Here is a 72,089-nt window from a genome sequence, read left to right on the forward strand (position 1 = left end):
TGCTAATTGTTAAATAAGTCAACATGGATCAACAAATCCTCGTGCAAGTAAATTAAGCATGATAAATCATTATATGAGATTGCATATAGCGGTATTGGAATTAGTAAGCCAAAGGGTAAATGGATGTACAATCAAGGGATTTTAATTTTGAGATAGATGATGGTGGTATCACTAGTAATATCTAAAACAATGAATTTCACCAAAATTTCCTTGGGGAAGGAAGAATATATTACGAGAGATTAAGACTCAAGATGATGAGGCTCATGTGAAATTTAACGATATACTTATACAATATACTTGGTGTAAATGATCAACTACCTAGTAGAAAGAAGTCGAAATGATTATTGAAAAATAATTGACAACTTGATGAAAACATATTGACGATGTTTCATGCTATCATGGTAGGAAGATAATGATGTACATATGGTTCTTATAGTGATAAGGTATCCATACAATAGTAGTGATATGCAGAGGTATTATGATGTTATGTCGAGATATATTGACATATTCATTTACTAAGTGATGATAGGTATTTAATGTTCAATACTCATGATGGATATGATATGCATAACGTGGCATAGGAATTATGATGCTATAATATGAGGATTATTGACATGTGGTTCATTTATGAGAAGTCATGATATGTCTTTAATATAATTATGTTGATGGTATAACTGAAGCATGCGATAGTTCCATACAAATCTATGACATGCATGAGCATGCAGTTCCTTATTATTCATAATGTTGCAATTAACAAAGATGAACGTTCTTATGATGACATGCAGGGAGTTGGCATGTGGATTATTTCCTATGATACTATGATGGTATGGTTAATGCATTGGATGCATGTGGAGATGTGATGATTCACAGGACTCCACAAATGGGCCGAGAGGGCCGGTTTATTTGATGATCTCGTGAGAGCCCATACGCACGAGGGAGAATAAGTAACACCATATGGGCTGGGGATAAAACTCAATCAACACTACATATGCCATTGGTTCCTTTGTCTTGTGTATAGCTCTTGATGGATAGCTCTAGAAGAGCTATGGGACCATCTTGAGGAGGCCAAGTACCTGATGTTCTAGGCTAGGTGCCTATTATTGGATTGGGATGCCGAAGTCTAGAAGGGATGTAAAGGACTTCGATGCCTGGGGCTGTGCACCTTAGTAGTTGTGGAGGGAGTGGGCCAGCCTTGCGAGATGCCCGGGGTCATTGAGTACCGGGTCGGATGCCTGCCTTGGGGCAGATGAGGTTTGAGTCAGGCGCGAGCCTTGGGGCCAGCCTTGGACTAGGATACAGACCGGGTCAAACTTAGCCTGGTGCCGAAAGTGGGAAAAAGGACAGAGATTCCTTCAAATTTCCCGGGGTGTTGGGGACTTTCGATGCCTGCTGGTTATACTAGTTCAGTAGAGGGTGTTGGCAACATGAAGTTAATAAATAATAAATAATAAATAATAAAAATAATAAATAATAAATAATAAATAATTCAACTTAACTTCGGGACGAAGTTCCTTAAAGTGGGAGAGTATGTAATATCCCTCCCCTTAATAATAAATAATAAATAATAAAAATAATAAATAATAATATAATAATAAATAATAAATAATAAAATAATAAATAATGAAAAAATAATAATTAATAATAATAAATAAATCACTTAAAAATAAATAATAAAAATAATAAAGATAATAAATTATAAATGTTAAATAATAAATGATATTAAAAATATATACAAAGAAAATAAATAAAAAAATAATAAAAATAAAAATAGTAATAACCATACTAAAACTCTAAATAAGAATGAATAGAAATAAAACAAGAAAACTATCAAAAAGAAGGAAATAAAACAAGAAAGCTAAAAATCAAAAGAAAAGTAAAGAAATAAAACAAGAAAGCTAAAAATCAAAAGAAAGTTGCATGTAGACACATGGAGTGTGTGCATGTGGTTCCCCTTCCAATGTTGTTCTATTTAATAGATGGTGAGGAAGATGAGAGGCATTCCTGCATTCCATCATTCTGAGATTCTATCTTTCATTCTCTTGGGAGAATGGTGTTCTAAGACTTAGGAGTCACTGGCAGTAGTACGTTGATTGAGGGCTCGGGGTGGCCAGTTGTAGCAGAATCCTTGCACAATTGAGCCTACGGTTGGGTGGAGAGTCGTCCCCAAAACCTCGTTGCGGTAAGCCTACTTCTACGATAGGTAAGCACTATTCTTAGTTGAATTTAATGTTAATTAGAAAAGTTAGTTAGATATTTATTTTTGGACTATTACATCCATTGACGGAAAGCTTGCATAATGGAATACAGTTCTTTGTCGTAAGTGGGGTACTTTCAGGCTGTGTCTGAAAGTGTCTTGTTGTGGTAAGCCATTGGATGCCATGTTGAGTAAGAACCGCACCAATAGCATAGTGGGGGGCATCTCTCTCAATCTCAAATGGTTATTGCAGGTCTAATAATGAGAGCACTAGTGAAGAACAAAGGTGATTCTTCAACTCAGAAAATGCTTTTTGTTGGGGTTCAAACCACAAAGACTTTTCTTTCACTCCACCCTTGGTGACTTGACTTAAAGGCCAAGTGATATGAGAGAACCCCAACATGAACCTATGGTAGAAATTGGCAAGACCCAAAAAGTTGCGGAGCTTTGTTAGAGTGGTTGGGGCTAGCCAATCCCGAATGAATTGTATCTTGGATGGGATCACATCTACATCCTTCTCATCAATGATGTATCCCACATATTGAACCTGGGTCAAGCCAAAGGTGCATTTCTCCAAGTTTGCACACAACTTGTGTTGTCGTAGGGTTTAAAGGACCTGTCGAATATGGTGGAGGTTCTCTTCCCAACTCTGGCTGAAGATCAAGATGTCATATAAATACACCACCATGAATGCATTGGTGAAGGTTCGCAAGATGTCATCCATCAATCTCATGAAGGTTGTAGAGGTGTTCATCAATTTGAACGACATGAAAAACCATTCGAAAAGGCCCTCCTTGGATTTGAAGGCAATCTTCCACATATCAGAGGGTTCGATATGCACCTGGTGACAACCTAACTTCAAGTCAATATTGCTGAAATATTTGGCCCCTTTGAGATGGGCCAGAAGGTCATCAATCCACGGGATTGGATACATATTCCAGACAATGATCTTGTTCAGCGCCCGATTATCAATACAAAGTCTCTAGGTCCCATCCTTCTTCGGTACCAATACAATCAGGCTCCCACAAGATGATGAGCTTAGCTTGATGTGCCCTTTATGCAATAGTTCCTGAATCTTCCTCTTGATCTCATCGTTATTCGGAACAGAGCATTGATAGATCGATTCATTGGGAAACGACACGCCCGGGGTCATATTGATGGAGTGCTTGACCTGATAGTGTAGTTTCTATAACATAGGTAATTGGCAAGAAGTGTTTATTTCACGTATTACTTGACTATCCCATTTTGTACCCCTGTGGGTGAGGAAAAAATATCCTTGTACTCCTCCACGACCTTGTCCATATCGTGTTGTTGTGCAAAGGAGCCCTGCCTAGAAGCTGTGGCCACAACCTTCTTCTTGCTGGGGGCGAATCATCATGGGGGCTTCACCGAGAAAGCAATATCATAACACGTGCATTCATATTGGAGCATAAAAAATGAAAAAAATTGACCATATAGTAAGGGGTAAAAAGGTTTTTATATATTTTATAATAATATGTATATTATAAGGTATTTTTTATACCATACTTGGCCAAGCACATGAAAAAAAAGGCGGAGTATCGGGAGAGAAAAACATAAGGAGTATGATGAAATTTTCATCTTCCTTCCTGATACAATAATCAATGTGGGTTTCAGTTCCTTTTGGGTTTAACTTGTCGATTTAGCCATTGATGCATAGGGGTTCAGTTGTTCTGAGGTTCAACTTGTCGATTCAGCCATCGATGCATATGTCAATCTTATTTCAACAGTAAAACCAATGACGACCTAACTAGTTGTTAATGATGCAGTAAGTTCTAGATAGATCCCCAAAAGCAGTAGAAAATATAGAAGTGTGACCACCATTATTAGCTAAAGCGGAAGATACAACAGTAGTTGAAGTTGAACAGCAGCACCACAATCAACAACTTTAGAAGATCTAGTTATAGAAGCAAAGATGATAACATAACGAGAAGTGGATATAGCAACACCCTATTTAGTATTCGAACCAGATGCACCAATATCAATAGCTAGGTCAAAGGTAGCTAGAGTGGCCCCTGTAACTATTTCATATCCTACAACAACAAAGACAAAGACAGTGCTAGAGACAACAACATAGGCTATTGTTTCATATACTCCAGGAGCAGAGGTAGTAGAGTTAGGTGTAGAGACAGTAGGAAAGGTAGCCATAAACATTTTTCCAATCAATATTGGGAGGCACAATAAAATTTCCTCTATTATGTTGGGAAAATGGGTCACTTCCTGAGACGATTAGTGAGGGTTTTGGTTACCTTGGTTCTTTCTATTATAGGTCTGCAAAATGGAGCAATCAAAACGGGAGATAATGAAATTCATCCAGAGGAAGCAAGTTATTTGTGGAAAGTTTCAAATGTTGGCTTGTAGTCTTCAAAAAATTTAGCCATCTTAGCATGTGCAATTCCTTTTCTAGTCAAAGCCCAAGAAATAATTTTAAAATATGAACAAAATTCCCCCTCTTTTTCAAAAACATTGTCACATTTTTTTCTAGTACAGTACTACTGTTGGTATACAATAGGTTACTTTGTTGTTACTAATACCTATTAAGGCCTGTGTGTGGAGCATGTTACCTGGTTGGAGCTACTATATAGTTGTCTTTGTTTCATCCATGACAACAATTCTAGATGCTATACCTCTGCAGCCTTAGATTTCTATCATATTTAACATAACCAAGGTATGATATCCAGATTTGAGTGCAGTTATTTGAAAATTGACAGGCATTGTCTCAAACTGAGGCTACATAAATTTAGTGTGCTTGAGCTTGAGAATATACTGTCACAATTGCTTCAGCGCTGCAGAATGAATTGAGTAATTTTTGTGTGTTTATTTTAACCATGAGTTTGTATGTGAAATATGTAAGAGTAATAGTACCTCTAAGCCCTAATCGGACGTGTGTTTACTCCTACTTGGACATTTTTGCTTTAGATGATCAACACACCACAAGTCGGATTTAATATGACACATTTATTTTTATTACCTCATTGAGTAGGATATGTTGATATGTTCTTCAATGCATTAATATACTCCATCACTTAATGGTGTAAGTATATCCACTAGTTTTCACTAGACATAGCCAGTGATGTTATCACAGCATAAGAAAATACTATTTGTGTTTGTGGGCCCCAGATAAGAATTTGGGATATAGAAGCAATCAAGTAGCACAAATCAACAAAATTTGTGGACACCCATTACAACGTGGGTGCACATATCAAAAGGATGGTTGAAGCCTGAGAATATACATCTTCTAATTGGTCTCTATACATCCTTCCATTACTTTGTATTCATAAACCTTTAATGCCTTACTTTCAACTTTGTAGTTTGGTACTATAATTGACCTTATGCTAAAGTATAGCATTAGAGAGGTTTGAAATATACCCTGTTGCTGGAAATAAGTCTAAAAATGCTATATCCATGTGATGGATCCAGACTCTTAAAAGGTGGTTGTGTCAACTGCATTTTAGGTGCATCTAATGATATGTGGCTAATCTGCTCATCTGTATTTTATAAAAAAGTAATGAGAAAGCATCAATAGGAATTATCTCTAGAAGCATTATGGTATGAATGAGTTTGTAATGAAATTGTCAAGAATTTTCCCATGTAGTTTGCATAGGAGACACAATGGTTAAACCCTCATTCCTGTAGGCACATGTGGCAGGAAGTCAACCCTTATCAGATCCACGTCTCTTGTTTCTTTAGTGCCAATTATTGTATAATTATTTCCACTAGGGGGTAATCTAGTTGTTGTGACTATTTGGTAGCATAAATGCGCATGGATAGTAACTATATTACTTTAGAACCCTCTCACCTCTTTATAGGCCAAATTTTGTAGAAGAAAAAATGCATCTGCTATGAGGATTAGACCTGTAGCATGATCAGGATACATGTAACATAAAAGTATGCTTTTAGGTCCATACAAGTATGCTTTTAGATCCATAAAAGTATGATTTTGGGTGCATAACTCTGAGGGTTATGAAAGCAGTTTTCAGACAGTAGTTTCTAGGCTAGTGCAAAGAATTAACAACTTCTTTGATGTCTACTAGGCAGTAAAGAGTTGTAGTTGTTGACAAAAAAAACTTATATTATAAGTAAATAGCTATAAAGGGGTCTATTACAAGTCGTATCAGAGCTCCCAGGTTTAGCACTTGGACCTAATGGGCTATATTGTGAAAGGAATGAATCATGAACAACTATCAAGAGAATGACCATCTTTGACCAACTCTTAGAGATGTAGAAATGTGAAATACAATTTTGTGAATAATCATCGTGGTATGAGTCACTAACGATAAAATAAAAATTATAAACTAAATAAGGTAAAAGAGGTAAAAAGTATGTCCATGGATTTTCCAAGTTGTAGTCACTATGTGAGCATGCCATTCTTAGCCCTAATTTGACATGCATATTGAATTTCATGTTTGTTATATTTGAGTTGAATTAATGTTAGGGAGGTATGAGGTATCATGTGTGATTTGGTTGCTCCCACTGCTAAGACATGGTTGTTGGTATTATGCTTTTGTAGGCCTAGATGATGTTGTGTAATGAAATCCGTGTGAGGAACTAGTCACAAAACTAACATTCAACCCTACATTTGAAACATCGCCAATATTTATTGGCTTGCCTGCTTTATGTCTTTCAATCTTCATGAAGAGAAATATATGCATTTATGTTAAAGAAATAAATAATTTTCAAGGGCAGTAATGGAAAATGAAAAATAAATTTTGTAGGAATGGTATGGAACTGAAGAATATGAAAATAATAGATAGTGCTAAAGGTAGAGCTCTAAGAACACCCAAATACATTTGTCCATATGATTGTGTGTGTTTCTTTATCATCCATATAAGAGGATAGAAATCAAGAAGTGGCAACTCAGGAAGACAAGAGACGAGAGAGACACATCTACCACCCCTTTGGTGCAAAGGAATTTTCAAGTCCTTTAAGGACAAGCTAGCTTAAGTCTTCAATGCATGCTTGAATGCAATACATGCTTCTTCAGGTTGACTAAAGTTTCTTCTATATTCATAATTTACACCAAGGTAAAACAATAAAATACATCATTCCTCAATATCCTCAGCTAAATTTCCTAGAACCAGCCAAAACTAGATTTAGATGCACTTTTTGCTCCAATTAATAATAATTAAATATGCCTAGAAATTTAAAATTCATGATTTGAGGGAGAATCAAATAAAAGAAAAATTGGGAGTTCCTCTTCTTGGACTAGTGACCCTTTGACATCCTTAAATCTCTCCAATGAAAAATGATCTTGAAATATGTGTTGGTTTCCATGCTTCTTCATGTTGAAAAAAGCCTCCAAATGTGGATTTGACAGACCAATGTTCAAGAGAATGGAAATGGTTGGTTAGTGGTTATAATCGCCTCCTCAATACAGGGAAATTATATATCTCTATTTCAACTTGAAAGTTATCCAAGTTATAGTATTCCTTCATTTGCTCCCAAAAATAGATCATTAATAGAAAAAGTTACAATACATATAAGGCAATGAAAATGGTTGTAGAGTTCATTCACAAAGGTAATAAAAAATATTTCCAAGAAGAATATAAAGTCAATTAAATGTGAAGATTTTCACCTCTTGCATCTCTCTAGAAACTCTAATAACCATCCAAACATAAAGGTACAATTGTTGGAGTAATTAGATGACCACACTGGATTTTGAGGTTTAAAAATCTTCTCTCAAATCTAGAATTTGACTTTGAAATCAAAGGCCAAAAGAGTTTAGTACACATCAAAAACGAAAGTATAGTCTACCTCAAGGACCTACAAATGATCTCAAAATATTCCACCAGGAATGTTACATGGATTATGGTTTGTGTGGATAGAAACCTATGAGGTGATGCTTGAGAGTGTCAAAGTAACCCCGCAAAAGGTTGGATGTTAGAAGAGGAAACAATCCTAGACTCCAAGGTCAAAGAACCCTTATGAAACGGAGGTAGTTTGGACCATGAAGACCTCATAGTAATACTCTATGTTGCACTAGTTTTTGGAATGTGAGAGCATCGAAAAAACATGTTGGAAGTATAGCCACTTGATCTCTCATAGTGGGTTCAAGTTCTCCACTAGGTAAAAAACTTAGTGGAATTAGGAAGAATCACCACGGCTACTCAAGTACCTCTTCTTGAACTTTAATATGGTAAAGCACCAACCCTAACATAGTTTCCCTAACCTTTCTAAGCCCACAAATATATGATGGTAAGATCAGGGTTGTGAGGTTAGTATGTTCTAATATTGGCTTCTAGTCGATTAGGACATATTCATATGACAACTCGACTAACTTGGTTTTAAATGCTTAAAATTGGTCAACGTTGTAGAAGTTTCCTTTTTCCTCAAGGGTTATGTAGGTGTTGTCATGATTTGACATTGCCATAGGACATGGGTATAATATCTCTTGAGTTTGGTATGACTGTCGTAAGCCACTCATAACATTAATCAAAAGTTGTTGCAAGCCACTGCCCTTTCAATAGGTAGGTAATATGTAATAAGGAGTTACAAAACATGAACAACCAACTTAATGCATAAATCTCAAAGGGGACTGACATGAGATGGTGAAATTGATTGTATCCATCCAAAAATAGAACGTATGTAAATTTACAGATTCATGGATTTATCGCTCGCAGGTGAAACTAGATGGATACTAGACATACTTGTTTATACTTACAGAGAAAGGGAGTTACATGACCAGACATAGAAATGTGGCATAATGGCCATCATGCCTGGAGAACTTACTCGACATAATGGCTAGAGTGACATTAAATAGCTAATCCTTTTCACTAAGTGTCATGTCAGGTTAATTGCGTGATATGGGTTATTGCACCTATATAAAATTGTATTTGAGTTGCTAGTAGAAATATGTGACCAAGCTTGTAGGATGAGATCAACTTTTGTTAACCCTTCTAAGGGCCTAGTTTAGAGATGTTGTCTCTACCTTAATAATTTTATAAACATGAATACAAGGATACCAAATGCTTCAACTATATCTCAATTAGCCCTCGCTGGAATGCATGGTTATCATGTGCTCAACATGTATAGTTGCATTCTTTTGTTTTTTAAATTTGGATGACATGATTGATGTTGGGCTTTGCTTATGATCTATGTTAGGCTAGCCCTAAGATACTTTGCGTTATGATTGATGTTGATGTTCTGCTTCTTGCTCACATTTGAGGCTAGTAAGATTAGAAAGGTTTCACCCATTTCAAGGTGTATACTGACTAGGATTGATTACACTTCATGGTTTTAGCACCCGACTGTAAGTAGTTTTTGGGAGTCTGCATCTATTCCAATCTCAAGCTATGTGAGTTGGAATGTTGGATGCAATTTCTTAATGTTATGCACATTGCTAGTACCTTTGTAACTAATTTTGCAACTGAGAAACTTAGTAAAACAATAGTTAAATAATATGGTCAACTACATTTATGGCATTGTTATAACTACAGATATCAAATGTGTTTAGTTTTATAAACTGGAGGCTTTCAACTGTACAAATGAAATTTCCTACTATCTTTATCTTTCCTAAATGGAAAAACAAACAATCCTTGAGTATGAAGAGTTCACATATTCTATGAACTTGAACACCGAGGACAGTGTTCCCCTCTAGGGGGAGTGGTTGTAATTACCCCATTCATCTCGTAAAATATGCAGACGGTATCGATCAAGATGAATTTAGGTATATAATGTAAAGGTTTCCTTGGTCACCCTACACTTGTATGGCTATTGTAAATACTGCCTTGGTTGTCCCTATATACATATTGAAAAATAATAATTGTACATATACCTTGTGATCTTTTATGTTATATGCATGAGGTGAGTAGCATAAGCCAAAACTTTTATCTATCATTGTAATTGTCATGGATCAACACATGTTGTAATACAAAATATTTACAGATTCATGGTTAAAGAATAAGAAATGATGTGTTTTAAAAGGCTTGGATCAGTAAGGGCGTGGTAGATAAGGCTGTGGAATTTGATATCACCCCAGACATAGATTCACATTTTAAAAACTAACATGCATAAAATAATTACCCTAGTATGGGTAGGGGTATAAAGTATGGGATTTTATGTGTATTTACTTAGTTGCTCAAACTTTGATTGTATTAAATTTTAATCCACCATTCAACTGAAAGGGTCTCATGTCCAAGGTTTGAGAAAAATGCATGGAGGTGTGTGCATAAAAACTCATCCAAAGGATAATTGAGGATAGAGAGGGAAGGAGGTCATGAATAAGCATCACACTCAGATATTTGAAATAATTTGGCACATGGTGGTGAAGATTTTTCTCTCGAGCACTGCTGATTATAGAACCAGTTTTGGGAAGGAGACAGATAGTTGATAGTGATGGAGGAAGGAGGCCAAATGACCCAACACTAATTCGCCTACAAGGCTGATACACTATGAATGGGCTAGGAGAGATAAATGTGACATCTTTGCTGGTCTAGGGAGGCCAAACTCTAACTACCAAGGTCAACATTCAGGCATTAGAAAAGGGTGGAATTCGAGCTAAGGAAGAACGCGAAGAGAATCATGAGAATAAAGGGAAGAGAAGTAGTAAAAAGAGTAGGATAATAGTGAAGACGAGAAGAAGAAAAATGGTAGAATGCAAAGAGAAATGGGACAGTAGGGGAAATGCGAGTACCAACAAAGGATATAGTAAGGGGAAGGCAAGAAACAAGAAGGGAGACAATAGGGGGATGTGAACACCAAGAAAGGAGATAGTAGGAGTGAAAAAAGCTAAAGAGCGAGACTGATATTGCGAATTAGTTACCCAAGGTATTTTCCGCAAAGAGTGGAGGCACTGGAATAGGTCTGTGTGGGTGGCATCACAAAGTTAGCAGGGGAACTTGCAAAGCTAGAGGTTAAATTACTCACACTTACCATCCTGTACTTATTTAATGTCTAGAAATTTAATTTAGAAGTAATATGGTGTTATACATTCACCAGTTGCATTTATGTAATGTGTGAAGTTAAAGAATGGTTCAATAATTAGTGCCTTGTTTGAAATTGGGAGCTGCAAAGCCACAGTGTTGGCCAATACCTTCCCTTGAGGATCTCACACTTCGGTAGAAAGAGAGTGGCGATGTTTTATGATGAGTCATAGAATAGCTTTAGAGAGTTCCTTCTCATCCCCACTAACAAATTCCCAATGAAATGCATTTCTAGAAAATTATAGAAGAAATAAATTACAATTGATGTCAGCTCAACAAAATATTTCCATGTTGATAAATTCATAGCTCTGAGGACTAGATATGGTCCCAATTTTGAGACTCCCCATTCATCTATACAATCCATTCCCAGTTAAATTCCTGTTACAATGGATTCCCTTGAGCTTAAATAATTTTAGCTTGAATTTCTAGGAAGTTGAGAAGTGCTCGGAAATATGGAGAAATAATAGGTGAAGTTTGTCTAGTGGTATCTTGCGATGCTCACAATAAAATTATATCTGGACTCTAACTTTCTATAAACCCCCTATGCAGCTCACAAAAAGATAGAAAATAAAGACCAACGCCTTAGAAATCAGCCTCTTCGAGGGGACAACCTCCTTTACATTACACAAATGAACAAATCTTGGATGATACAAATGACAAAACCTCCTTTATATATATAGGAGTCTAAGGGGTCATAGTATAATCCAAGCTGACATAACAATAATAATATAAGGGCACAACAATAATGATAGTTGGCTTCTATGGGGCACAATAATAATAATATGGGGACAATAGGGGCACAACAATAACAATAAGGGCTACAATGACAATAGTAATGGGGGAATCACTAGTATTATAGGGACCTAACATGTCCCTCTCCTTCAAAAAAGTGTTTTCCTCAACACTTGAGTAGTTCTGGGTGCTTTTGTATAAAATTCTCATCCTCCAATGTGGAATCTTTAGCAGGTAACTTCTTCCACTTGACAAGATACTTTGAAATTGATCGATTTCACAGTTGTAGAGTTCTTGTTTCTGTGAGTGCTTCAGGTTCCAATATGATTTTTCCTTCCTCGTCAAGTTCTGGCAATATTGTTTGAACTGGGAGCTTATCACCAATAACCTTATTTAAGCATGAAACATGGAAAATTGGATGCACTCGGGAAGCTGCAGGAAGCTCCAATTTGTATTCCATAGTACCAATCTTTTGCAACACCTTTTACGGACCATAATACTTTGGTGATAATTTATTATCCTTCTTAGCTTGCTTGAGGAACATTTTTTTATATGGTTGTAGCTGTAGAAATATCTTGTCACATATATAAACTTCTTTCGCTGTGATGTTGATCTGTCTGTTGTTTCATTCTATTATGTGCCAAAGTTAGGTTATCCTTTAAGAGGTGGAGAACTTATTGTTGATGCTCGATGTGATATTCCACTACTTGAACCTTAGAATTTTCTCTTAAATATGATGTGATGGACGATGGGTGATATCCATAAAGTGCCATAAATGGGGTCAGTTTTTCTGCAGTATGGAAGGAAGTGTTATATCACCATTCAGCCAAAGGAAACCATTTGACCCATTGTGTCTGTTTATCAGATACAAAGCAACGAATATATCCTTCCAAACGTTTGTTTACTATGTTAGTTTGCCCATCAGATTGAGGATGATGAGATGATTTATGAGTTAACTAAGTACCAAGACAAGAAAATAATTTTGTCCAAAAATTTCCAGAGAAAATGGGATCTCTGTCGCTTACAATAATATTTGGGTTTCCATGTAGCTTTTGAATTGTTTCCATAAATGCAATAGAAACTATACTGGCTTTAAATGGATGATATCAAGCACAAAAATGTACATACTTGGTAAGTTTTTCCACTACCACCATGATGACACTCTTTCCTTCGGACTTAGGTAAACCTATGATAATATCCATTGAAACCTCGTCCCAACGTTGAGTTGGAATGGATAAAGGTTGTAATAGACACGAGGTCATAATTGTTTCAACTTTATTTTGTTGGCAAAACAAACATTCCGCCACAAACTTTTGAATATCAGATTTAAGGAAATAAAAAAAAATTCTTTCTTAACCCTATGATAAGTTTTTAAAAATACTGAGTGCCCTCCTAAGGGAGAGGCGTGAAATTCCATAAGAATATTATGTTTGAGTTGGGAATTCTGACATAGGTATAAGCAATCTTTGTACCATAACAAATCATTTTTCTAGCTAAATGTATCAGATGTACTAGGATCTTGTTGTAACTTTTGAATGAGTGCCCACACTTCTTCTTCATTCTTCCATTCATCCCTTGCTTTGTTTATCCAATCTAGTTGGATAATACAAATGACACAAAGCAATGCTTCCACATCCTCATCTTTCCTTGAGAGTGGATCTGCCATAACATTTTACTTCCCTTTTTTGTATATGATTTCAAAGTCATAACCCAACATCTTTGTGACCCATTTTTGCTGCCCTTTTGAGAATAATCTTTGTTCTAAAAAGTATTTAAGACTATCATGATCCGCGTTTAATTTGAAGTGTCTTCCCATTAGGTAGGGTCGCCATTTATTAAGTGCATGTAGTATTTCCGACATTTGCTTCTCATAAATAACTTTGTGTAAATACTTTCCTTTGATTGGACGACTTTCGTAAGCAATGGGTCTCTCTTCTTGTATTAAAACAACACCAATTCCATTTCTTGAGGCATCACATTCCACAATAAAGGTTTTTGTGGTATGGCATGGCTAAGACCGGTGCTTGGCACATTGCCTCTTTAATATGTTCAAAGGCCTTCATTGCTTTTGGAGTCCATAAAAATGCATCTTTCTTCAATAATGTTGTTAGAGGTGCTGCTATTCTCCCATAATTCTTAACAAACATGCGATAATACCCTGTCAGCACAAGAAATCCTCGCAGATGCTTTATGGATGTGGGGATTTTCCATTCCTTAATGGCTTTAATTTTTATAGGGTCTACCTTAACACCTTCATGAGATACAATATGATCGAGGTATTCCACATCTTGTACTCCAAAGAAAAACATTTGGAGCTTTTTGCATATAATTGTTTCTCCTCCAATAGTTTGAGCACCCTGTCAACATGTTGAACATGATCCTTCCAAGACTTGCCATAGATTAGTGTATCATAAAAAAATACTAACACAAATTTTCTAAGGAAGGGTTTGAAAATGGAATTCATCAAACCTTGAAATGTAGAAGGTGCATTAGTAAGCCCAAAAGGCATGACCAAAAATTCATAATGACCCTCATGAGTTCTAAATGTTGTTTTCGGAATGTCTTCAATCTTCATTCTGATTTGATGATATCATGAATGAAGATCCAACTTAGTTAAGTAAATTGATCCATGCAATTCATCCAATAGTTCATCAATGACAGGAATGGGAAATTTATCTTTAATAGTGAGCTTGTTGAGGTCCCTATAATCTGGACACATGCGCCATGATCCATCCTTCTTGTGCACGAATACTACTGGAGCAGAGAATGAACTTTGATTAGGTTGAAGTATACCAGCCTATAGCATTTCTGCAACCATACGTTCAATTTCACTCTTTTTGGCATAAGGATATCTGTAAGGCCTGATGTTTGGAGGAGCACTTCTTGAAATCAAATGAATAACATGATAATGATCACAAATAGGTGTGAGACCTTTGGGAGTCTCAAATACCTTGGAATGATTGTTCAAGACTTTTTGGAGATTTTGAGAAATAGATGATTTCAATGTGGGAATGTCTAGCGAACATAATTGTGCAATTACACCTCATTGTTTTTTCTTTAGAAGCTTTGTCATTCCATTAGAGTTGATTATATTTCTTGGTTTCCCTGCGATACCTCTTAATTCAACTTCCTTTCCTTCCGAAGAAAATTTCACGAAAAGTTCTTGAAAATTAAAATCCATTGTACCTGAGAATTATAGCCATTGGACTCCTAGTACAACATAAACACTACCCATTGGAATGGAAAGCATTGGGCTATTAAATACATATTCTCCCATGGATAACTTGATATTATGGCACTTTCCAGGGAAATTTATGGTTCCTCCTCTTGCAACCATCACTTGACACTCTGGTGTTGGATATAGGAAGCAATTCAATACCTTGGCTATCTTACAATGAATAAAATTATGGGTATTGCCCGAATCAATCAAGACTATTACCTTTTTCTTCTTGATATGTCCTTCTATATTAATAGCTTGAGGAGTGGTAATTCTGGCCAATGCATTACAAGATATGGTTAGATTCATTTCTTCTTTCTCTATGGTTTGTTCCTCGTGTATGTCCTCTTCTTGATGTTTCTTGTTTCTTTTCCTCCTCCTCTTCACAAACTAAGTAAAATATTTTTTTCTCAATACGCTTATGACCTTTAGTGTATTTGCTATCATAACTGTAACAAAGCCCTTTTTCTCTTTTTTCTTCCAATTGTTTGCGTGTCAACCTTATAGGTTGTGGAAAGCTAGGGGAAACAACACTTCCATCATTATAGTTGTGAGTGGTAGGCTTCCTTGTTTCCATAATTTTTCTTTCCATTTTTATTTCCAACCTGAATGCCTTCTCCAATGGGTTAGGTTCCCAAAGGTGAACCTCATGTTGGATGTTATCCTTTAAAGTCCTGATGAACACATCAATCCTATGCTCCTCTAGAATATCTTTTACTCTTATATTCAATATTTGGAAGTCCTCAATGTGCTCCATCATTGAACCCTTTTGCTTGAGATTTATCAATTGGCTAAAAGAAGTGTTTCTTTTTCTATCCTCATAATGTGCTATTATTTTTTCCATAAAAATTGCCCAAGTGACAATTTGTTTACGAGAGCAAAGCCATCAATACCATAAAAACTGATTTGGTTCCAAATATAAATATACAATGTGTACCTTTCGTGTGTTTTGCACATTATGGAGATCAAAATATTGCTCCGTCTGTAGTATCCATGTTACGGGATCCTTGGCATCAAAATTACCCATATCAATCTTTGAAACATGGTGGGTCTTCAATCCAACATTAGAGTCTATGAAATCATGATTAACATTTCTTTTGTTCTCATCATGAGTTTTATTTACTACCCTTTCACCATTAGTAAACATTTCTTGTAGCAATGTTGTCAAATATGTCTTCAATTCTTCCATTTTTCCTTCCATCTTAGCTTCCATGTCATTCATCTTAGCTTCCGCGCCATCCATCTTAGCTTCCATGCATTTCTTTAAACCATCCATCTTAGATTCCATGTCATTCATCTTAGCTTCCATGCCTTTCTTTAAACCATCCATCTTAGCTTCTGTTACTTTTTGTGAGAGTGAATTTTGTTGCAGTTGGTCTCGTAATTTTGATATATCATGTTGCATTTCTTCCTCTTCTTCATGAGTCATACTAGAGATTTCAGGTTGCTTACTAGGTGTTTCCATTTTATTTCTTTGAGGCATCAATTAATGATAATTATGCTTCACTATGCCCTTTGAATTCCTTCAAACTAATTTTTCAAACCAAACTTATGCAAAATTTACTACACACCTTTTTTCACTCTATAGGTGCTCGATATTGAAGCTAATGTATCTCTACAATTTTAGATCTTCAAGGTATGAAATTGTGAACTGCAGTAGCCCTCTGAGTCCTCTTTCCAATGCCACCATTCTGATAAAAATTGGATTCTCCAAGAAAGATTTATTCCCAATCTCCCAAGATGACCTGATTATACACTTTTTCAGTAGAGAAAAGTTGTACGAAGTGCCACATGTCACTTTTGTAACTTTTAGACCTGAAAATGGTGCACAAAAAACTATAGTCCATTTTGTTTCTATAACTTCTTGTGAAATTTCAATCTGATGCTCAAAGAGAAGTTTATGATGATTTTCCCAGGGTCACATGTTTGGAATGTAATTCTGGAGTATGAAAAAACCCTAACTTCCTCAGATCATATCTCTGAACATATAGTGATAGGAGATCGGAAATTTGGACTCGAGGTGCAGAATGATGTCGGTTCAAATGGTTTTTTTTTTTTTAGCTTTTGTAACATCACAGAAAAAAGTTATAGCAAAAATTCCACGATGACCTATTTGGAGCAGCGAAACCCTAGAATCCAAGCTTTGATACCAAATGTTATGAAACTAGCTTACAAAAATATAGAAAAGAAATATCAACGCCTTAGAAATCAGCCTCTTCGAGGGGGAAACCTCTTTTACATTACACAAATGAACAATTATTGGATGATACAAATGAAAAAACCTCATTTCTAGATATAGGAGTCTAAGGGGTCACAATATAATCCAAGCCAACACAACAATAATAATATAAGGGCCCAAAAATAACAATAGTGGGCTTCTATGGGGCACAATAATAAAAATATGGGGACAATAGGGTCACAAAAATAACAATAAGGGCTACAACGACAATAGTAATAGTATTATAGGGACCTACCATCCTGCTAAACGTACAGACACGTTTTCCAGCATAACTAGCAGTGTCATTGGGAATTACATAGCCAAGCCAATAAAATCCATTAATGAGAAGGAAACTCTAATATCGTACTTCTGATACCCAGGTGGAAAATTAGTAATATCTAATACATACAAATTAGCTAGGAGAATTCTATAATTGACTGTTTATCCTTGGCCTTCAAAAGGACAAAACCCTACAACTATGCCTTCTCGCACATGGAATAGAAGTAATTCTTTGTTTGGCTATCATTATTACCCAAAAAATAAAATATCTGCATCTATATTAGTCGTAGTGAAATTTCGCAGTTGTCATTACCATGTAGAGAATAAAAAATTGCAAGTTTGATTGAACTATTTGTTATCTGAGCTGGTGAAAACAGTTACTCATATTATTATTGTAACAATGAATTATGTGTTGCCATGCATGTAATTAGTGGGATAACTAACTAATTGAGGGTGGATATCACTGTCTCTAGAGATCCTCATTTCTTTGACTGAGCACAATTTGGACTCCCAAAAATTAGGTGGAGTTGCTGAGAAATATCAAGGTGGAGGTGGAATAGGACCTCTAGAATCCCTGGAAAGGCAGGGTGGAAGTGAAATAGGACTTCTGGAATCCCTGGAAAGGCAGGGTGGAGGTGGAATGGGACCTCTCGAATCCCTTAAAAGGTAGGGTGGAGGTGGAAAAGGACCTCTGGAATTCCTGGAAAGGCGGGTTGGAGGTGGGGCAAGACCTATGGATTCCCTAGATTGGACTTTGGGATCATAAGCTCGGGGGTGGCTGCTACAGGTTGGTAGTTTGTCAATGGTTGGGAGGAAAATTATAAACATTATCCCAAGGCCCTTCCTGAAGCATCTTATTGGATTGTCTGAACAGTCCATATACCAGGGCCATGAATTGCACTAGGAGGGGATCAATACCTTAGGTATTGTTATTAAATTACATGCCAAAGGTACCTCTTTAAATCGTTATGCAACTATTGCTATTATCCACTCTTAGGGAAACAATTACATGATTTAAGTTCAGATCTCCTAAATCCTAGATCACTAGATACTATAATCTGATACTTGAAGGATCTTGTGAAGACAGGATGTGAATCTACCCTTGTCTTAAGCATGCCTAATGATCCAAAACCATTGAAAATAAATTATCTATTTTATTCACAAAATATACTTAGAACAAATAATGTGACCTATCATACTTTTGTTGACATATGTAATAACGAGCACTGACTACAAATATGCTTATGAGATCCTTGCTATTAGTGTCAATGTTCATAATATATATTCTATGACTCATCAAGGTCTACACAACTATTAAGGGGCTTGTTGTCACTAGTAATTATTAAGGCCTGCCTGTGGAATATATTATTGTGCTGAAACCAATATATACTTGTGGACCTTTGTGAGTACAGTGTACTATTGGTATACAGTAAGTTACTTTGCTATTACTAATACCTATTAAGTCATGTGCATGGAGCATGTTACGTGGCTGGAGCTATTATATAGTTGTATTTGTTTTATCCATGACAACAATTCTAGATGTTATATCTATGTAGCGTTATATTTCTATCATATTTAACATAACCAAGGTATGTTAGTGTAGATTCAAGTGTAGTTATTTGAGAAGTTGATAGGAATTCTCTCAAAGTGAGGCTACATAAATTTAGTGTGCTTGAGCTTGAGAATATAGTGTGGTAATTGCTTCAGCCCTGCAGGATGACTTAAGTACTAATGTGTGTTGATTTTAACCAAAATTATGTAAGTGCAATATGTAAGAGTAATAGTACCTCTAAGCCTTGAGCATATATGTGTTTACTTTTGCTTGGACATTGTTGATTTAAGTGATCAACACACCACAAGCTGGATTTAATATGAGCCATTTTTTTTTATTCCCTCATTGAGTAGGATATGCTGATGTGGTCTTCAATGCATTAATATACTCCATCACTTAATGGTGTAAGTAGATCAATTAGTGTTAATTATGTTAGTTTTTGGTAGCATCGGAAGTGATATAGCCTTGAAAATTGGTGGAGAGGCTAAGGCACATGAGTTCTAAAGAACACAGAAACTCTTTGGTGAAATTCCACTCGGATTGTATTTTATTTAAATAATTAATATTTTTAATGGAGTTCCCAAGTCTAAATTAGGGAAATTAAAATATTAATGGTATTAATCAAAATATCGGTGAGAATGATCTAGAAGGCGGATCAAGTCATGTTTTAATCTTAGCAGTTGATTAGAGAATTAATCTCATCCGTTGAAGATTCAATAGGAAACATATAAAATGGAGGCTTGGGGTTCATTTGGAAACATCGAGAGAGAGAGAGAGAGAGAGAGAGAGAGAGAGAGAGAGAGAGAATTGATTTGGAGTTCAATTTTTGGGGCTAGGAAGCTGAGAAATTCGAACTAAATGATCATTCTGCAGTAGAGAGGCAGTGAGAATCTAGGAGAAGGAATTTCTGGAGAATACTGACAGTGAGGCAGAGAGTTCTTGTAGAGAGGTAGTGTAGTAGCCAAGAAAGGTTGACGTTGGGTCAGTCTGGGCCCACGCAACCCTGAGGTAGAGCTAGAAGGGCCAATTTAGAGCAGAAAATATGTCTATCAAGCAGAAGCTAGAACTATTGGGAGTAGCAGGGATAGCTGATGCAGAGGGCATAAGAAGTGATGCAAGGATGATGTAGGGCATACGCAGGGCCAATGCAGAAATAACCAGGGTTAACCAGTCTTGTGCCGGATCAGCTGAAGTTCTACCGGGTGAAGTGAGGTAAAACTCACTTAGATTTTCCGCCAGTATTTTTCTCTGTAAAGGGTTCCTGTATGAGCATCCTATATTTGTATTCAGATATTTCTCTTTCATAATAATAAACCCTCAGAATTGTTGCGCCAGTTTTCCCACATTGGGTTTTTCCGAGGACTATTGTGTCAAAAAATAAGTGTGTCCTATGTATCTTGTTCTTTGCTCTGTTTTCTATTTCATGAGATTAAATATTTAATTAGTGTAGGCTACAGAAATAATTTGCTTCAGTATTCAGAATAATAACTTGATGAGTGTAATTTAAAAATCAAGTAGGTAAAGTAGATTTAGATCTGCTGCATTAGGGGTTCCTTCGAGTCTAGGAATTTTCACACACTAGACATTGTCAGTGATGTTATCATAGAGTAAGAAAATACTATTTGTAATCAAGCATTTTGGACATAGAAGTAATCAAGTAGCACAAATCAACAAAATTTATGGACACCCATTACAACATGGGTGGATAGATCAAAAGGATGGTTGAAGCCTAAGCATATACACATGATAATTGGTGTTTCTACATCCTTCCATTGCATCATATTCATAAACCTTTAATGCCTTAATTACACCTCTGTAACCTAGTACTATAATTGACCTTATGCTAAAGTATAGGATTAGAGAGGTTTGAATTACACCGTATTGTTGGAAACAAGTTTGAAAATGCAATATCTGTGTGATGGATCCAGACTCTCAAAAGGTGGTCATGTCAGTTTCACTTCAGTGGCATCTGATGAGCCCCAAATTTGGTAACATTTTGGGCTCATTTGGTCAAACTACCCTTGTTCAATCCTTCGTTTTTCATAACTTATGCATTATTTTTTAGTATGTTTATGTCATTTGTACGAATAAGGGTAGTCACTATTCCTAGGTGGCTAACACATGCTCATTTCAGGATTTTTTGACACATATTGAAGCAAAACCGAGCAGACATGGGCTAGGAGACAACCAAGCTTGGGTTGAGGATTCATAGGGGGGTTGTCTATGGCATTAAATAGCCTCCCTCGGGATCTTCACCCCCAACTCCGAGCTCCAAAGGCCACCAAAATCGGATCTAGAAGGCAGCCACGCAGATTTCTTGGAAGGAGCTGTTCACTCACAGTTTGGGCAGCCAAGTCCCATAGATTTAGGAGGCCAGCTAGGGCCTCGTAGTGTATAAATGTTAAGGCTTCAGCCTTCGAAAGGGACTTTTGAAAAACTCTTGCATATTTTGCACTACGTGCTGCTAGCTCTATTTTGTTCTTTTGTAGCCATTATTGGCACGACTCTTGACTTATGATTATTTTTTGATAATGGGAAGTAGTCATATTTGATATCAGCTCTGAGTTTTTTATAGGAGCAGTAGCTCTCGGGGTTGGGCCCAACCTGAGAGCCTAGGGCCTCCTTATTTGTATTATTATCTTTCCTTTCAGCACTGTGATTTTCCTTTTATGCATCTGAAACGAAGTTTGTTGAGCTAGATTTAGTTGTGTTGGTTAAGTAGGTTATTGTTGAGGAATAGAATTACTTCAGATGTGTAGAACAGATTGATAAGATAAAGATTGATAAAAGCTCCAGAAAAAGGTTGCCTGCACTCTCAGTTTCACCTCTCTCTTATTGGATCAGGGGCTGGAATTGTGGAACCAGTGCTGCTCAACAAAAACACTAGTTTGCTTGACCATGCAATCATTGGTGTAATGTTTTTCATTTGTAGAAGTTAGTCATGCGTTCAAACCTTTTTAGATGTTCCTTTGATTAAGTGTTGTACATGGTTCTCTTTAGAAATAAAGTTGTTGTTCATTTGTTTCGTTGACAGTTTGGATAGATTAGCTAAGATTTCGATTGTATGCAGGATTTGGTTGATTCAGTTAAGTGCACACTGTGCATGACATATCCATCTTTCTCTAATCCACCGAAGCTTTGTCCAGGCCAGCTGCTCCATCTCCTAGTTAGCTTCTTTGTCTCACAACTACTCTTCTGTCCACGTAACCCTACCTTCTTGCTCTTCCATTGCCTTAGCCTTCCTTAAGACAAGTTAGCTCTCCACACCCTCTCATCACTTCATCCATCAGTCACTGGGTCATCTCAGACCCCTACCCTACCTCCCTATCCATTCATGCATCCTCTTTCACTCACCCATCTTCCAAAATCCAATGTCAGAACATCCTGTAGAAATTTCTGAACATCCTGTAGAAATCCCTGAAACATCTTGTAGAACCCCTACAGACTTCCTGTAGAAGCTCACAAGTGAGGTTGCTGGATAGCCAAACTTGGTGAAACTCTCTGGAAGGGTGTTAGGGACTCCTTAGACCCTCTCTAAACCTTCCAAACCTTTTCCAAGCATTTCTCCTCCTTGATCCACCCGTGCACAGTAAGAAGCCAGTTAAAAGTACATGTATGATAATTTTGATAACGTAATCAAAAATACAAAAATATGTGTTCTTTAGATAGAGATAGCATAGGCATGTGCATTTCACCTTTGTAGAAGTAATGGCATCTTTTTCAATAGTTTGCATCCTCTCCTTTGCATCAGTAGGACTAGCTGGTAGAATTAGGGTTTGCTAGGGTTTACGTTACTCTTTGACTTTCAGTTTCTTTCTGCAAGTAGATCAACTTCCTTTGAGTTAGCTTCCATCCATCAGGTACAAAGCTTCTTCTAAGAGCTCATAGAAGTTGGCTTGAGCCCCTAGCGGACTTGTGCCAGCTGACCAAGTGACAGCTGCGGCAAGAGCTAGTACTTGTGCATACAGCACCGTCGCTTCCAAGTTTGTTACGAACTACCAGGTTCATAAGAGTAAAGAAGGGAGTCCCAGGAGTTGCAGCATTATTGCTGCAATATTGGAGCCCACCATCTTTTTGGCGCCGTTGCCGGGGAAGCATCAGAGTATTGGTGATTGCTGCTTTTCTTCTATTTTCCACTACAACCTTCTGCTAAGTAGTTTATTTCATTTCATTTCCGCAAAAGTAGAGTAGACATTTCCCGCTTTCATAGATTAGCATTTCAATTCCGTAATTTATTTTCTGCAAGCGTAGATTAGCATTTCAATTCCGTAATTTATTTTCTGCAAGCGTATATTAGCATTTTAATTCCGCAAGTGTAGACTAGCATTTCATTCCTGCAATTTCATTTGAGCAAAATAGATTAGTCATTTCCTGCTTTCATTTCAATTCTGCATTTTCATTTCAGCAAGATAGTTAGTTGCAGTTCAATCTATTTTAGTTTTGCAGGTACAAGCAAAACAAGCAAAAAGCAATCAAAAGCCTTTCCATTTAATGCCTCGTAGGAACAGAGATAAAACCGGAAAATTCTTACCCAACACCGCCACCACTTCACTGAGTCACCCTTCTCTCTTCTTTGGTGACAGTGATCCAGAAGAACCTATAGGCGAGCCTCCTGGGACATACGAAGATCCTATACCAGAAGAAGAGTTAGAAACCATCCCACCTGAAGCCATGGCTGAAGATGGAAGAGAAGATGAGAGAATAGAAGGTGCCTTTCCCATCTGAGAGACCAATGGAGACATGAAAATGAAAAACATAAGCCCCTCCACTTTACCTCACTTCCATGGATTCCCTACTGAATGCCCTGATACCTTCTTATTTGAGTTTGCTGTCCTTTGTCGAACCTATCACTATACAGAAGATGAGAAAAAGCTGAAACTCTTTCCCTCTACTCTCAAGGATGCAACATTACGCTGGTTCATGGGATTACCTGGAAACAGTATCACCACTTGGGCTCAGATGCAGCAAGCTTTCAATACCAAATACCGGGACTACTGTATGTCCAAGGAAGCCAAGGGAGAGATCTTTCAGATGACCATGGGAAATGAGGAGTCTTCAGAAGATTATGAGGAAAGATTCCAACTTAGCTATAAACGGGCCAGGTGCACACTTGACCCTGAATCTCTCAAGTTGGTCCTGCTCCGAGGAGTCCCTGAAGACCTCCTAGATACCCTTCACATGCTAGTTGAAGGAGACATCTACCAACTACCTTACGAGGATATAAAGACTGTGTTTAGAAACCACTCTAGGGCAGCCCAGAAAAGAGGTAGGGGAAACCCCCTTTCAGCTAGTGCTACTTTCTCCAAGCATGAGTTTGTTAATCAGCTGGAGGACCTCAAAAGTGAGGTGAGATAGACCATTTCCATGCAACTTGATACATTCCGAATCCAACAAAAGAAAGAGGAAGCTGAGAGGGCTTTGGCCATCTTCTGTCCTAGGTGTACAAGGAAGCACCCTAAGAACGAGTGTCCCTTACACTCGGTAGAGGTATGCTTCGTTTGTGAGGAGGACCACCCCACAAACCGATGCCCAACCTTACCTGGGTTTAAGGCCATGTACCAAGGAACTGAGGCACCCACTGAACCTCTCTACTTCCTCAACCAAAGAAGCCCGCATGGACCTAGACCTTACGAGCAAGGGATGCAAGGGACATCCCAAGCCTATTATAGCCCCAACCAATCTGCTCCTATGCCTTCTTGGGGGCCCCCTGCTCATCCTCCCTGGTTTGTGCCTCCTCCATGGTCTTACCCACCTCAATACCATACTCAGCCCACTACTCATTCGTTTCACTGACATGTCCAGCCACAGCCTCAGTGGAATGCAACTCAACCGGGGTGGAGGCCCCAGTACAACACTCCTCCTGCCATTTTGCCACCACCACCAGCTCAACCACAACCATTACCTCCTTCTCCTCTGAGACAACCCAAAATTCCTGCTCAACCGAACCCGAACCCCAACAACTGACAGGCCCAGCAGGTATATACCGGGGAAACAACCTGCCTTACCTATGCTGTGGAGATCCAGGAGATCAACCTACGATCAGGGAAGACTCTTCCGGATCGCCAACCTCCTCCCCTAGAGGACGAGGAAGATAAACAGGGAAGTGAACCCAAGACCACTCCACCCTTTCCTGAGAGACTAACAGTAACCACACAACCCGACCCAGAGGAGAATGAGCTTCTGGGAGAACTCAAACAGTTGTGTGTAAGAATACCACTTCTCCAAGCCATCAAAGATGTACCGATATACAACAAATTGGTTAAGGAAAAGTGTTTCAGGTACCCAGGCAGGCGAAAAAGAGATGCCTCAACCATCAATGTCATAGGACAACTGTCTGATCTTATGTTGGGGCAAGTAATCTATCCAAAGTATTTGGATCCTGGGAGTCCTGTAGTTGATGTCCACATCAATGGAACCATCATACCCCACACTTTGATTGATTTAGGGGCTGCCATTAATGTGATGACCAGGGATACCATGCTCAAACTCAACCTTGAGGGTTCCTTAATGAAGACCTCGATAGTCCTGAGTTGGCAGATCACTCCACTGTGACTCCCAAAGGGATTTTGGAGGATGTCTTGGTCTCTGTTGACTCTTGGGAGTATCCTGCAGACTTCTTGGTTCTTTAGCCAAAGGAAAAGCTTACCAGATACCCCCTTATTTTGGGAAGACCTTGGCTAGCCACTGCAGATGCTTACATAAGCTGCTGAGCAGGAAACATGACCATAAAAAATGGTCCTATGTCCAAGCAGCTAGTCCTATACCCTCCTACCCAACCTCTATTGGAGCATGACTTAACGCTTTGGTTGGAAGAAGGAGAAGAGGATGAGGTGTACTCTGCACCCTTGTGCACCTTAGAGACCACCAGGGGAGGTCCTCAAACTGAGGATGATTTGATTGAGACCTTGATTCAGAATCTGCCTCCTAGCGCATTGTCCTTAGAGAAATTGGTGGAAGATACTCAAGCCAACACCTTAGTGGACCTTTGTGTGACCAATCCACTCTCTCCCAGGGTCAAAAATGTGGAGTTTGGCCCCGAGAGAACGTTAAATATCAGCTCCTCCCTATCTCCTACCCAGGAAAAGGAGCTGTATAGTCTGTTGGCTAGTCATCTAGATGCTTTTGCTTGGAGCTATAAGGAGATGAAAGGAGTCCACCCTTCGATATGTACCCATCACATCTACATCAAAGAAGATTGTAAACCGGTTAGGAAACCTCAGAGGAGAATGAATCCAGCCCTTAAGGACATTGTCAAAGAAGAACTGCGAAAACTGTTGATGCAGGATTCATCTACCCCATCTCGGATAGCGAGTGGGTGTCCCCTCTGGTGTTGGTACCCAAGAAAAATGGAAAGTGGAGAATCTGTGTGGACTACCGAGAACTGAACAAAGCCACCAAGAAAGACCACTTTCCTTTACCTTTCATAGATCAAGTGTTGGATGGACTAGGGGGGAAGAAGTTTTTCTCTTTCCTAGATGGGTTCAGCGGGTATAACCAGATCCAAATCAGCCCGGAAGACCAAGATAAGACCACCTTCACTTGTCCTTGGGGTACCTTTGCTTACCGAGTCCTTCCCTTTGGGCTATGCAACACTCCTACCACTTTCCAAAGAGCAGTATTGAGCATCTTTTCTGAGCTAGTCCATGATTCGGTGGAAATCTATATGGATGACTTCACTCCCTATGGGTCCAACTTCCAAGAAGCATTGTCCAATCTGGGAAAAGTCCTAACCAAGTGCATTGAGATGAACCTGTCCCTTAGTCCGGAAAAATGTGAATTCTTGATGACTGAAGGGACCATGCTAGGACATACCATTTCTCGCCAAGGATTGCAGGTGAATCCTAATAAAATTGCTCTCATCAAAAAGGTTCCACCTCCTCAGAAAGTAAGAGATGTTTGGAGTTTCCTAGGCTTAGCAGGATATTATAGAAGATTTATTAAAGATTTCAGTAAGCTAGCCTCGCCACTGTTTGGCCTCTTAGAAAAATATGTTGAGTTCAAATGGACGGATGACTGTCAAAGGGCTCTGAATGAATTAAAGGATAAGTTGGTGTCCGCCCCGATATTAAGAGGTCCAAACTGGGCCCTACTTTTCCACATCCACACTGATGCCTCGAACAAAGCCATAGGGGCAGCCTTAGGACAGGTTGAACAAAAACTCCCATATGCCATATACTTTGTCAGCAAAAACTTATCCAAGGCAGAACTGAACTATACTGTAACTGAGAAAGAGTTCCTGGCTGTGGTCCATGCCCTGAACAAGTTCTGACACTACATCACTGGCTATCAAACATTTGTACATACTGATCATGCTGCAATTAGATATTTAATGAATAAACCAGATGTGAATGCTCGTATTATTAGATGGTTACTTCTGTTGTAGCAGTTTGATTTGACTATTGTTGACAAACCAGATAAAGAAAATGTTGTTGCTGACTTCTTGTCTAGATTGGATTTACCTGCAAGTGAAGATGGAACAATGGACGACCAGATGCCAGATGAACATCTGTTTTCTATCTCAGTACTCTCCCCATGGTTTGCTGATATAGCAAACTATCTGGTCTTAGCACAGTTCCCTCCGCATCTATCTTCCAAAGAGAAAAGCAGAATTGTAAGGAAGAGTGCCTCGTTCACTTGGATCGGGAGCAACCTGTTCAAACTTGGCCCCGATCAGATCTTAAGGCGTTGTGTAAGGGAGGAGGAAGTCTTTGACATCCTCCTAACCTGTCATGACGGGCCATGTGGAGGACATTTTGCAGCCAAGAGGACTACCTTCAAAATTCTACAGGCAGGCTACTATTGGCCCATGCTTCATCAAGATGTCAAGAGATATATCAGCAAATGTGACCGATGCCAAAGGATGGGGAAGCCAACCCCAAGGGACGAAATGCCTCTCCAACCTCAAGTGACTCTTGAACCATTCGAGAAGTGGGGCATGGATTTTGTGGGTCCTATCAATCCTCCTTCAAGGCAAAGGTCTTACATCATTGTGTGCACAGACTATCTGACAAAGTGGGCAGAAACCAAGGCAATCAAAGCAGCGACAGAAGAAAAGGTGGCTGACTTTTTAAGAGAAAACATCTTCTACAAATTTGGCTACCCAAGAGAGCTAGTCACCGATCAAGGAAGCCAGTTCACCTCCAACTTAATTGAAGATTTTCTTGCTCATCACAAGATCAAGCATAGGACTTCCACCCCCTATCATCCTCAAGCAAATGGGCAGGTGGAAGTCACCAATAGAGCATTAGAAGGGATTTTGACTAAGGTGGTGAGTAGCAGCAGAAAGGATTGGGAAGATCGACTGGTTGAGGCCACCTGGGCTTACAACACCACCTGGAAGACCACAATTGGTTTCACACCTTATGAACTGGTCTATGGGAAGAGAGCTTTGCTGTCAATTGATTTCGAGTACAACACATTGAGGATGGCAGCTCAGCTGGACCTAGATCTCAGCCATGCCCAACAAGAAAGGTTATTGCAGCTGAATGGGCTAGATGAACACAGAATGCAAGTCCTTCTCCACTCAGAAGTGTTTCAACTTCAGAGGAAGATATGGCATGACCGGCACCTCAATGACAAGCAATTCCAACATGGAGATTGGGCGCTGTTGTATGATTCCAGACACAAGGATTTCAAGGGGAAGGTGAGGACAAGATGGTTAGGGCCATATGCAGTGGAGAAGTGTAATGATAATGGGTCTGTTCTTATCCGGACCATCGATGAGGAATCCATCCCGATGCTCGTCAATGGGCATCGACTAAAGATCTATAGAAAACCTCTTTCGAGGCAAGAGTTCATCAAAACTGTGGAAAAATCAGTGCTGGTCATAGAGAAGGGTTCTGCCTCCGTTTTGGGCATACCCTGAGCATCCAAAAAAAAAAAATCATAATAAAAAGATCCTTGGGTGAAAACCTTTCTGAGGCTCCCAAGGCAGATGGTAGGGGTGAAAACCTCATTGAGGTGCCCCTGCTGTCTCTCGGAAAAAAATTGGAATAAAAACAAAAAAAACCCTTGGGTGAAAACCTCTCTGAGGCGCCCAAGGCAGATAGTAGGGGTGAAAACCTCATTGAGGCGCCCCTGCTGTCTCCTAAAAAAAAAAAGAGAGAGAGAGAGAAAAAACCAAGGAAAAGAAAAAAGAGGCAGAAACAGAAAAACAGGCTCAAGCTTTGGAAATTAATGCAGGTTGCAGGTATTCCATGCAGAAAAGGAGGCCTCTCAACTCAAGGATAAGGGTCCCTACCATGCTACCAAGTGACCTCACTAGCACTCCCTCCAACAACACTCATCTCTTCCAAGGTTTGGGCACGGTCTGGTCATAGTTTAGCCTCCTACAGGAAGCTACAGGACTTTCTATAGGAAGTTCTGTATTTCTACAGGAAACTTCCTGTAGAATCTTCGGACGGGCCAGGACCGACTGTGTAGAAGAATTTGAAGCCCGAAGTCCAATAAGGAGGCATGCAACCAATGTTTTTCTCCATCACCCACTGTTTTCGCCTCCTTCCACCACCATTGCTACAATACGATTGAAATACCTGCGCAGTCAAACCAGAACGTTGGAGTCTCAGAAGAAATCATTTTCAAATGAAAAACAAAGCATGCAGAGGCCGCTGTGCTACCTGTCAAGGAAATCCGAAGACCCTGCAACCGTGAACGTGACTCCACCATTTCAACATGCCCCCGAGGAGGAGAAACGGCTACAGGATGTCCTACAAGAATCATGTAGCAGTTGATCCAGCTAGAGCACACGCCATGAAGATACCTGAAACTTGTGAGCCGGCGCATGCACCATCCACAGCCAAGCAACTGGTCTCGTAACCAGCAGAAGTCAGCGAAAAGGAGCTCCCGTGCCTGTGCACAAAGCGACAGCAAGCGGATTCGTCACCCTCGTCTTGAAGCATGAGAAAAATAATGTCACGACCGCACAGGTAAGTGCCTCACCCTGTTTTGTCAAATTACATGAATAATGCTTTAAAATGTGTGTAAATATGAAAATGAATGGGTTGAGCAAGTCGGGTAGCCATTCAACTGGCCACCACAACCAGCCCAACGGCCTCGTCCGATATGAAAAGCTTTGGGTGTGTCAACGAGGCAGGAAATGGACACGTGGGAAGAGTCCAGTCGGAGAGAAGTGGCGATCTAACAGGAGTGGCAGTGGTAGATATGCAGGGAGTGATTCAGCGGTCAGGTAGACATGCAGTGGAATGATCACAGGTGACGTTGGCCAACGGGCCGACGGGGACAACTCACCCCCGCGCCATGAGTTCCGCAGAGATTCAAATCTACCGACTAGATCGCGTATGGTGCACTACACTCATTTATTCCCAACCGCTTTGCAGTCGAGTACGCATCCGCAATTTCTTGAAGGTTGATACTCCAAGTTCTCGGCCTGTTCAAACGTCCTGTTGTTGCACAAAAGGCCCAGAACCACTGAAGCACTCCCCAGAACCCGTGCACGACTTCTACAGGAAGCTGCGCTACAGGAAGCTCAACGTTACGGAGAAATTAAACTGTTCACGTCAAAGGTGGCAAGTCTGGAACGACGTAAGCTTGAACATAGTCCTCCCATGCAATTGGTTCGAAAGGTGGTGAAGTCGACGTATCAAAGGGGTAGAAAACTGTAAATTTCAGTCTGTGCATGAATTTGCAAGTGTCTTCTTATTTCTGCATGAGAATTGTTGTCGTAGTGTGTATATGGGATTTTCTACAGGGTTTGGTTCATAATTGAGCCACTGTCAAGGCTCACCTGTAGACAGTCGTGAATTTATAAACTATGTGCATGATAGAGGCGTAACTCTGCGCTCTGTCTAAGGAAATCCCAAAGATCCATCTTTTTATATGCGCCAGCCAGCTCAGGCCAACACAACAAGCTTTTACCATGCCGGGTGGGTTCATTAGGAAAGAGCCTACAGACTCAAAGAAGCTACGGGAAACCCCTGAGGTGGTAGACCTGTTTTCTCGTGCACGGTGGATGTCATTCTGTGACAAGCTTCAAGGTCACGATGACGAGGTTGCAGAGGAATTCTTGCGATCCTTGTAGCCAAAGTCCAAAACGTTGGCTGTTGTCAACTTCAGAGGTTTGACCCTCAGACTCACCCCACAGTTCATTAGCAGGGTCACTGATCTACCGATGGGGGTACCTTGGGATAAGGAGGAGAGAAAACTGGGCCAGAAGGCTAAGAAGGAATTATTTTTGCCGGAGGAGAAATTCTCAGAAGACAAGAATGGAGTGCGAAGAACCAGCCTACAGTCGTTCTAGAGTGAGGTCAGCCTCCAAATTATGAAGTATATCATGTGCGAGGGGCGGTTCAGCATCGTGTATGGATACCATTTTCGGTTGCTCACAGAACTTAGGCACCAAATGGACCTACCCTCAGAGAAAAAGTTGAGCATCCCTTACTTCCTCCTGCAGTCCATGACCGAGTGTGCCACTAAGTTGAGAGAGGGGACACCAGATCAGATAGCCCATCATGGGCTCATTAAGCTCCTCGTGGAAGATGCACTTCACACGTATACCGTCCCTCTCTCTTGGGAAACCTTCCGAAATTTGACTAAGGATGATGACATCCGAGTGCTGGCTGAGGAGCTCACCTCCTCCAGCAGCGAGGAGAAGGAACCAATTCATACAGAGAAGAAAGAGAAAGGCCAAGAAACCATGTCCAAAGCACCAAAGAAAGAGCAGAAGGGAAAACAAGAGGAAAAACAAGCTGCCAAAACAGAGGGTGACAAAACCACATTAACCCCCAGGGAGAAACGACTATAGAGCAGGGTGGAAAGGACTGAAAAGGTCCATGTCAGTGAGGGCACCTCTAAGGCAGCCTCAGCAAAATTGAAAGAAAAAGCACCCTCAACCAAGCAGGCTAAAACGGTGCCATCTGTTTCTACAGGAAAATTGAAAACGGCTTCTACAGGAAGCCAGAAATCAGCCACTACAGGGCTTTCTACAGGAAGTCCTGAGAAAAGAACACAGAAGGAGAAGACAGCCGAAATTCTTGCTCGGGAGGCAGCAACTGTGCTGGCCACCCTAAGTACCTCTCCCAAGCCAAAGGAGAAACGCAAAAGGGAGACTCCTCTGTATTTCAAAGTGAGGAGAAGTGTGAGAATTAAAACTGGCAGGCCCCAACCTCCATCTAAAGACCCAATTACCATCGAAGACACCCCTACCTCGCCAAGGGAGAAGTCCCCCTCCAAAGTATCAGTCACTTATGAGCGGGGGAGCCCCAAGACAACTACCTGGAGGGAGAGAATGGAAAGGTCAGCGTCAAAAACCCCTCTACAGGATGCTGAAGCAGTTCTACAGGAAACTTTAGCCAGGCTCAAGGAGACCGAAAGAATGGAGGGGGAGGCAGCCACCTCACCACAAAGGGAAGCAGAGGTAGAACACATCATGGAGCCTAGTCCCCAGCCCAGCTTGAGCTCTTATTACAACTTTTTGGAGGCTGGGAAAATTATCCCACAAAAATTCACAGTACCGCTCTTCTTTGCATTGGAAGAAGAAAGAGTACGGACCCACACGTGGATGAGGATAGCTAAATCTAAAGGAGTAGCAGATATAGGCCCCTTGGAGGAACAACTCAAGGAGGCAAGAAGGGAATTAGCTATGGCCAAGCACGTGGGAAACTGCCAGCGGATATTTCTACAGGAAGAGAATGAAAAGCTCAAACTGCAGCTACAGGAACAGAGGAAAGAAAGGGGCACAACATCAGATGACACTACAGCAGAACCTCAAGGCAAAGAAGGAATGCAAGCTGGTCCTAAGGAACTAAACCAGCATCTACAGGAAAGGGAATTGCAAGCAAACATAGAGATACAATCTCTCAAACAGCAGTTGCAAGAAAAAGAGGCACAACTGGCCTGCATGGCCAGTTGGGCTATGGATGCTCTACAATGTAGGCAGCCGGCCAAATCTTATGGCCTATAACTACGGGACCAGTGGCTGCAATTCCAGATTAATGCATTAGCACAGAGGGGTATCTCCCAGATCCAAAACCCCTAGCAGTTCACAGATTTATGCAACAGTAGCTCCTCAGAGGACAAGGCCAAGCTATCAGAGTTCTACCTCCATAATTTGGCCCTTCCTAATGTAACTTCATGGGATCCCAACACAGTTGTGGGAGATATGCAACTGATGGCATTTACCTCTTGGTTAAACCACAAAGAGAAGAGAGCTACAGAGGTCAAAGATGTTATGAACCGAGAATTACATGAACCACTGTTAATCAGAGCAGAGCTAGGGGACCCCACTGCATTGATATTCGCCCACCAACACCTAACAACCAACCCGCAGGCTTTACTAAAATATATGGATCAGCAGGCTCAGGCTATAGCACATTTTGAGGATATCGAGCGACTACTAGGGGACAATTGTGTTCATGCTTGCACCCGGAGGTGGAACACATTGTCCCAGAGCCTCAAAATCAGGGAGTATCACATTCCAACTAGAATGAGGGAGGGCCTAGTACGGGTACCTCTCTACAAGAAGTGCATGGAGAACCTCCAGGCCAGCTGGATCGGCCTCAAGCTAAGCCCACCTTTGCTTCTGGGATTTGTAGAAGGAAGCACAGAAAAAGAAGAACATAAGCAATGGGAAGAGGTGGAAAAGAAGGCCCGGTTCCATGACAGTTAGGAGGATACTACTTCAGAAGCCTGGGATGTGAGAGTGGCAGTTAAAGCAATGAAGGACGAGGAGCTGGATTAGTTGCTGAAGGATGAGCAATCATTTTAGCAGGGGGTGATGATGTGCCCCAAATTTGGTAATATTTTGGGCTCATTTTGCCTAACTACCCTTGTTCAATCCTTCATTTTTCATAACTTATGCATTATATTTTAGTATGTTTATGTCATTTGTATGAATAAGGGTAGTCACTATTCCTAGGTGGCTAACACGTGCTCATTTCAGGATTTTTTGACACATGTTGAAGCAAAACCGAGCAGACATGGGCTAGGAGACAGCCAAGCTTGGGTTGAGGATTCGTAGGGGGGTTGTCTATGGCATTAAATAGCCTCCCTCGGGATCTTCACCCCCAACTTCGAGCTCCAAAGGCCACCAAAACCGGATCTAGAAGGCAGCCAAGAAGATTTCTTGGAAGGAGTTGTTCACTCACAGTTTGGGTAGCCAAGTCCCATAGATTTAGGAGGCCAGATAGGGCCTCGTAGTGTATAAATGTTAAGGCTTCAGCCTTCGAAAGGGACTTTTAAAAAACTCTTGCATATTCTGCACTACGTGCTGCTAGCTATGTTTTGTTCTTTTGTAGCCATTTTTGGCACAACTCTTGACTTATGACTATTTTTTGATAATGGGAAGCAGTCAGATTTGATATCAGCTCTGAGTTTTTTATAGGAGCCATAGCTCTCGGGGTTGGGCCCAACCTGAGAGCCTAGGGCCTCCTTATTTGTATTATTATCTTTCCTTTCAGCACTGTGATTTTCCTTTTATGCATCTGAAACGAAGTTTGTTGAGCTAGATTTAGTTGTGTTGGTTAAGTAGGTTATTGTTGAGGAATAGAATTACTTCAGATGTGTAGAACAGATTGATAAGATAAAGATTGTTAAAAGCTCCAGAAAAGGGTTGCCTGCACTCTCAGCTTCACCTCTCCCTTATTGGATCAGGGGCTGGAATTGTGGAACCAGTGCTGCTCAACAAAAACACTAGTTTGCTTGACCATGAAATCATTGGTGTAATGTTTTTCATTTGTAGAAGTTAGTCATGTGTTCAGACCTTTTTAGATGTTCCTTTGATTAAGTGTTGTACATGGTTCTCTTTAGAAATAAAGCTGTTGTTCATTTGTTTCATTGACAGTTTGGATAGATTAGCTAAGATTTCGATTGTATGCAGGATTTGGTTGATTCAGTTAAGTGCACACCGTGCAGGGCATATCCATCTTTCTCTCATCCACCGAAGCTTCGTCCAGGCCAGCTGCTCCATCTCTTAGTTAGCTTCTTCATCTCACAACTACTCTTCTGTCCACGTAACCCTACCTTCTTGCTCTTCCATTGCATTAGCCTTCCTTAAGACAAGTTAGCTCTCCACACACTCTCATCACTTCATCCATCAGTCACTGGGTCATTTCAGACCCCTACCCTACCTCTCTATCCATTCATGCATTCTCTTTCACTCACCCATCTTCCAAAATCCAATGCCAGAACATCCTGTAGAAATTTCTGAACATCCTGTAGAAATCCCTGAAACATCCTGTAGAACCTCTGCAGACTTCCTGTAGAAGCTCACAAGTGAGGTTGCTGGATAGCAAAACTTGGTGAAACTCTCCGGAAGGGTGTTAGGGACTCCTTAGACCCTCTCTGAACCTTCCCAACCTTTTCCAAGCATTTCTCCTCCTTGATCCACCCTTGCACAGTAAGAAGCCAATTAAAAGTACATGTATGATAATTTTGATAACGTAATCAAAAATACAAAAAGATGTGTTCTTTAGATAGAGATAGCATAGGCATGTGCATTTCACCTTTGTAGAAGTAATGGAACCTTTTTCAATAGTTTGCATCCTCTCCTTTGCATCAGTAGGACTAGCTGGCAGAATTAGGGTTTGCTAGGGTTTATGTTACTCTTTGACTTTTAGTTTCTTTCTGCAAGCAGATCAACTTCCTTTGAGTTAGCTTCCATCCATCAGGTACAAAGCTTCTTCTAAGAGCTCATAGAAGTTGGCTTGAGCCCCTAGCGGACTTGTGCCAGCTGACCAAGTGACAGCTGCGGCAAGAGCTAGTACTTGTGCATACAACACCGTCGCTTCCAAGTTTGTTACGAACTACCGAGTTGATAAGAGTAAAGAAGGGAGTCCCAGGAGTTGCAACATTATTGCTGCAATACTGGAGCCCACCAGCATCTAATAATATGTGCCTAATTTTCTCCTCTATATCCTATAATAAAGTAATGAGAAAGCATCAATGGAATTAACTCTAGAAGAATTATGGTATGATTGAGTTTGTAATGACAATGTCAAGTATTTTCCCATGGAATTTGCATAAGAGGCACAATGGGTAAACCATCATTCCCGTTGGCACATGTGGCAGGAAGCGCCATCTATTGCATACTTATTTCCACTGGGGGGGGCTCTAGTTGTTTTGACTGTTTGGTAGCATGAAAGGGAATGGATAGTAACTGCACTACTTTAGAACCCTCTCAGATATTTATAGGCCATATTTTGCAGTAGAAATACAATGCATCTACTTTGAAGATTAGACATGTAGCATGATTGGGAGACATGTAACATAAAAGTATGCTTTTAGGTCCATAAAAGTATGCTTTTAGATCCTTAACTGTATGCTTTGATGTCTATAGCTCTGAGGGTTATGAAAGTTGTTTTCATACAACAGTTTCTAGGCTAGTGCAAAGAAATAAGAAATGATTTGATGTCTAATAGGCAATAATGATAAAGGGGTATGTGACATTTCCCAACCAAGAGTAATGTAGACAACTTGTTGAATGGACAATCATGAGAGCCCTAAATAATCATCATAGAATTTGAAGAATAATATGAATGGAAACCTTGTGAGAAAACCTTATCTCCTCCATCAAGATAATTCGATAGATTACAAAGGTATGTTTGGTCGGTGCTTTGTGGAAAGTTTCAATTGTTGGCTCGTAGTATTTAGAACATTTAGCCATCTTAGCATGTGAAGCTCCTTTTCTAGTAAAATCCTGAGCCATCATTTAAAAATATGAATAAAGTTCCCTCTCTCTTTCAACAACCTTGTCACAATATTTACTGCAATCTATATACCTTCCCATTTCCAAATAGACAAATTCTTTGTTTGTTAAGAAAGTGATATCCTCATCATCTAGGTCCATTTCATTTTAATAACGCTAAATATAAATCTTTAAAAAGATATTCTTATAAGATACATATCCAAATTCCTTTTCTTTCTGTGCTTCTTCTTTCCAAACCTTCCTCTCTTTTTCCTCATTAGGAATATCCATTGGTTTTGGCTTTGGATCTAGCTCTAGCCAAGGTTTTGGTTCTTTTTTTGGTTGTGGCTTGGGTGAACTAGTATGCTCAAAAGCATCCTCCTTTGAAGTGGCATTACGTAAGTTAACATTTAGTAGCACACCAAAAACCTGTAGCATTCGTTAATCATTAAGATACATATTAATGTTGTTGGCATTTTTCTAAACATACTAAATCATCTTAACAAAATCAAGTTGCTACAAATACAATCATGTTTTTGGGTCAACTATTGATTTTTCCCACAATTTTAGCCCTTGGAATATATTTCCAAATGGAGAGGATGTCGTCCAAGTTCTACTTAGTTTTTATGGATCAAAAATGACTACTTTTAATTCCTCATTTGAAGGATCAAGATCCAAGGCATTTTTTATAATAAGAAAATGCATCATGATATTTTCCAATCCCAACATACGTTGCCACAAGCCTGCCATAATATTGGACCCATATACCTTAATTTCCACTATATTTTTAGCATCATCATGAGCTTCACTATACCCAAAGTCTAGAAATATCGTCTAGAAACAAATAGGACTAAGTTGATAGCAGATTAGGTAGTTATGGTCCTAATGCTTAACATATAGTTAGAGTTCACCAAGTTGTTGCATGCAAAGTGAAATTAATGACCTGAGAAGAAACAGAGCATGAGACAGTGAAGTGTTAGGCCTAATATGAATTGCATTTCTCCCTTTTTTCATACCCATTGTGGCATCCAATGGATGATGGAGATCAATCTAGTGTCACTTCGTCATACATGTACTATTAATAATTGAATTCATTACGATGGTGGAGTACTCTACTTGTTTAGTGTCAACCAATCTAACACAAATAGGTGACCTTAACATTATTCACAAGGTTTGCATGCCAAAATTCATATCAAAGTTCAATCAAGTATCCAAGGCAAGTACCTAGTTATGCATAACATTTTGACAAGTCTCCAAAAATATGCCATAACAAAAAGACCAATCAGTACTTGCTGTGTGAGAAATGTTTTAGAAAATAGTTGATCTGTTCATGAAGTCAGACAAAGTGGATTGATATATCTAAGGAAGGTTTTATATTGATTGTGCATGGCCTTACGACTGTTTTCGTCCCAACAAAACCTACATGTCACCTCTTTTTATCTCAAATCAATGGAGTGGAATATATGAAGGGTGAGTTGTAGGAGCCTTGGACCATATTTTTCCATTCAAACAATCGCAATATCATCCTCGCAATAATCCTGACAAGCACACAATCTATCCTAACATGATGGAGGTAGTTGGCATACCTTAGAACAATTTCTCACTCAGAAATATTTGATGGGCCTCTAAATTAGACATAAATTAAGGCCCATGCCTCTAATTTAAAACATAAATTAAGGCCTATGACCATCCTTCAGCACATTAAACCTCTCTTTTTGCATTAGATAATTTATTTTTAACTTTAATATATTTATTAGGAAGGTTTATGAATAATTCAATATTTGTGCCTAATATGATTTATTTTTTGTGGAATATTATGAAGATATTGGGAAGATTATGAAGAGTTGGAGGAGGAAATAATTTAGGGACTTGTTCCCTACTACTGGAGGATCAATAATAAATAATAGGTCAACAATATATTATGCAATTATGGCACAAATTGTGGAACTCCAATGATTGATAAAATCTAGGAATGTGTTCCACTAATCAAGGGAGCAGATCCACCAATCAAGGGAGCAGATCCACTAATCAAGGGATTTCGGTGGGGAAAGCTTCCTCCATCAATGGGGAATGATTCTTAATCATTTTTTATAAGTACCAAGTAGAATTTTCCTCTAGGGAATGATTGAGAAAATCTCAAAATGTGTTCCCTGCCATTTATTGCAAATTGCTAGTATTGGGGACTAGATCCACTAATCAAGGGATATTGGTCGAGAAAGCTTCCTCCATTCAAGGGGAATGATTCCTAATCATTTTGTATAAGTACCAAGTCGAATTTTCCTCTAGGGATAGATTTTAATTAGTGTTATAGTGGAGAGAGCTTGTATTCTTGCAACTCCATTGTATTTTCTTACAGGGATGTAATTCTATTGATGAAAACATGAAGATTGGTGTCATGTTTAGCTTCTAAATCTTGTTCTCCTCCATAGGTCTCTGAGTTTACTTGGGATTTTTCATCCCAGGAACCTCAGATCCATTTTGTATCATTTTCTTTCCTTCTTTTCATTGCGTATTCACATGCATCTCTAGTTTTTATTTCTTTCTATTTCTGCATTTAGTATTAATGATTTCTTGTTGTAGGATTGAGTTAAATGGTTGATGTAAGTTCTTTTTCAGGATCACAAGCATTATTTCATCCTTGGAAAAGCTTTGGAAGTTCATAATAATTATTGCTTTTCTTGGATTAGTCTTCTCATTCCCAAATCTAGATTGTTGGACCTCCTTTTTAGCAAAGAATAGTAAATTTCTGCTATTTTTTAGAGCATGTTAACGAGCTTCAATCAAATTGATTCCACTTGAATTAGATCAAAAAAAATTCTATTTCATAAAAAAAATTACCCCATTGCATTTTCACTTGATCAGTTAGGGATTTTTTAGATTTACTAGCTCACAAGTTCTCGAATTTCTAGATTTTTGACTAATAATGTTTTTTATTTTTTTGCATGGGTTAACAAAGATCTTTTTGAGTGATTCCACTTGGAATGGGGACCTAAGACATCATAGTTAATACCAAAATTTGTCCCATCCAATTTTGATTTGATTTTCTTGGTCACTCGATGAGTTATAGTAAATCTATACATCCTGTAGGAAATCACTATAGCATCGTGTAGGAAAGCATGTTTTGTGAACGAATTGAGGAAAAGGCCTCTAGGAAGCTAGTAAAGGGTCCCTACTTGTCTCCCAAACCTTCTGACCATTCATCATCATCTCCAAGCCATGTGCTACATCACGAAAAGAGATTAGCTTTCACACTCTCACATGAAAAAAAGACAAAAAGAAAAACACATTTATTTTATTCATTTACATGCACAACAGTAAAAAGTTTGATGGTTTGAATCTACATGCTTAGGACAATAGGATTACATACATGTTAACTTAGTATTCTTTTGAAGAAAAGTATCTTAGCAGTTAGTTAGAAAATGGTGTGTTTTAGCATTTGGTTTCAGTCTCTTTCCTTGTACTTTCTTTATTGCAATAGGTTAAGGTTCCATCTCAAACATTTCATTTTCTGCAATCAATTTAGGATTTGGCGTCAATACATGCACTCCATTACATCATGACAACAAAGGAAGGACACATTGTATGCTACACATATTGTATCGATACCTCTTAAGTTTGTACAAACCCCGGGTTGATAAATAAAGTCGGGAGCCTTGGGAGTTGCAGCATTCTTGTTGTAATATTGAGGCTCATCACTTTTTGGCATCGTTTCCAGGGAGGTGTCAAAGTATGCATTATTTTCTTCCCTAGTTGATTTGTTTCTTTTTAATTTTTCAAAAAGAAAATAAAAATCCATTAGGCATATTTAATTTCAAAAGTAGAAAATTGCATTGCATTATAATTTTCATTCAATCATAAAAACAAAAACAAAATTCTCTAACACCAACCCACCCCCCCATTTGATCACATGGTGCAGTAAGAGCCATATCACCATTCACTTTTGTAGGTAGAAGAAGAAGATGGTGAAGAATGTAGAAGAAATTGATGGCGATGATGATAATGAGGAATATCCTATCAGATTTCCCATTCAAGATACTGATGGAAGTTGATGAGCCTAGGTATTGCAGCAAGAATGCTGCAACTCACAGGGCTACCAGCTTTACTTATCAACCCAAGGTTCGTACAAACTTTGAGGTGACAATGTTATATGTACAAGTAGAAGTGAAGGTACTGCCTGTTGTCGCTACTCATCTGCAAATAATGAAGGAAATAACTTGTAATGGTAACTCACACCAGACCCTAGCTAACAAATTAAACAACTATGCTAAGCAGAAATACTAGAACAACACTAACCTAATGCCAATTATCTAAGTTATAGAAGTAAAAGCATCAAAACTAGACTGAGGGGTAAGCAAAGGAAACTAAGCTAACTCTGAATTTAAGTGGAAGAGAAGTCTGAGGATGAAATTGGAGAAAGAAGGACGTGAGGGAGAAACAACGCATGAGAACCGTTGGATCAGGCAGGTGAAAGGTAAATGAATGGCTGAGATCGGATCACAGGAGGCTTAGGTGAATAGGTGAATGAACAGGGTAATGAAGCAGATGAATGGCTAAGATTATATCATGGAGGCTAAGTCAAAAGATGGATGGATCGGCAGATGGATGGTGGAGATTAGAGCGCGGGCAAAAGAAACGTGTGGAAATGGTAGCGAGTTTGTAGAGGTGGCAAGCTGTATTTTGCGTGCCTTCAAAACCATAAGCTATATTTTGGAATTTCACACAATTAGCATCCCCGAGTGACACGTGGCATGGGGAAACCACTCTTTTTGTGTGCCCTTGGGTGGATAATTATTGGACAGAAATCCACGCGAAATGGCGCGATAGCCGTTGGATCAGGCGGGGCTGATCAAAGGTGGAGATCAGTCAAGATATTTGGCGATTGGATGAAGCGACAGCTGTCAGATCAAGGGATAGATCGACGGTGGAGGTTAAAGCAGGAGAAGAAAACATGCAGAAATGACAGAGCAGGTTTAGAGGGTGTGAAGCTGTTTATTGCGCGCCCTCAAAGCTATAAGTTGTTTTCTAGAATTTTACACGATTAGCTTCACTAGGCGACACGTAGCATAGGGAAACCACTCTTATTGCATGCCTGTGGGTGGATAATGACTGGACAGAAATCCGCGTGATATGGCGCGATAGCCATCAGATCTGTCTAGGCAGTCCAGTGGTGGAGACTTGATCGAGTTGGTTGGCGAGTGGGTGCGCGATAGCCATCGAATCCGCAAGGCAGATCGACGGTTGGGATTTAAAGTGCAAAAAGTCAAATGCTAGAAGTGAATGTGGGTGGTGATTGGTCATTTTTTCTTGTGAAAGGTGATCTACCGGTAAAAATTGTTTAAACATGAATTATCAACTTTTGCTAAGCGTTTCGTGCTGTAGGAGAATGAAAGGGATATGAGGGAGATCAAATGATAGGAAGAGAGTGAAGGAGCAGATGACCAGGAAATGAGTGAATGATCATGAAATGAACCATGTAACTGCATCAAACAACAAACTCCATGCGAAACCAAAACCCTGTGTTTTTGGGGTTGTTGTAGTGTTTCTTCCTCACATCAGTGTCCCAGAGGGAGGAGGTGAGGCTGAGAAACTTGTGGGAAACCTTGTGTATCTTTTCTTTGCTAACCTTCTGATTGAATGAAAGCATAAATGATCTACTCTGCACTACTATAATGTGACTGCAACTATTTAAGCAAATGAACAGTTAAACAGTAACCCTCTGTAATGGAAATGCAACTACTCAAACAAATAACCATTTAAACCATGAATCATCTGCTCTATACTGTGGTGATGCAAATGCAACTACTTAAGAAAATAAACAACTAAACCATGGAGCTATGCTAGTGCTGTAATGGAAATGAACTACTTAAGCAAATGAACAAGAAACAATGAATTTGTACTACTGTTGTAATGAAAATGCATCTAATTAAGCAAATGAACAGAAAACAGGGATCTATGCTAGCATAAAAATATAATAAAGAGGAGCTTTGGCTGCTAGGGTTGGGCCCTAACCCAAGAGCTTTAGCCCTCTAAGTTAACTTAGAGCTGGCTCAAAACAAAACTCATCTTCATTATAAAAGAACATTGTATTACATCAAAATTGTTACAAATCTGCACTTGGACACAAAGTAGAGTGAAAAGTCTGAATACTTCTAATGCTTTCTAACTGACCGTGTCTAAAAGAATTGAGGTCCTAACCCTCTTTACTTATACATCTAAAGTCTCCAACGACTTCCTTCAAAATTAGGGAGGTACAGCTCCCAATTCAATGATAAACTCGTGTTGTCCCTTTCACTAGCTCGATTTCCTTCTAGTAGGGAGGCTTGGCTCTCAACTCAAGATAGACTCATACTTTCACTTGCTTGGCTACCTTCTAGTACACTTCTTTTGGTTGTTTGCACCTTCACTTACTTGGTTGCCTTCCAGTACTCCTGATTTGGCTGTTTGTACTTTCAACTCATGGAGGGATATTCGAATGGAGGGTTAGTAAATGAGGAGGATTTACCTCCTGTAACTCCTCTCCCTTGTCCCATTCGAGTCTTCACCAAGGTCTTTACCATAGTTCCTTGCTTTTGTCTTGTATCCCTCCATTTTCCTTGTGTTTATCATTTATTCCCGAATTACATGCACATTAGACCACAAAGAAAAATATCCGACTCTACTCATCTCATAAAAAAATATAATCAAAAGTATGAAATAAGTTTTGAGAATGGCTGGTTTGACTAAGCTAGGAGGTCAATTAAGGTCAATTAAGGCCCATATAATTACTTAATGATGAGGCTCATCAGAAGTGTGCACATGAAGAACATCCCTCCATCTTTTCTTCCAAAATTTCATGGGTCAGAGGATCCATAAACCTTTCTCTTTGAATTTGAGATTGTTTGTAGATCTTATGGTTACTTATTAGAAACTCAAAAATTGAGATTGTTTTCGGCAACATTGAAGGATAGAGCTCTTAAATGGTTCATGAGTTTAGGGACTAATTCAAAAAGATCATGGACTGATATGCAAAAGATATTCCTAGAAAAATATAAAGATCATGACCTTAAAGAAGAAATCTTAAGAATCAATCAAAGAGAAGATGAGATTCTAGAGGATCTAATCGAGAGGTTCATGTATAATATTAAGAGGGAAAAAATACATCATGTAGGATCCGACACACTAAAAACCCTCTTACTTAGAACAATTAGGGATGAGTGGATTGATCTCCTTAATCTCATAAGTAGAGGTGATGTATATCAATTATCATTTGAGGAAATTTGTGAAACATGCAAACACATATCAAGAGGAAAAGCAAGAGTAGGTAAATCAACATCAAGATCAGTAAGTCAAGCTAAACTTGGAAATTTGTTTGATGACTTTAAAACATAAATTATTAGCAATATAACCAAACAAGTAGAAGTATTAAGAATACAAAATGAGAAAAAAGAATATGTTTGTGTTGTCCATGCAGAATCACATGATGTTAAATGTTGCTCCTCATTACCAAGGTTTAAGGAAGTTCACCAAGAGGACAATGGAGCAAGTCAATTGCCAATGCAGCAATGTTATGTAGCTCCAAGAGGACCATGGCAGCCTATTCAGCCTGATATGATGCAAGAGCCTAATTCACAATTTCAATCTTATGTACATCCACCTCAAAGTAATTAGAACACACCCTTTCCTTGACAACATTGGCCATCTCAACCCCAAAACCAATCTTCACAACAAGGTTGGCAAGGAACTTATGGGAGCCATCCACAATATCCTTAGTATTTTCCTCAATATCCACCATACCAAACTCCATGTTATCCTTACGATTCACCTCCACCACAACCATAACCCCATCCACATCCATCTCAAATATACAGTCCCACTCAACTACCTGTACCACCATATCCAAACCCACACATTGTAGTAGCTCAATCCACTTACAATGTTGAGGTAAAAAACTTCCAAACATCTCCTCTTCAGATCAATGGTATTCACCATAGCTAGGAAGAGTATTACAAAAAAGAGATTACTTTAATATCATTGAAGGACCACATCCAGAAGAAGAAGATTCAGTTGAGAAGACCACATAGCCATGGGTTGCACTTGATAAAGAGCATACATCAAAATCAGGTATCGAGAGAGCTCCCTCATAGTTACCATCAAATCCTCCATGTATTCAAGAGAACAATCAGCAAAAAGAGGAAGATTTGAAGGTCATGGTAGAAGAAGACATGAAGAATGATCCGGATCAGAAAAAGGACCATGGACATCACAACTATATTGAAATATGGTTTCAGATAGTCACTAAGTTGTAGCATCGCTTTCTTCCTCAACTATGCTTGATCCTTTCAAAGTCAAATCAATTGGTCTCTGAAATCCAGGTACATGTCAAAGCATACATTTCAAGCCTCCGCATCATTTTGTTTATCAACTTGATGTGCACATGGCTGCATTGGAAGTATTTTTATAATTGAAAGTAATTTTGTTTTAAAGTAGTGTAGGGTAGAAGAAAAAAAAAAACAAAAAGCCAAAAAAACAAAAACAAAATGAAAAATAAGAGAAAAAAAAAATCTCAGGTGAAAACCTCCTTGGAGGTGCCTTAGGTTGGCTCATTGATTGAAAACCTCCATGAGGTGGTCAATGGGTTGGGAAAAAGAAAAAAGAGAAAAAAGAAAAGATCCTAAATGAAAACCTGCTTTGAGGCGCTTAGGCAAACCTACTAGTTGAAAACCTCATTGAGGCGACTAGTAGGACTAGAAGAAAAAAAGAGAAAAAATAAAAGAATCCTTGCTCCATGCATGCATGTACTCTCCAACATCTGCAATCAACAAGAACAAGTTGGTACCAAAAGGAAAATTGGTCGAGCCTAATCAAAAGAAGTCAAATTTTGACTTTCTCCTACTTCGCTCAAATGCTCCAGTAAGGCCAAGGCCATGCCAATCCATCACTCTCATCTATTTTCACCATCCACCCATCATTCTCAAGCTTTTACCACTCATTTTCCTTGTTGTCCTAAAAAACTACAGGATGCTCTGTTTTACTACAGGATACAAAAATACATAGAACATAAATTTGTTTTTGCCATAACTTGAAAACCATGCATCCATTTGCCAAGTTGTTTCAGGGGGAGATGCATATGGATGATGGTAACATTCTCAAGAAATTTTAGCAAATTCTAGTGCACGGTTTCCAAGAAATTGGCCTCCATCACCTTCATCTATTTTTACATTTTCTGAATATCTGTGAATCCAATTAAAAAAATGTTTCATGGGGAGATGCATATGGATGATGGTAACATGCCCAAGCAATTTCGGCAAATTCTAGTGCACGTTTTCCGAGAAATCAACCTCCATCACCTTCAGCCATGTTTAGTTTTTCTCAATATCCGTGCATCCATTGATGAAAATTATTCTATGGGGAGGTGCATAATGATGATGACAACATGCTCAAAAAGTTTCAGCTCAATCCAGTCTACCGTTTGGGAGATATGGACAAAACAAGTCGCTGTCCTCTAAACCTACAGGATACAGAATAGCACCTACAAGATTGGCAGTGAGCATTTTTAAAGGAGATCCAGAGGTCAAAGAAGCTCCTCTAGAGCTTAGCAAAAACATTAGGATCATCAGCATCACCATCCAACACCTTCACATCAACATCAACTCAGCAGCAACATGCATGTCTCTCCAACAACCATCAGGTAGGTACAAGTATGCAGTATTCTTGACCTCTTCTCTTGAGCATATTATAGTTAGAAATTTATTGTCAATGCATTAGAGATAAGGCTTTATAAGCTAAGAATGGGCCAGCAGTCTCAATCGCCTTCAACTAGTTGATTGCAGCTCACTCCTTCACTCATGCAATGTCGAAAAGTCAAATTATGAAGGGTGACGATTTCAAGGAATGAGGAAAACAGTTAAAAGAATTTTTTTTTGCAAAGGCCAAGGTCACAACAACACTCCAAGCCCTCCATCCATTTCATGTTCACTCTCTATTCATCATTTATCCATCCCATTTCATTCTTGAAAAAAAAAGAAAAAAGAGAGCATCTGTTAGGCCCCTATACTACCAGTGTAACCCCTTATTATATTGTTGTACCCATGTAGTCCCCATATTGTTATTATTGTGCCCCATAGAAGCCCACTATTATTATTGTTGTGCCCTTACATTATTATTGTTATGTCGGCTCTGATAATATTATGACCCCTTAGACTCTTATATATAGAAAGGAGGTATTGTCATGTATCATCCAAGAATTGTTCATTTATGTAATGTAAAGGAGGTTTCCCCTTTGAAGAGGCTGAATTCTAAGGCATTGATCTATCTTTTCTATTTTTTGTGAGCTTGCTTCATAACATTTGGTATTAGAGCTTTGGATTCTAGGGTTTTGTTATTCCGAAACAGGTCATGATGGAATTTTCGCTATAATGTTTTCGCTACGAAGTTTCAGACACTAACAAAATAATCCATTTGAGAAGAGATAGGTTTGAACCTCAGGTCCGAATCTTAGATCTTGTCTCGCTATATTTTCGGAGATATGATCTGAGGAAGTTAGGGTTTTTGGAAGCTCCAGAATTTCAACTAAAATAGGTCATCGTGGGATTTTTGCTATAACTCTTTTGCTACGAAGTTTCAGAAGCTAAAAAAAAAACCCATTTGAGAAGAAATCGGTCTGAACCTCTGCTCTAAATTTCAGATCTTGTCTCGCTATAGTTGCGGAGATATAGTCTGAGGAAGTTAGGGTTTTTGCAGACCCCTGAATTACATTCCAAACAGGTCACCTTCGGAAAATCATCATATTTATCTCTCTGAGTATCAGATTGAAATTTCGTTAGAATTTATAGAAAGAGAACGGATTGTAGCTTCCTATTTATATTTTTCAGAACCAAAGGTAAAAACATTTACACATGACACTTCATAGAAGTTCGCTCTAGATGATTTGATTACAGAGTTATAGTCGTTTCAAGATCGAGCTCCTAAAATCAAGAAAATGCGATATGAGGAAGTTTGATGGCAAGGATCTGGTAAATTGGATGCTACAGATGGAGAAATATTTTGATCTACATGAGGTGCAACTATTACAAAAGGTACGTATTTCATCTTCATATTTAGCACCAGATCAATTTTTACGGTATAAAGGGCTTTGTTCTCGTAAACCACTTGTTACGTGGTCAATTTTTACGGAGGAAATGATAGCAAATTATGAGGATACAAATAGAAACACCTTCTTCAGCCAATTGACAAATCTCAAACAAAAGTGTTTAATAGCAGAGCACATTGAGGACTTCAAAAAATTGAATATAAGGGTAAATGATATTCTAGAGAAGCAAAGGATTGATGTCTTCATAGGTACTTTAAAGGATAACATTCAACATGAGGTTCGTCTTTGGGAAGCTGATTCATTGGAGTAGGCATTTAGGTGGGCAAGAAAAATTGAAAGCGAAATTATGGAAACAAGGAATCCCGCCACTCACGACTATAATTATGGAGGTATTTCTTCTCCTAGCCTTCCACAATCTACAAGGTTGTTATAGACATTTTTGTGCCTCGTAACATGGAGCATGAAATGTCGATAATTACAGGGATCCTCAGTCCCTAAACATGTTGTTCTTACCCCTAGAAGAACAAGGTCAGCAAACCACAGCACTTCCCATCAGTTCTCCACCTGAAAACACTCAAAAACAGGCTATTTTTGGATCATGTCAGCTGCTCCACTGAGCATCTGCGCTGGAATGCAACTGCTCCTCCTTGTACCTGCGCTGAAAGTCAAATCTAATGAAGGCTACCTGCGCTGGGCGAGATTGGCCAAGTGGCACAGTCATTCTGCAAGGTGTCAATTGCCCAGGAAGCTTCCAAACTGACACTTGGTTCATGGGATTCGCCCTGTGATGAGTAAGAGGTACTTGATCTCCATGTGTAAGCAAGGATCTCCAAGTGGACTCAAGAACTGAAGTTTAACTGAAGAGGGAGAGGACACAAGGCAGCTTTATGTCAGTCTCAAGCTGACTCATCCTTTCTTCTTCTCTCCTATATATAGAGCTCTTCTATGAGGTCTAAGGGGGCTGGAATTTTGTGCAAAGTAAGGAAGTGCTGTTGGTTTACAGTTAGAGCTATTGGGTGATTGTTTTTCTAGAGGTGAAGAGGAGACTTCTTGCTGCTGGGGAGGTGTTGCTGGATTGGAGCCATTGATGGTTGTAACCTTCTCAGAACCCTGTTACTTTTATCAATAAAGCTTTGAATGTTCTCCTATATACTTGTATTGCATTGATGTATTGTATTTACTTGTATATTTGATTCACTCTAATCCATGCATCAGTTATGAGTACATGTATCTTGTAGTTTTCTTCTCTCTGTTGTGCAGGATCTGTGTGTAGCTGGACCGGCAAAGGGAGCAAGGAGCTGGGAACAAGAGACAAAGAGAGAGGATAAGGATCGACAAAAGCGAAAGACACCGGTTGGTTAATCTTTTCTTCCTTCTCTCTGTACTTTCATAAAGGAAAACATTAAAGCTTTACTTTCAGTTGTTGCTAAAGACTGTCACCTTTAGAGTAGGGATAGGGCCATCCGAGTCGGATACTTTTCCCCACAACAAACTGGCGACCATACTGGGGAGCCTAGTATCTTGTTGGTGTTTGTAGTATCTTTGCTATTCATTTCCTGAACCAAAGAGTACCAAATCGAAAAGCTTTTGACTATATCAAAAGCGAAGTAGAGGGGCTGCTACTCTTGCTCATTTACTGAGCAGATTCATGATTTGAAGAGTTGATCTACAAAAGACTCTTGTACTCTTTGTGATAGCTTTTCATCCTCTTGATCATCCCTTAGCTTGTACTTGACCTATAGCTTTTTATTTCAGCAAAAACAGTGAATTTTTGAGCTTTTTATGACCCGGAAATCCTTGTAAATGCAACTCTCGTGTCTCAGTGCAGGCTGTCCACAGGCAGTCTGCATTCCAGCGCAGGTACTCCCTTCGGGAACTGCGCTGAGAGTCAATTTGACAGACCAGAGCCTGCGCTGATCCAGTTAGGCTATGTCCTCCTGAGGTTTCCCACTGTGTCTTAGCCCTGTTTTCACTGTTGTTTTGCTGCTGATTGCTTGTCATTGTACTTGCTGTAAACCAACTTTCCTTGACATTATTCCGCCTCAGTTGTGTGATGAAACTGTGATTGTTCTTTCAGTATTTTTTGCTTCAGTTACAGTTTCCCATTGTGAAAAGCGAACCAGTATAGCTGTGGCCTCTTAGATCCTGAACTGTAAAAGTGTCTTTGTGATCTTAAGAGCTAGTTTTATTACTGTTCATGGCTGTTTGAGTTTGTTTGTTTTTCATTTTATGGTTTGAATCTATACATTTCCAGTGTCTAAACAAGTCGATCTTAAGGTGTCTTTTGATTTTGGACAAGCTTGTTTACTTTCGCTCGAAATTAGATTCAAAGTTATACAACAGTTTCCTTTTTGTCTTACATCAACATTAAGGATAACGAAAAGAAATATCTGCATTGTGCATTTTGCATTTGACTGTGTGCTTGACGATTTAGGAAAATTTGCATTTTAGTGTGTGTTCTATGATCTGTGCGAAAAGTTGTGTCTTTCTTTTCCCTCAGTAGATTAAGGTTTTCAAAGTTGAAAGATTGAAAAGTTTTGCTTCTCATCTTAGATTGCATTTAGGAAGTTGTATATATACATCTCGTGGTGATCCTTAAAGGCAAACTGCTAAGCAAGATCAACATTAAAATAAATCCAATTTACATAACAACGCTTTGTAACATAACGCAAACATCTAGAGGTCTAGGTAGAGACGTGTTCCGGCATCGTTAAACATAGTGACTGTCGGTCTCTACGAAGGTGGGTGATTCCTCCTGAGAGTCGGTGGCACTAATACGGACTTGTGCTCCCGCGTACCGTCGCGTATATTGGGAGACCCCTATAGGCATTTATCCTTTATCCTTAGGAAGCCGTGTCGACCGCCCTACTGATCGCGATGCAGTGAACACAGCATTCACGAAGATCGACCACCCGTACCGTAAAACGTATTCTGTGGTTTCGCGAAAGGTTTGGCACACCCTCTGCCTAGATCTCCAGAGCAGTTTCTTTTGGCCTTTTTCAAACTCTATAACTGAAAAAGTCCAACCGAGCATTTGTCACTTCGGGCTCGTTAAAACATCGAAGGCGACTAGAGTCATCTTTAGCTTTTTCTCGACTCTTAAAACATGAAAAAGCAAGTTTGTGTCTAAAAGCGTCGTTAATAAAATTTATTTTAAGCGGAACATAATCACCTGTTATTCCCACGTTGATCTTTCAGTTGAAAAGTATGGAGCCCACCAACCAAGGAAGCAACCTTGGCGGAAGTCCAAATCCCTTCTCCTCTTGGGGAGATGTTGGTGCGCCTCATATGGCAACATTGTCACTTCCAGGATTGACAATTGGCCTACCTGTATGGCTCTTTTCAACTAATGTAGTCCAGATCGCCACTAATCCTGAGCAGTCGAATCAACAGTCAGAGCAGTCTAGAACTACCCACCAGCCTTCCACTTCTTACAATACTTCCTCTGATCCTTCCTCTTCGCAAGGTGGAGCTGGCAAAAGTCAGCCTCCCAAGGAGAAGAAGGAAAAGAAGAAGAGAGAAAAGAAGCAGAAGGGGCCTATGGCGAAGGCGACTGGGGGCAAGCAAAAGGCAGCTGACAAAAACCCACACACTGCACCGACCGGGCCTAAATCGCCATGTGTCATTTGCAAAGGGACCCACTTCCATCGTGATTGTCCTTGTATTCCCCGGATACTAAGGGACTGGTCCCCCAGGCTGCACAATCCGGTAGCATCAACCTCTGGTAGTCATGTTGATTGCAGTCCGTCAACTAGCGAGAGTGAAGGACGAAGAGGGAGATCAAGATCACCCTGTGTATTGTGTGAAGGCAAGCATGCCATCCACAAATGTCCATTCTTAGATGAGGCCAAGAGAGTTTTGGAAGATCGTCCGGTTTCACCGTTACGACTTCCTCCTGGATACCAAAAACTCGTGCCTAATCCCTCGATAGTTGAAAATCCAGCTGGCCCGCTCAAGTGGTCGGCTGAAGCGTCAGTCACTGAAAATGAACCTACTGAATCCAGACCGGACGAAAGTCCAAAGGTCGATACGGCAGTTGACCCGGTTCTACCTTCAGAAGTTTCATCTTCAAATGACACCGTCGCCGAAGAGTCATCTTCATGCGACACCCTCACTGAAGAGAATAAGGATGACACCATCCAGGTTCTTTTCATCAGCACCGAATCTGATGAGCGTCAGGGCAATGCGCCCATTCCTTTATCGCAGGAAGGAACATCATCAGGGTCATATCCGGCCGTATATTCGGTCCCACCACCAAGCAACCTGGTTGTATCCTTTGATTGGAATCAACTAGGCAGACCCCGGTTACCAGCCAGTGTACCATTCAGAATCATTGTCCAGATCTATAGAATGATCATGGCTGGTACTATCATTGATGAAGGGGCGTCTGTGAGTATCCTTTCCTCTGTTGCTTGGAAAGCACTGGGTTCCCCGGCGCTTTTACCTGAGTTAAGAAATCTCTCAGGTTTTGATAAAGGAACCAGTCGACCATTAGGAATCCTCCCCAATGTGCCTGTCACGTTGAAAGGGAAGACCGTTATTTTGAACGTGATGGTCGTCCAAGGACCCTTGGATTATAACCTACTCCTTGGACGCGACTATATTTATTGCATGGGAGCGATAGTCTCCTCACTCTTTAGAGTAATGTGTTTTCCACACGAAGGAAGGGTGGTCAAGCTCGTAGACCAACTTTCGTTTCCGGGATCTCGCATCGCAAATAGTCAAATACCATTCCTAAATGGTCTGTTCACACAAGATTCGCCTCCGCCCCCAGTCCTCCTTCCCGATGAGTGCGAGTGATTCGGAAAGAAAGACTGGAACCCAGGGGGCATGCACCCTGGTCTGCTTCGGGCAGAAGAAACCCTGGGTATAAAGTAGAATTTCCGCAGAAGAATATGACTAGTCCGTACCCCGTCCGTGGATGGAAGAGGGGTTGTTCTGGAATAGTATTCTTTTGTTAAAGTTATGTGTTTGACAAAAGAGTCATTCACCTTTGTCTAAATAGGTGGGCACTGCCCAAGTAGGAATTCCCTTTATTGTAACAAGTAGTGACCATCTTTGGGGAAAAGCAAGCCTCACCCATCAAAACAAATGTTTTGGAGGATAAGTAGGGGCAGCCTCCAAAGAAGGAGATTCTGTTGTTGCGACAGAGGGTAACCATCTTTGAGTAACCCAATGATAGACATCGCCGAAGAAAGAGATTGATTTGCGGCAGCAAATAGAACCCTCTTCGGATAATAAGAAAGAGACAAGCCTCCCTCAATAATACCAATGTTTTGTCTTTGAGTAGTGTTCTTCTCTTGTCACAAATAGCTGTTTGTTAAAAGTTGGGCCGACGGGAAGACAAGTACCGCGTAAGACCCCTTAAAATAACGAGAAGACTAGTATCGTTAACATTAGATTGGCAAGATGACAAGTAGCTGTGAACACCCAAAGAAAAGCAGATGTAGGGGAGAGGAGGGGCAGCCTCGAAATTCTATCCTATGTCTGGGGGCATGCAAACTTTTGGAATGTAAGCAAGGGACGACTATTTATTTTTTAAATTTTTAGGTCCTCCCTTTAAACCCGTAGGTCTAACCCTTTAAACTCGTAGGATTAGCCGTTTCCGACCTTACATGAAGAAAGCCTGTGGGGCAAAGGTAAAAACTTGCCAAAATTGGAGCATAGCTTCGTGAGATAAAGCTCCTTAAAAAATAGCTATCTCACAAGAGGCGTTCTTATTATGACTGGTATATCGAGCAGTTTTAGCACATAGTTCATGCTCGTTAAAAAATAAACATAAGTTTATGAGCAGGCTTTCCTTCAGAGTTCAAGCTCATTCAGAAAAAACGAACCGGTAAATACCCTTTTGAGATCGTAAATTCATCAGCCATAAAAGCCTTGGTCGTGTTTGTGCACCGTCACCTCCACTGTTCATTTGGCCGATCATTCGCCTCCACTTGTGTGTTTACCTCTTTTGAGAAACATCTGCGAAGAGTGATTTCACCTAGCCATCCTTGTGACACTGCCGTGATTGGAAAATTCCAACTTGTACCTGGAATCAGTTGCTATCCCTGTTTATCACTCGTTCCTCACAAGACGAGTCTTCTTTGAGCTCTTTTCACTGACTCGTAAAATATGAAAAGTTTGCCGAGTTTTGGCCTTCCAGCTCGTTAAACGACCGGAACGCTATCCCTCCTCTAGATTTTAATCTTTTTGGACCTGAGGGATTATTGCACAAAAAGATCGAGCGCTTGTTTTGTTCGGCTCGTTAAAGCAATCGAAAACTCATCCCTTCTGTATTGTTTTATACTTTTTCGGACTTAAGGGATTAGATGACGAAAAAGGAATTATGGAGTTAACTTTCTGTACCTTTTCAGACTCTCTAAAAATGAAAAGGACCGAGTTTTCTTTGTCGTTAGACTCGTTAAAATGATTAAATAGCGACAAACTTGTCTTTAGACGAGAACGAGTTTCCCTATCGCTAAGCTCGTTAAATCATAGCGATGGGCTTGCCCGAAGGGCAGGTTATAGAACAAGCATATGTTATCCTCCTCAAGCTTGACAAAAATAAAGAGGTACTGGTCAGAAATGACTGGGGAAAAATTGGGAGAACATCAAAGCTTAATGGTAGCAAGTCACTCTTGAACATGACACTTTTCCTCCGTTCCACATCGGGTTGGGTTGTTCCATTCACCGGTCTCATCACCATGGTCTTCGCCAAACCATCCACATTTGGGGTAATGCTACCGATCCATCGCATCAGTGTCGTTATATGTTCAAGAGGGGTCATTCTGAAAGTGTCAACCGTGTCCCATCCACTGCCATACATTATCCTTCATCCATTCATGATCGCCACCCTGAATCATATATCACAGTTTGTTTTCACCTCCACTAAAATCATTAGCTCCGTTCCGTGTCATTGATGTGGGATTCATTAAGGCCCTCCTTTGACGGATCACTTCTTGTCGACTTCAGCTCATTATCCAAGAAGTTGATCTAGGAACAACCCCATCAGTACTTTGAAGCTTGCATGCCTCAATGGCAAGTTTCTCACTTCCGGCGACAGGTATACATCAATGACCTTCGACCAGAAGATTTTGCGTGGCGTTCGACGCCAAGTCCTTTATTCACGCCACGTGAATTGTACTGCAGTACCTTGAGGGTCATTATCATTATCGGTGATTCCTCTCGCGCTTGTTAACGGTTTTCATCATTGACCGGTAATCAAGCGATGTCTTTCCATGTTCGACTTCAGCGAAATTCTCACATGGATCGACTTGTACTTAGAGTGAAGATCGAACGAGTTTGAAGACCCCGGATCTAGTTTCATCCATCCGGGCTGCGATACATATTCAGGAAATATAAAAGCATTTGTCATGTACATCATTGCAGCAGATGATCATCCTACTCAAAGGATGATAATTTCAGCAGAAAATTATCAGTCTACCATCAGACGATCGTCTGTTCTATGTACCAAAATGTATTTATAAAGCTGAGCATGGGAATGCCCGCCTCAGCTAGATCATGAAAACAGAATGAAAAATAATGTATTGTATTGTATTGTATTACAGGGCACCTCTCAGCACTTGAATGAACTTCGGACCCTCTGGATAAAGCATTTCACCCGATAAACGACCTCATACTTTAGGGGGCAACTGTTATAGACATTTTTGTGCCTCGTAACATGGAGCATGAAATGTCGATAATTACAGGGATCCTCAGTCCCTAAACATGTTGTTATTACCCCTAGAAGAACAAGGTCAGCAAACCACAGCACTTCCCATCAGTTCTCCACCTGAAAACACTCAAAAACAGGCTATTTTTGGATCATGTCAGCTGCTCCACTGAGCATCTGCGCTGGAATGCAACTGCTCCTCCTTGTACCTGCGCTGAAAGTCAAATCTAATGAAGGCTACCTGCGCTGGGCGAGATTGGCCAAGTGGCACAGTCATTCTGCAAGGTGTCAATTGCCCAGGAAGCTTCCAAACTGACACTTGGTTCATGGGATTCGCCCTGTGATGAGTAAGAGGTACTTGATCTCCATGTGTAAGCAAGGATCTCCAAGTGGACTCAAGAATTGAAGTTTAACTGAAGAGGGAGAGGACACAAGGCAGCTTTATGTCAGTCTCAAGCTGACTCATCCTTTCTTCTTCTCTCCTATATATAGAGCTCTTCTATGAGGTCTAAGGGGGCTGGAATTTTGTGCAAAGTAAGGAAGTGCTGTTGGTTTACAGTTAGAGCTATTGGGTGATTGTTTTTCTAGAGGTGAAGAGGAGACTTCTTGCTGCTGGGGAGGTGCTGCTGGATTGGAGCCATTGATGGTTGTAACCTTCTCAGAACCCTGTTACTTTTATCAATAAAGCTTTGAATGTTCTCCTATATACTTGTATTGCATTGATGTATTGTATTTACTTGTATATTTGATTCACTCTAATCCATGCATCAGTTATGAGTACATGTATCTTGTAGTTTTCTTCTCTCCGTTGTGCAGGATCTGTGTGTAGCTGGACCGGCAAAGGGAGCAAGGAGCTGGGAACAAGAGACAAAGAGAGAGGATAAGGATCGACAAAAGCGAAAGACACCGGTTGGTTAATCTTTTCTTCCTTCTCTCTGTACTTTCATAAAGGAAAACATTAAAGCTTTACTTTCAGTTGTTGCTAAAGACTGTCACCTTTAGAGTAGGGATAGGGTCATCCGAGTCGGATACTTTTCCCCACAACAAAGGTTTACACCACAATAATTGGAAGAAAAAAAAGAAAAAGGGCTTTGTTACAATTGTGATAGAAAATGCACTAAAGGTCATAAGTGTGATGAGAAGAAATTATTTTACATAGAGTATGAAGAGGAGGAAGAAAAGGATCAAGAAACATCAAAAGAAGAAGATATACGCCAGGACCTAACCCCAGAGAACGAAGAAATGAATCTGACCATATCTTAAAAAGCATTGGCAAGAATTACTACTCCTCAAACTCTTAAGATAAAAGGACATATCAAGAAGAAAAAGGTTCAAGAAGTGAAAGATCACATCGAGAAAGAAGAAATGAATCCAACCATATCTCGTAATGCATTGGCCAGTGTTAGTGTTGGTATCTTCATCCCTGCGTCAGTGATAAAATTATCTTATTGCATTGCATGTTAGGTGTCTCACTTGATTAGCTACATTCCATTAGGGTCATGGATCATCTGATGGTAGTGGCTTATTATACATTTTCCCTCATGTGCTGGCCCATTTTCATTCATCTAGATCATTTGCAGTCAATTTTTGTCTTTAAACCCGCAAAAGTCATTTTTAGGGTTTTGGGTATTATTAGGTCTAGGGTTTTGTCAATAAGGTCTTCAAAATGCTCAATAATGGTCAACAGGCGCATGAGGAGGTCAAATAAAAGTTCAACAACAATAATTTCCATAATTACATGCTCAGTGATTGATTTTTCCTCAAAACCTTGTTTTGAGGAAAAACAGAGTTTTTATGTTTTTATGTATAAATTTTATGTAATTTCAATTTTTTCATATGTAATAACTTCAGTGGCACCCCTAGTCACCTTGCCAAGATTCAACAACTCCATCCCTTGCAAGGCAAACAAAAAATCAAAGCATTCAGTTCATTAAGGGCAAAAATAAAACAGACTGCCCAAAAATAGAGTTTTAAAAACAAGTCAAATGTAAACATTACAAAGTGGGTTTTTGATAAGTGAAAAATTAAAAATTTTTGTATATAAACCATTTGTCATGTTCAAAAAGCTCTTTTGCATCCAAAGGAGAAGGAGTTAACACAAGAAAGGTCAAAAATAGAAAAGGAGGCAAAACTGCAGCAATTTGGGCAAGTTTCAACGGTGCGGCGCATTGGGTCGTGGGCGCGGTGCATTGGGCCACCCTCTGCAGTGTAAAACTTACACAGGCGTGACGCACAAGGTTTCAAGCCCAATGTCACCCACAAATTTATCCAAATTTCCAAATTTTCTCAATCCTCAGGGGTTCAAGTAAGTCAAACATTCCTCCATGATCAGTGAATGAGTTTCTCTTGATGTTTATGGTGATTTAATGAGAAAAACTTGAAACCCTACCTCCTTGCAATTTTGGTCAAAAACAATTATATAGGGTTTACAAATTGTGTTTTTTGCTGCCAATTTCACTCCTAGCCATTTCACTCCCTCACTCTTACATTCCCTCCCTCTCATTACATTTTCATCAACCCATTTCCTAAATCCCATATCCCCAAATTACTAATCCTAAATCCCCCTAGTTAGAAATTTCCAAACCCTAACTACTGCCCCAAAGCCTAAATACTATCCCTAAACCCTTTTATTCCCCAAAATCCTGTCAGTAATATTCCCAAAACCCCCCATACACTGTCCCTCCATAATCCTTCATACATTTGGCAGCAAAAATCTAAAGACGCCATAAATCTCTTCATACTCATCTAAGAAAACTCAAACATTGGCAAACATGGAGTCTGATCCTTCCTATGATCGAGATGAGGAGACACTCATTGATTCTTCTAGAGAAATGCATGCACCAAGGGGACCTCACAAGGGTGGTAAACATGTATGAGAAGAGCCTACTTCACTTGCCGAGTTGCTGGTCTATCCTCTTTCTATCACATGCTTTCAACACCAATCTTGTTATTAGTTCTGTGAATTGGGAGAGAGAGTCTAGTACCATCATGAGTTGGCCATATTGTTTGTGCTCCATCTTCATAATGGTCAAGTCACTTTGGTAGGTGTGACATTCACCTTGACACCCAAGACTATTTCTCAAGCATCTGGCATTCCAAATGTTGGTGAGCAGTGGAATAAAAGGCAGAAGATTGATAGAGAGCATTATGAGCCTTACATCAAGGCTGGTTATCAGAGGTATCTCAGTAGAGTTTTTCCCTTCAGATATTTGAAGGACAAATATTTTCGCTTGATGAAACTCATAATTAAATATTTCAGCTGTGAGGGCTAGTTTTCTCGCCTATATGCCTATCACATTAGATTGTTGATGCGCTTCACTAGGGTGAGAATGATGAATCTCCCCTATTTTATTTGCCGAAACATTGAGAAGATGACCACCTTAGTGCATAGGAAGCCTCGTCAGCAACAATATAACAGTATATATCATTTTGCACTAATCAAAATTGTGGTCTTGCATCAGCTTGGTTTACAAAACATCTCATGGGAGGATTTCATTTCACGTGAGGTCTTCACAGGTCCTCAAGTACCCCTAGTAGCTTTTCATGAGACAGGAGGACCTTCACATCAGCAAGAGATTCATGAGACACAAACCACTAGTGTGCCAGTGTTTGTCACCTATCAAAAGGGCACTAGAACGATGTTTGCAGCGGCAAAACGAGTATTATCTCCACCTGGGGTGGAAGGGGTCTCGTTTCCTCCATCAGCAGAGCAGGTACAGGAAAAGGGCAAGCGACCATTACATGATGAGGGGCCTTCAGGAGGGTAGGAGATAGATTTCATTCTTATTTAGGATGATGACACCAATTTGGGCTCACAAAGCTCAAAGCTTAGATAAATCATTCATGAGCAGCAAGATGACATTCATCAATTGTCTCCCAACCTAGATAGAGCCAAGTGGATCATTAATTATCTGGAGCAAAGAAATAAATAGCTAGAGGATCAGCAAACCATTATGGAGCTACAAAACATATGAGAAAACCAGCAAGCTGCCAAAAGGAGGAAATTCAAGCTCACATCACTTGAATAAGAAATCAATGCTGATCATGAATGTTGGCTTGAGAGGGAAAATATCCACTTGGAAAAGATGCTAGAGAAAGCCAACAGAGAGAAAACTATGTTGAGGCACATGGCCCATCATCACTTGGTGAGAAACAAGGTGTGCAAAGCAAGAAAGAGGATTTTGAAGGCCAAATTGAAGAAGGCATCAAGGAAGCGAAAAGAGCAAGATAGACTTCAGATCTTGGTTGGGGCTTCCTTGGCCCAACACATCACTTGATGAAGGACACTCAGCCCAAATTTCAAGAAATTTGTGACACTTTTTGCACTTTTGAAAATTTTGGCCTTAAAAACAGGTTTTTCTGCCTGATGCGTCGTGCTACCTGGCGCGTGCTTTTGCTAGGGACCTCCTTTTGTGGAAAACTCAACATTTCTAGATTTGTCATGGAAAGATATGAATTCCCACAAATGGCCAATAAATTTTGATAGGTTTTGAGATTCCATAAAGGTAAAAAACAACTCAAAACTGACCTTTCTGCCTCTTTTTGGACACACAGGAAGTAGTGTTGGGGGAACTCAGTTTTGGAGGGGCAAATTGAGGCTAAATTCAAAAATTCAACTTGTTATAGAAAGTAGATAGGCAGCCCTTTCCAACAAGCTCACTTGGAGCAAATTTTCACATAGGGAAGCCCTCCAAAATCATCTACAAAAAGGCGTTATGCATAGGGAAATCAGCGCAACGCATAGGAGGAAATTTGCTCAGTTTGGCCAAAAATCTCTATTTTTCGCCTAGTTTCTTCACAGTTTGTCTTTTTTTCTTTCTAATTGTCAAAATCATGATGTAATTTAATGTGACTTGATGAAATTTGATGTAATTATGCTAAATTTTAACTTATAGAGGTAGATTCATCCATCAAAAGGTAGTTTGCAACTGAATGAATCAGTTTCCTAGTTTTTAGAGGCAAGTTGTTCCACTGCCTACTTTTTAGTTCTCAGTTTAGATTTTGTTGGAACAACTCCTAAAATTATTAGCTCGGCCCCTAGAAGCTTGGATGAGTTGTTGGTTGCCTATATCTTGTAATTTTTCAGTCATTGGCAAGGGTTGGACTTTTGGGAAAGCTTGGATTTTCATTGTATATTCATTTTAGCAGTTTGGCTAAGAAATAGACCAGGGTTTGTAGCACTTTATGGGATTCCTGTGGCATCTTGATTTGGTATTGTGTTTCCTTATGTAATTGTAAGTTTACATGTGTTTTGTGTATGCCATTATCTCTCTTTGCTTCATCTTAATTAAATCAAACAAGGATAAAGATAGAATACATTGAAAGTGCAGTGCTCTACCTAGGGTTTTTTTAGTTATCTATGTTTTCAGTTGTTTGAAGAGGATCCCTGTGTTTTTCATGCCCTTTTCAACTCCCCACCTCTCTAAAAGCTCTCCATCTCACTCAATTTGAAGTACAAAACCACTTGCCTTCCTTGCCCCATAGAGATCTCTGCAAAACTGAGCCTCATTCCCTGGACCCAAATCTGCCTTGCACATTTGAGCCAACAAAACATCATTAAATTCAATCAAACACCTCTCTACACATACCTAGCCTAAAATCAGTCATTAAATCAGTCATCTCAAGCCTAATTTGCTATATTTTCCTGAGATTGACAAGGAGAGAACCCTCTCCCAACCTGGTAGGGCTAGCTACCAGGTTAAGCGTGGTTTGATGTTACCCTAGACCGGCCTTTCTCAGCCTGAGGTAGATTTAGGCTCTAACATAGTGGCGACCATACTGGGGAGAAAAGTTTATTATCATGGTTTTTCTTTGTAGACTACAAATAGAGCTTGAAGTTAGCCAGGTAGCCTTCGAAACGCTCTTGCTTTGCATTAGCAAAAGTAGATGAATGCTGCTTCAGTCAATCTATGGTCTAGTTTATAAACTGAATATCTGGTTTCCTCAGTAAAATGTAATCAAGTTCAGATCTGATTGTTGATGGTGGACAACGATCAGACACCGCAAGGTTGAAATCATTCACCTGGTGACTCTAAATTAGTTTTGAGATCAGATCCAAGGACTCCACTAGAGGATGAACCTGACCAACAGAAACATGAAAGGACAATATGGAAAGATCAAGTATTCAAGTTGGAATTTCATCCAAGACATTTTGTTCTTTGTTATAAATTATTTCTTCTTTTTTCTCGAGAATGTCAAGAAGGCTTTGCAAAGTATATTGTATTTGAGAAGAGATCCTCGGCTTACATTTGATTCCTTCCCTTTGAAGATTGTGAATACCAAAGATTTGCATGCCTTTGAGCTGGATCAAGACCATTTTCCCGAATCTTGTATTGAATTTTCACTGCTGAGAGACATGTATTGAATTTTGAGTCCTTTCTTGACCTATTTGAAGTTGATGAAGAAGATGTCAATATTAGGCTTTTTGCTCTTTCTTTGCAAGGCAAAGTCAAGAGTTGGTTCAAAACCTTGCCTGATGTGAGCATCTCAAATTTACAGCTGTTCGTCAAAGTTTTCCTCGATAGGTGGGTGGTCAGACATAACCCTTTCTTGATTATAGAAGAGTATAACCAGCTGAAAAGACTACCAGGGGAGACAGTACAACAATTTTCTACCAGATTTAACAAAGTATATTTTTCGATGCCGGTTAATATAAGGCCTCCTCCTGGATCTGCTCTCTTGCACTACCTGGGTGCCTTTGATTTGGAAATGGAGTTTTAGCTTAGAGAAAGCAATCCTACAACACTTGAAGAGATGCAAAATAGTGCAGTAGATGTAGAGGCTCATTTGCTTATCTAAAGGGCAAATTTGAAGGAAGAAGAGATGAAAAACATAGATCCGAAGGAATCGACATTTCTAGAGGTAAAGATTGACATTTTGGTAAATGCAGTGAAAGAGATGATGCAAAGGATCACCACAAGAAATGAGTATAATGTTCAAGCCCATGGCTCGCTGATTGAAGAAGAACAAGTTGTTGATCGAAAACATCTTCTTTCTTATCCCAGTTGTCATAGATCTGATAATGATTTCTTTCTAGATCATATTGGAGAAGAGAGATCTGTTGATATGACATGTATGCTTGATGATGTGTTTTATATTGACGATTTGCCTCAGTTTGATCAGTATGATGATGATTATGTTCTCCAAACAAAAGTTAATCTTGTAGACAAATCAATAACTAGTTTGTGGAATGAGGAAGTTAATTTTCAGCAGCTCGAATTCAATGTTCAGCCATCACATATCAGCTATGGAAATGATGAGGAAAGTGCAACAAATTTTGAAGTAAGTGAAGGGTCTTTGCCTTTTTTTTTTTGCTTCATTTCAGTTCGTTAGAGACAACTTTCATGCAATCAGAAATCAACTGTCGACAAGTCTTGATCTGGACCATCTTGAGGGCAATGAAAACCTTGTTCAAGATTTTTCATATCCAGAGTTGTAGCCCTTGAATCCCATTGATTTTCAAGTTGCAGATGAAGACTTGGAAGCTGGATCATATGATCAAATGATGCAAGATGATTCCATACCTTTCTATTTTGAATCATTTCAGTTTTTGAAGGAAAATTTGCATAATAAATTTTCAGTAAAGGATGAGCAGCCTATAAGGAATCATGTAATCTCATTGGAACCAATAGAAAATGGGTTGCAACAGTCTTTTCATGTTTTTCATGATCCAATACCTGATGTGTTGGATGATGTCTGCAGTCAAATTCCTTGTCCATTGACTACATGTGAGCTTGAAATGTGTATTGATACAAGCTTGATCCGGTAGCCGGTTTCTTTGTCATTTTCAGCAGGAGTCTTGTTACACAGCTCAGATCAAAGTTTGCATTCATGGTATGAAGAGAAGAGAAGTAATCCATTGGATGAGCTAAGTCCCAGTGTGCATGAATTTCAAGATCCTTATGTAGTGTTTTTGGAGGCGGATAGAGAATCCATAGTATTCAACGGATCTGTTCACAAGCTTTCATGGGAGTTTCCTTTCAGTAGTTCTCTCTTGTTGTTCATAAGCAAGCACTTGCAGAGAATTCAAATAGCAGCTGGAATACTTACATGGTTGCATTGGTTGTTTCATTTCACTTGATCAGGTGATGAATGGAACAACTAGAGTAGGTTGTTTGAATAAGCTCCACTTTGAGCATCATTTCCAGTTTGTTGGTTGTGTTTAAGTATCGAGTCAGTTTGTGTTTTCAAGTCGTCACTTTTCAGTCACGCATTTCAGCTTGATTTTTTGACTCCATTGCCTAATGGAAGAAGTCGTTGTCTGCTTTCCTAGAGATTTGTAGTTCTTGGCACCTCCAAGGAAATACCATCCCCATTGGAGCCAATGTTAGTGTCGGTATCTTCATCCCTCCGTCAGTGATCAAATTCTCTTATTGCATTGCATGTTCGGTGTCTCACCTGTTCAGCTACATTCCATTAGGGTCATGGATCATCTGAAGGTAGTGGCTTATTATACTTTTTTCCTTCATGTGCTGGCCCATTTTCATTCATCTAGATCATCTGTAGTCAATTTTTGTCTTTAAATCTGCAAAAGTCATTTTTAGAGTTTTAGGTCTCATTAGGTCTTGGGTTTCATCAATAAGGTCTTAAAAATGTTCAATAACGGTCAGCAAGTGCATGAGGAGGTCAAATAAAATTTCAGCAACAATAATTTCCATAATCACATGCTCAGTGATTGATTTTTCCTCAAAACCCTATTTTGATGAAAAACAAAGTTTTTATGTTTTTATGTATAAATTTGATGTAATTTCATTTTTTTCGCATGTAATAACTTCAATGGAAACCCTAGTCACCTTGCCAAGCTTCAGCAACTCCATCGCCTACAAAGAAAACAAAAAATCAAAGCATTTAGTTCATTAAGGGAAAAAATAAAACAAACTACCCAAAAACAGAGTTTTAAAAGCAAGTCAAATGCAAACATTACAAAGTGGGTTTTTGATAAGTGAAAAATTAAAATCTTTTGTATATAAACCATTTGTCATGTTCAAAAAGCTAATTTGCATCCAAAGGAGAAGGAGTTGACAAGATAAAGGTAAAAAATCACAAAGGAGGCAAAACTGCAGCAATTTGGGCAAGTTTCAATGGTGTGGTGCATTAGGTTGTGGGCATAGCGCATCCATCTGGCGCGACGCATTGAGCGCCCTCTGCAGTGTAAAACTTACACAAGCACGATGCATTGAAGTGGCGCGGTGCACAGGCTTTCAAGCCCGATTTCACCCAAAAATTTATCCAAATTTCCAAATTTGCTCAATCCTCAGGGGTTCAAGTAAGTCAAACATTCCTCCATGATCAGTGAATGAGTTTCTCTTGATGTTTATGGTGATTTAATGAGAAAAACTTGAAACCCTACCTCCTTGCAATTTTGGTCAAAAACAATTATATAGGGTTTACAAACTGTGTTTTTTGCTGCCAATTTCACTCCTAGCCATTTCACTCCCTAACTTTTACATTCCCTCCCTCTCATTACATTTTCATCAGCCCATTTCCTAAATCCCATATCCCCAAATTACTAATCCTAAATCCCCCTAGTTAAAAATTTCCAAACCCTAACTACTGCCTCGAAGCCTAATTACTGTCCCTGAACCCTTTTATTCCCCAAAATCCTATCAGTAGTATTCCTAAAACCACTCATACACTGTCCCTCCACAGTCCTTCATACATTTGGCAGCAAAAATCTAAAGACACCATAAATCTCTTCATACTCATCTAAGAAAACTCAAACATTGGCAAACATGGAGTTTGATCCTTCCTATGACTGAGATGAGGAGACACTCATTGATTCTTCTAGAGAAATGCATGCACCAAGGAGACCTCACAAGGGTGGTAAACATGTACGAGAAGAGCCTACTTCACTTGTCGAGCTGCTGGCTTGTCCTCTTGCTGTCACATGCTTTCAACACCAATCTTGTTATACGTTCTGTGAGTTGGCATAGAGAGTCTAATGCCATCATGTGTTGGCCAAATTGTTTGTGCTCCATCTTCATAATGGTCAAGTCACTTTGGTAGGTGTGACATTCACCTTGACACCCGAGACTATTTCTCAAGCAACTGGAATTCCAAATGTTGGTGAGCAGTGGAATAAAAGGCAACAGATTGATAGAGAGCATTATGAGCCTTACATCAACGCTGGTTATCAGAGGCATCTCAATAGATTTTTTCCCTTCAGATATCTAAAGGACACATATGCTCCCTTGATGAAACTCATAATTAAGTATTTCAGCTGTGAGGGATGGTTTTCTCGCCTATATGCCTATCACATCATATTGTTGATGCACTTCACTAGGGTGAGAATGATGAATCTCCCCTATTTTATTTGCCGAAACATTGAGAAGATGACCACCTTAGTGCATAGGAAGCCTCCTCAGTAGCAGTATAATAGTATATATCATTTTTCACTAATACAAATTGTGGTCTTGCATCGGCTTGGTTTACAGAACATCTCATGGGAGGATTTCATTTCACGTGAGGTCTTCACAGGTCCTCAAGTACCCCCAACAACTTTTCATGAGACAGGAGGACCTTCACATCAATAGGAGATTCATGAGACACAAACCACTAGTGTGCCAGTGTTTGTCACCTATCAAAAGGGCACTAGAAGGTTGTTTGTAGCATCAAAATGAGTATTATCTCCACCCGGGGTGGAAGGGGTCTCGTTTCCTCCATCAGCAGAGCAGGTACAAGACAAGGGCAAGTGGCCATTACATGATGAGGGGCCTTAAGGAGGGCAGGATACATATTTCATTCTTATTCAGGATGACTACACCGATTTGGGCTCACAAAGCTCAAAGCTTAGAGAGATCATTTAGGAGCAGCAATATGACATTCAACATTTGTCTCTAAACTTGGATAGAGCCAAGTGGATCATTAATTATTTGAAGCAAAGAAACAAACAGCTAGAGGATCAGCAAACCATTATGGAGGTACAAAACATACGAGAAAACTGGCAAGCTGCCAAAAGGAGGAAAGTCAATCTCATATCACTTGAACAAGAAATTAATGTTGATTGTGAATCTTGGCTTGAGAGGGAAAATATCCACTTGGAAAAGATGTCAGCAAAGGCCAATAGAGAGAAAACTATGTTGAGGCACATGGGCCATCATTACTTGGCGAGAAACAAGGTGTGCAAAGCAAGAATTAGGATTTTGAAGGCCAAGTTGAAGAACGCATCAAGGAAGAAAAAAGAGCAAGATGGACTTCAGATCTTGGTTGAGGCTTCCTTGGCCCAACTCAGCACTTGATGAAGGAAACTTATCCCAAATTTCAAGAAATTTGGGACACTTTTTGCAATTTTGAAAAATTTGGCCTAAAAAATAGGTTTTTTTGCTTGATGCGCCACGCCGCCTGGCGCGCGCTTTTGCTAGGTACCTACTTTTGAGGAAAACTCAGCATTTCTAGATTTTTCATGGAAACATTTGAATGTCCACAAATGGCCAAGAAATTTTAACAGGTTTTGAGCTTCCAAAAAGGTCAAAAACACCTCAAAAATGACGTTTCTGCCCCCTTTTCGACACACAGGAAGCAGTGTTGGGAGAACTCAGTGTTGGAGGGAAAAATGGAGGAAAAATTCATAAATTCCACTTGTTTTGGAAGGTAGACAGGTAGACCTTTCCAACAAGACCAATTGGAGAAAATGTGGCCACTGGGAAGGCCTCCAAAATTAGCTGCAAAAAGGCGTTATGCATAGGGAAAACAATGAAGTACATAGGAGGAAATTTGCTCAGTTTGGCCAAAAAACTCTATTTTTCGCCTTTCTAATAGAAAAATCATGATGTAATTTAATGTGACTTGATGAATTTTGATGTAATTTTCTAAATTTTCACTTATAGAGGTAGATTCATCCATCAAAAGGTAGTTTGCAACTGAATAAATCAATTTCCTAGTTTTTAGAGGCAAGTTGTTCCACTGCCTACTTTTTAGTTCTCAATTTAGATTTTGTTGGAATAGATCCTAAACTTATGAGCTTGACCCCTAGAGGTTAGGATGACTTGTTGGTTGCCTATATCTTGTAATTTTTCAGTCATTGGCAAGGTCTGGACTTTTGGGAAGGCTTGGCGCTTCATTGTATATTCATTTCAGCAGTTTGGCTAAGGAATAGACGAGGGTTTGTAGCACTTTATGGGATTCCTGTGGAATCTTGATTTGGTATTGTGTTTCCTTCTGTAATTGTAAGTTTACATGTGTTTTGTGTATTCCATTATCTCTCTTTGCTTCATCTTAATTAAATCAAACAAGGATAAAGGTAGAATACATTGAAAGTGCAGTGCTCTACCTAGGGTTTGTTTAGTTATCTATGCTTTCAACTATTTGAAGAGGATCCCTGAGTTTTTCATGCCCTTTTCAACACCTCACCTATCTAAAATCTCTCCATCTCACTCAATTTGAAGTACCAAACCACTTGCCTTCCTTGCCCCATAGATATCTCTGCAAAACTGAGCCTCATTCCCCAGACCCAAATCTGCCTTTCACATTTGAGCCAACAAAACATCATTAAATTAAATCAAACACCTCTTTACACATACCTAGCCTAAAATTAGTCATTACATCAGTCATCTCAAGCCTCATTTGCTATATTTTCCCGAGATTGACAAGGAGAGAGCCCTCTCCCGACCTAGTAGGGCTAGCTACCAAGTTAAGCGTGGTTTTATGTTACCCTAGACCTGCCTTTCTCAGCCTGAGGTAGATTTAGGCCATAACAACCATAATTACCACTCCTCAAATTATTAAGATAGAAGGACATATCAAGAAGAAAAATGTTCAAGAAGTGAAAGATCACATCGAGCATCAAGAAATGAATTCGACCATATCTTGTAAAGCATTGGAAGAAATTACCACTCCTCAAACTCTCGAGATAGAAGGACATATCAAGAAGAAAAAGGTTCAAGCAGTGAAAGATCACATCGAGCATCAACAAGAAGTTCTCCAAATTTTAAAGGATAACGCCACTTTGGTGCAGAATTGAATGAAACAATAGGTATATCAACATCGCAGTGAAAAATGTTTTGATGTATATGATTGTATATTTTTATGGATACATCTCAAGCAAACTATTTATGAGAAGGAAATGTTGGCAATACTACATGCACTTAAGAAATGGTGACCTTACCCAATGGGAAGGCACTTCAAGGTAAAAATGGATCATGATAGTCTTAAATACTTTTTAGAAAAAATATTATCTTTAGAATAACAGAAAAAATTGGTCACAAATATGTTGGGTTATGACTTTGACATCATCTACAGAAAAGGGAAGAAAATTTTTGTTGCAGATGCACTCTCAAGAAAGGATGAGGATGTGGAAGCATTGTTTTGTGTTATTTCTATTATCCAACTATATTGGATAAACGAAGCAAGGGATGAATGGAAGAAGGACAAAGAAGTGTGGCCACTCATTCAAAAGTTGCAGAATATCCCAATTCAAACAATATTTCCAGAATTTGAAGAGGAAGGAAAAATCATATTGGAACTTGGAGCAGTCATAGAAACAAGAACTCGATAGCTACGGAATTGATCAATTTCAAAGTATCTAATCAACTGGAAGAACTTACCCGCTGAAGATTCCCATGGGAGAAGAATAATTTTGTACAGAAGCATCAAGAACTACTCAAGCGTTGAGGACAACACTTTTTGAAGTAGAGGGGCATGTTAGGCCCCTATACTACTAGTGTAACCCCTTATTGTTATTAGTACAAACCCCTTATTATATTGTTGTACCCATGTAGTCCCCATATTGTTATTATTGTGCCCTGTAGAAGCCCACTATTATTATTATTGTGCCCTTACATTATTATTGTTTTGTCGGCTCTGATTATATTATGACCCCTTAGACTCCTATATATAGAAAGGAGGTATTGTCATTTGTATCATCCAAGAATTGTTCATTTGTGTAATGTAAAGGAGGTTGTCCCCTCGAAGAGGCTGAATTCTAAGGCATTGATCTATCTTTTCTATTTTTTGTGAGCTAGTTTCATAACAGCATCCTCTCCATTTTCATGAAATTTCCATTTGCAAGTCAGCAAGAAGGACGGTCAAAGAGCAAAGGAGGATCACAAAGATACCCCTGTCACTCACATTTTTATTTTACCACTCATTACCATTCATTCCTCGACCATTTTTGTGTTTTCTTCCACTCCTTTACTTCAATTTACAAAGGGACTGTGTTTTCTATAGGATGATCCTGTAGAAATTATACTGACCCAGAAATCCTACAGGAGGTAGTCCTAAGGCAACTAAATGACTTGCTATGCCAATAAAATGCACCTCCTTCATCATTCCATCACCATATCTTGTCCACCATCATCACCCCTGCATTCACCCCTAAAAACAAAATCAGTTAAAAAAAAAAGAAAAAGAAAATCAGTCTTCGAAAAGAAGGGAAACCGGGAGGAATAGAGAGCATCACCTGAGTATTCCTTGTAGCAAACTGTATGATTAAGAGTTCTGAGGGAGAAGCAGCTACAGGACATCCTGTAGGAAATCATGTAGCAGACTATCCCACAGAATACAAATCATAACAGTAGCAAGCCTCCATCATGATGATCTAAGAGAAGAAGGAGCTCCAAAGCAGCAACACCACCACCTTCAACCATAGGTACCTGCACAAACAAAGGAGTGATCAAAATACAACAAGAAAGGGAAGAAGACTCTCATATAGTTAGAAGACTGTGAAAGAGGAGGAATGACTACTACAGGAAGGCAGAATCTTGCTACAAGAAGGAAGAAATGAACAAATTATGCTAAACCCCAAGATGAAAATCTTTTTTAGAGAAATCCAAGGCAATTAGGCAGTCACCTGGGCCACAAAAGAGAAGAAGAAGGCAACAAAAAGAAATGGGGAATTCGCCATGAAAAAAGAACTCAAACTACAGTGATAAGAAGAGGGTTTCCAAGAGGTATCTAATCTCTTTCCATCTTTTGTCTAAGGCCTAAAATATGTTATAAAAATGGGAGAAAGGCATGGAAGTCAAGTAAGGTCCTTCCCTAACCTCGGACTATCATTTATGCTCAAAACTAGTATCCTGTAGTTTTAACAGGGTTTCCTGTAGTTTTGATAGGAATTACTATAGGATGTCCTAGTTCTCATCTAAAGGTAGTTTGAAGGTTTTATAGGTGTGCAAATGGTGGAACAAGGTAGTAGAAGGTTGATAAGGTTATGGAAGACCTTGCTAAACAATTTTTTTTTTTCAAGAACTCATATTGACTAAGAGCAAGAAAGCAAGCTAATGGTCTCAAGAAACAATGGTTTTTCTTTGAACAAATATGTTTCTGGGCATGTCCTTGCAGAGCTTACAGCCAAGAATCTTAATGCACATGAGAGAGACCACGAGGGCCATGGATGAGGCACAATGAGGTCACTAAGTTGCTCAGAAGATGAGCAACACTTTCGGCAGGGGGTATGACGAGCCTTAAATTAGACATAAATTAAGGCCCATGCCTCTAATTTAAAACATAAATTAAGGCCTATGACCATCCTTAAGCACATTAAACCTCTCTTTTTGCAAAAAATAATTTATTTTTGACTTTAATATATTCATTAGGATGGTTTATGAAAAATTGAATATTTGTGCCTAATATTACTTATTTTTTGTGGAATATTATGAGAATATTGGGTAGAGTATGAAGAGTTGGAGGAGATAATTTAGGGACTTTTTCCCTACTATCGGAGGATCAATAATAAATAATAAGTCAACAAGATATTATGGAATTATGACACAAATTTTGGAACTCCAATGTTTGAGAAAATCTAGGAATGTGTTCCACTAATGAAGGGAGCAGATCCACCAATCAAGGGAGCAGATCCACTAATCAAGGGATTTCGGTGGGTAAGCTTCCTCCATCCATGGGGAATGATTATTAATCATTTTGTGTAAGTACCAAGTCGAATTTTCCTCTAGGGAATGATTGAGAAAATTTAGGAATGTGTTCCCTGCTATTTAATGCAAATTCCTAGTATTAGGGACTAGATCCATTAATCAAGGGATTTTGGTGGGGAAAGCTTCCTCCATTCATGGGGAATGATTCCTATTCATTTTGTATAAGTACTAAGTCAAATTTTCCTCTAGGGATATATTTTCATTAGTGTTATTGTGGAGAGAGCTTGTATTCTTGCAGCTCCATTGTATTTTCTTGTAGGGATGTAATTCTATTGGTGAAAAAAATGAAGATTGGTGTCATGTTTAGCTTCTAAATCTTGTTCTCCTCCATAGGTATCGAGTTTCCTTGGGCTTGGCCATCCCAGGAACCTCAGAGCCCTTTTGTATCATTTTTTTCTTCTTCTTTTCATTGCTTATTCACATGCATCTCTAGTTTTTATTTCTTTCTATTTCTGCATTTAGTATTTATGATTTCTTGTTGTAGGATTGAGTTAAATGGTTGAAGTAAGTTCTTTTTCAGGACCAAAAGCATTATTTAATCCTTGGAAAAGATTTTTAAGTTCATAATGATCATTGAGTTTCTTGGATTAGTCTTCTCATTCCCAAATCTAGATTGTTGGACCTCCTTTTTAGCAAAGAACAATAAATTTCTGTTATTTTTTAGAGCATGCTAACGAGCTTCAATTGAATTGAATCCACTTGCATTAGATCAAAAAAAAAATTCTAGTT

The 72,089-nt window shown here is 39.4% G+C and overlaps 1 pseudogene; it reads right to left on the reverse strand.

Annotated features, from left to right (window-relative positions):
- Window positions 1-29,643: 29,643 nt before the first annotated feature.
- On the reverse strand, window positions 29,644-37,789 carry LOC149166891 (hsp70-Hsp90 organizing protein 2-like; annotated as a pseudogene).
- Between the last annotated feature and the right edge of the window lie 34,300 nt (window positions 37,790-72,089).

The sequence above is a fragment of the Pinus tabuliformis genome, chromosome 5_1, assembly GCF_031772625.1.
Source record: "Pinus tabuliformis cultivar Carrire ecotype Pingquan chromosome 5_1, CPIR1, whole genome shotgun sequence".
Classification (NCBI taxonomy): domain Eukaryota; kingdom Viridiplantae; phylum Streptophyta; class Pinopsida; order Pinales; family Pinaceae; genus Pinus; species Pinus tabuliformis.